Raw genomic sequence first — 72,089 nt, forward strand, 5'->3', positions numbered from 1 at the left:
GGAGGGGGGAAACTTTTCAAGCTGGGTGTTGACCATGGCGGCCTTTTTGAAGTCGGCCATTTTGTATCCAACTTTAGTTTTTTCAATGGGAAGAGGGTCATGTGACACATCAAACTTATCGAGAATTTCACAAGAAAAACAATGGTGTGCTTGGTTTTAACGTATGATTTCGCACAGAAATGTAAATATTGTGGAAAAACTGAAAATATATGCAATATTTGATGTTTTATTCACCATTGATCACAATTTTACAACATTTTGATTATCCATGAGAATGACACTAGTAACCACACACTGACACTACCACACTTGTAACAACAAAGGAGAAAAAACATTTTATTTAAATATTAAATGCTACTAATTTTGTGGCCTTTTAATATAAAGACAGAAATAAAGCACATTATGTAGTGAAATGACATGATCTCCTTCTATATGGACCCATCACACATTTGCATTCAGTTACATACATGTCTGACTGTTCACCCACAATCTCATACTGATCTCACAGAGATGGGGCGAGATATAATGGAAGGACAGAGGCTGGAGAAACATGGAAGGACAGTGTAATGCTGAGGGTAAATGGATGCGTGGCCGCTCTACGCTTATATCACATCGTCTCATATCTGCACTACCATCAATATTACACTGACTTTATTTACCTATTCGTCATGTTCTCTTAAAGCGTCTGAACAAATCCATCATTGTATTATCAGTAGATACATAAAGCTCTAGATAAATGGGGAGAAAGGATGAAAGGTGGAAGGGGCTCAGAATCTGTCCAGCCACATCCTAGGTCACGGTTTTCATGGTAAAGTTCCTCATCCGTCTTTGTGTGAAATTTATTCATGACTGATGTCCTTGTGATGGTAGACGAGGGGCAGAATGACAGATCACGTTATCTTCTTCCTATAGTCATAGTCTCTTCTATGTCACCTGTAGGTCTTCATGTGGAGTACTGTATGATGTATTATCAGGGAATGTGATTGAGAGGCCAAAATCCATGGCAGAAAGAAGCGCTGCCACATCTGAAACCACCCTGAAAGGGAACATGTAAACCAAACATGAAAAAGACACATTTTACCCTAGTTAATAAAGGAGTTCTGAACAGATAGTAATTGATGGCATATCATGACGAGGATGTGATATAAATATGTGCTCCAGACGCTGGATTTTACCATCAATTTAGTAAAATCTTCCGTTCAAGTGAATGGCAGAAAGCTGTAATCCCGGGCACAGTGTACAACTATGGAGTTCATTGTTGTGGCTTCTTCAGTCAGCTGATCAGCGGTGGTGTCGGGAGACGGACCCCCTCCGATCTGATATTGATGACCTATCCTAAGGAAAGGCCATCAATATAAAAGTCTCAGGGAACACCTTTAATATTTGCACAGAAACTCTTTAAATTACAGTTTACATTCACACACAGAAATAGAAGAAAGACTCAGACACAGTATGGAAAGTGTAATAATGTGAAATTTATTATATGTATGTGTATGTGTTATTGTTTTTACCTCCCATCACTCACAAAGAGGGTACAGCAACACTCAGGGCAGGAAAAACCCCCAGTGGAGGAAACCTGCAGGGAAACCATGGCCGCTGTACTGCCCTTCCTCTGGGCATACTAAGGGAGGTAAACGCTATAAAATGTATGTACTGCAAGGTGTATGACTACCTAGTGACTGCATGTGACTACCTACAGTGATTGTGTGTGTCTATATGTTTGTATTGTATGTGTGTGTGTATGTATGTGTGTGTGTTTGTATGACTATGTAATACATGAATGTGTGACAGTGTCTGTGTGCGCATGCGTGTGACAATAAAAAGGATATATCTCCGGTCTTCATCCATCGCGGCTTCTAGATCTTTTTGCTGTCAGGCAGTTGTTGTCCCCATCCTGGCAGTAGTACATCTTAGTTATAAATGGAGAAATAAAGAAAGTTGTTGTACATGTCCATTATAGGAACCAAAATGTCAATGTTACCAAACACTCAGAGAGAAGTGATATGTCGATACTTTATCCAGAAACGAATACTTGGTAGGTAAAATATGATCTGGTGCAATGTGACCGCCGCCAGTGACAACGGATACAATGTACAGAGGACCAGTCATTGGTGTAGAATGACAGCGGATCTAGTGTTATAGCATAGAAAGTAAATCATGGAGATTATATGTTCTGAATCATATAGTGATGACATTTAATAGATACTGATATCTCTATCATTTCTCCGTGTTTCCATTACTAGGACTGAGGATGTAATAATCTAGAATGATATTTTATTCCTACACTCTATGCATTGGTTGCTTTTGCAGGTTCTTAGTGCTCCACATTGCCTATAACAGTCAGTGAGGAGGAGATCCTCTCTCCTCGTATCCTAGTCCTTGTCTAGTTCTTTTCTATATGAAGTTCTCATTAACAATTCATGTATTTCACATTACGGAGCATTCTGACAGATTAAGAAACTATTTTCATACTCTAGTAGCCATATTTATCTTAGCTCAATATATCCAGGCTAGATTTTTAGTTAGGGACAGGTTTGGTATTTAAGATTTTACTTAACCCCTTAATGACACAGCCAATTTTTTTTTCATTTCTGTTTTTTGCTACCAGCAATTCCAAAAGCCATAACTTTTTACGTTTTTTCGTCGACGCAGCCGACATAGCCGTATGAGGGCTTGTTTTTTTGTGGGACAAGTTGTAGTTTTTCATGCCACAATTTAATGTACCATATAGTGTACTCGGAAACGAAATCATATATATTTGTTGGGGTGAAATGGGCAATTTTAATTTTATTTTTTTTGGTACATTACAGTTTCTTTATTTTTTTTTAGAAGTCCCCCTAGGGGACTTGATCCAGCGATCATTGGTTCGCTTGCACCATATACTGAAATACTAATGTATAGCAGTATATAGAGATTTTGACAGGCTACTATTAAACACTACCAGAGGCAATTCTTTGCTTTTCGTTTTGGAAACGGAAAAAAAACAATTGTAGGGTTGAATTGGAAAAAAACTGTGATTCCCCCATTATTTTTTAGGTTTTGCTTTTACGGATTTCACCGAGCGGTAAAAGGACAACTAAACATTATTCTGCAGCTCAGTGCGATGACCGTGATTTTTTTTTTAAATTGTACTACTCTAAAAAAAAATATTTGCTAAGGAAATAAAGGTGTTTGTTTCACCGCATTCTGAAAGCCATTCATTTTTTGGTCGATTGAGCAGTGGTGAGGGCTATTTTTATGGGGCTGCAGTTTTTATTGGTTCCCTTTTTTAGTACATACAACTTTTTGATCACATTTTCTTACATTCTTTTTTAGTGCTAAAGTGACCAAAAAACAGTGATTTTGGTGTTTTTAATGTTTTGTTTTTATGCCGTTCACCGTAGTAAATGATTTTGTATTGTAATAGTTCAGACTTATACGGACACATCGATACCAATTCTGTTTATTTTTTACATTACTTTAGAGGGAAAATGGGAAAAGGGGAGTTTTTTTAATTGTTCATTATTTTGTAATCTTTTTTTTTTTACTACTGAAGACTTTATTAAAAAAAAATGTACACTCTTTATCAGTCCCCCCAGGGGATCTTAACCACTGATCGTTAGATCGCTGGTACAATACACTGCAATACTAATGTCTAATAACTAATACTATGTCTAATGACATAATGACTAATACTAATTAGACGAATAGAAAGAGGACGGCCCCATGAAGGTTATCATAGCAGCCCAGGGGGCTAATGAAAGCCTCCAGGACTGCCTTCTTACTGCCTCTGAAAATGTACTACAATACATTAGTATTGCAGTACATTTTCAGAGGCAGTAAAAAGGCAGTCCTGGGGACTTTCATTAGCCCCCTGGGCTGCTTTGATAACCTTCATGGGGCCGCCCTCTTTCTAATGGCTTAGATGACGCGGATGCTATTGACCGCGGCATGTAAGGGGTTAAACGGCCAGGAACAGAGCGATTGCTGCTCCTGGCCATTAGTTCAGGGTGTCAGCTGTAATACATAGCTGACGCCCATAGCGTATGGAGTGAGCTCAGCTCGTGAGCCTGCTCCATACTTTATGTCCAGGTGAGCTATTACATTCAGTTGAGCGAAGGGGTTAATGGCTGCCACGTACATGTATGTGGCATGTCGTTAAGGGGCTAACACTCTTCTTCCACACCAGCTATTTACTTACCACAGATGTTTATGACTCTGCGGTACCGGGTTCCTCCATTGTGTCTGCCTGGCAAACTTCCCTCTTGCATGGATGGAGAAGGATGGTCTCACAGAGGGAGCAGGATGGAGGGATGCTCCATGGGCCATGGATGGTGAATTCCCGCTTATCTCTCCTGGAATAGGGAACTGCCCAGCAATGATGGATCTGCCTCTCTCTTCTCCATGCCCAGTGCAAAGGGTCTTCTGCCATGATCTGGAATGAAACAGCATATAAATTAGAATGACATTATCACCGCAGAATCTTCATGATAGACTATATTGTTGTTTTATTTTTACTAACCAGATCACAGGTGGCCCGGTCCACCCAAGCTTTATATCCCATCCGGAGGAGCAACAGGCTGCGCTTACGAAATAATCCTTTCGTCTTCTTAATCCAACGCCGTCCTAAGGCCCAGGGGTAGATCTCTCGACGAAACCGGTCTTCTTCCTCCTCATGCTGGTTGGCTAAGAATCTGGCAGAAAAAAGATAAACCAAATAAATGATGTAATATTTCAGAACAGTGTAGATCCGAGTAGTTATATAAAAAGCAGAGACCTGGAAGGAAGGGGAGACCTACTAAACGCTAGTATAAGTAAATGACATGGAGGCTTCGGTATATTCCCTACATCTCCCTTTCATATACAGGTAAATACATATTGGTTAAAATAAAAGAAACTCACAATGCTGGAAAGAAGTTCTTTCTATATTCCTTGGTACTTAATCCGGCTCTCCTGAAGTACACAAGGACCATCGCCAGGAGATACTAGGGGGATGAGAAGGACACTTAGAGGCTGGTAGTAAATTTACTTCTGAATAATATTTTATTATATATGAGGTCAATATATTCCTGTGATTACTAATAAGGAAACAATGTAACTGCACTGTATGTGTGGTTATATAATGTCCCCTCTTATAGATGGCAGCAGGTCTATCACATCAGCATAAGCCCTTTTATTTAACCCCTTAAAGACGCAGGCAGTTTTGTTCTTAAGGACGCAGCTTTTGTTTTCATCGTTCCTTCATCTGTGAATTTTGAAAGCCATAACTTTTTTACTTTTCCGTCGACATACCACCATAGCCCTGTTTTTTGCACGACGATTTGTATTTTTAATGGCATCATTTTGGGGTACATATAACGTTAACAAAAAAAAATTGGGGGTGCTGTTTAAATAAAAAGTAAAAGGTTTTATGCCATTCACTGGGTGATAGATATAACATTAAATTTATTCTGCGGATTCGTAATTTTTGTAGTTTATTTTATGTTTTACTACTTTTGGAAAAATTAAACACTTTGCTGCTGCTTTCCAAGGTCCATAATAATTGTATTTTTCCATCAACAGAGCTGTGTGAGGGCGTGTTTTTAGCGGGATGGTTTGTAGCATTGGTGACATTTTAGGGCACGTGTGACTTTTCAATCACTTTTTATTCCTCTTATTGGAGAGCAGGATAAGCAAAAAACAGTAATTCTGCCATTGGTTGTAAGTTGTTTTTTTTTACGCCGTTCACTGTGCAACACAGATAACATGACAATTTTATAGTTTGAAGAAAACTAAAAAAGATAAAAGACGCAGCGCCTCATTGTGCAGGTCACCTAGTAGCAGCGGGGTGCAGGATACAGATATAGTTGTGCTCACTTAAGCAGGTTGTGCAAGCAAAAGTCACAACCCTGGTGTGTGCAAAAGCAGATTCTGACCGGCAGCCACAGCGCGCCCCCCGCTGGTAGCAGGAGCAAGGGGCAGGAAAATCGGAAACCTCTATAACAGCGCTGCTGACTAGAAATGAGACGGTAGTAGTATTGAATATTTATTTATTGTCGCCCACAATAGCCACAATAAATATTCAATACTACTGTCTCATTTCTAGTCAGCAGCGCTGTTATTCCAATTCTCTTAGGGTATGTTCACACGGCCTATTTACGGACGTAATTCGGGCGTTTTTGCCCCGAATTACGTCTGAAAATAGCGCCTCAATAGCGCTGACAAACATCTGCCCATTGAAAGCAATGGGCAGACGTTTGTCTGTTCACACGAGGCGTATATTTACGCGCCGCTGTCAAATGACGGCGCGTAACTAGACGCCCGCGTCAAAGAAGTGACCTGTCACTTCTTTGGCCGTAATTGGAGCCGTTCTTCATTCACTCCAATGAATAGCAGCGCCAATTACGGCCGTAATTGACGCGGCGTTCAAGCGCCTGCACATGCCGGTACGGCTGAAATTACGGGGATGTTTTCAGGCTGAAACATCCCCGTAATTTCAGCCGTTACGGACGCCCTCGTGTGAACATACCCTTACACTTTGCTGCTCCTTCAAATTTTATAGTTGACAAAACCAAATGTGGAGGTTTTTTAACTTTTTTGCCATAAAAAGACATTATGTACAGAAAATAGTGTTTATTTACTTGGGATTTTTAGTTTTTTCTCTTTATTGATCTTTTTACGCATTTCTAGTAATGCCACTATTGGACTTGACCAGGTCATTGTTTGACCACATTTATAATGCACTGCAATACTTCAGTATAACAGTATATTATGCCTGACAGTGAAAACTGACATTGATCCTATTAGGCCCGTACTCTGGTAAGGTCTAATAACAGTACATAGATATCAGACCTAAAGAGTTTAATGGAAACCCAACGGCACCCCACGACAACTCCCCTGTCTAACCGCTTAAACGCTGTGGCATCTAAGGGGTAAAAGGCAAGAACCGCAGCTAGCGCCGATCCCGGCCGTTGCAGCAAGTTTTTAGCATATGTTACAGCTGACACCCTCTGCTACATTGCAGGTTTAGATCCCGGACCCCTCCTTATTGTGCTGTGCATTACCTACCAGCTGCCAGTGCCATAAATGTGTGGCACAAGATGGGAAGGGGTTAATTATGGTGGATATTGTGTAATGTGGCAGAGTTTCTGTTTCTTCTCTCACTGTTATAATACCTTGTCCGAGATCTTCAAGCAGCTGTCCCTGGCAAGAAACAGCCTGATGTGTTTATCCTCTAGAAAAAGAACAGAAATATCATTATTTCAATTTGATCTATTTATTCAGTAAATTTCATGATATTAGATGGAAATACAGTAAAGTAATAAAATATTAATCCTCTGGGACATAACAGTGAAATAAGCAGCAGAGGAGGACAGTGAACCAGTTCTGTATTTCTACAGTAGCTTTCCTAGAAAACATAGAGATCACAAGTGGTGACTGTCACAGAGACGGGTGATATGTCATTTATCTACGTCCATGAGGGGTTATAGATAATAGGGCTTGGATATATAGTCCTGGTTAGAATGATTGATAGAGAAGACAGTAAAGTGTCAATAGATGGCAGGTCTGATTGTTACATAAGAGGAGTGACCCAAGGCACAACCTGGGTATAAACGTCTGTGGGGGGTGAAGACACTAAAAACACCAAATAGTTCTCATATATGAAATAATATAAATACATAATGGAGGAGGACGGCTTCATGTGATTAAGTTGGATAGTGTGTACATGGTTCAAGGCTGGAACCACTGGAGAGCAATGAGTCTTACCAAGGAGTCTGAAGAAAGCAGCCATCTCCTCCTGCTGCTGGGTCAGGTCGTTCTTCCTCCTCTTCTGGGTCTCTTCGGCGGCAGCAGATGGTGAACTGTGGTAGAAGTGTAAAATATCACATTAATAACAGTCCAATGTTAAAAATCAGAATAGAAGCCATGATGCATGTGTGAACAGAGCCGTACCTAGAGTTTTAGAATAATCCATTTATAATGTTATAAATGTTTTGACATGTTATCGTAAAGGTTTTTTTCTCATGAAGACATCTACTTTTTAAAAGGAAGCTGGTGGTTCCTCTTACCCGTGCTGTTCTCACCAGGGAAGACATTTCTGGCTGTACATGTCCCCTGTAGCATACGCTTGCCGTTGTAATGAATGGCTAATAATGTAATTCATGGACATAGGGCCTCTACATTACGCCTCTTAGAAGGGAGTCTCATGTGGGAGAACCCCTCTATGACTTCTAAACTTCTGAATATGGCATAAAGAAGGGTTGTCTTTATGAGACAAATCCCTTAAAAGGCTATGTACACCTTTGAGGGCATTTTGGTTTCTTTAATAAATAGATTAGTCAGTCTGATAAGTGGGACTTTGTAAATAGTTTTTATTAAAAATTAGTTTTACTTTTGGAAATACAGCAGTTCTGTATTCTCTATACAGAACAGCTGTATAGTTCGCTTTAAACTGAATCCGTCAGTCCCGCGGACGTGACGGTTCAGTGTTGGTGGATCCACCTGTAATCGATCACAGTTCTTAGATGTGATCGAGTACAGGTGGATCCTGCGTGTTAAAGACAAGCAGGACCCGCTGACACTGAACCTGTCACGTCCATGGGAATGCACTCAAAGATGTACATAGCCTTTAAAGATTTGTCCCCTCTTCATAAAGAGCCACCACAGTAGAAATTGGTTGCAAGGCTCATGCCACCCCTCCGTGATTGTGTGTCTAATTGTCATTGATATAGCACTCTGGGCGTTGTGCACTCATATGGGGCTATGGGTCTCTTTCTTTCATATACGTTGTACAATACCATATAGAATGTATTAGGCGCTAGGCACGTGCAGCTTTCTACTTTTGCTTTCTGCAGATGTTTTGATGAACATGGTTCTAGGTGGATAACGCTTGAATTTTATTTTATTTTATTTCTTACTTATTTTTATCTCTATCTTGCTGTGACACTACAGCATATAAGATGTGTTGTATGATTTTCTCTTTATAATATAATCAGACTTTTGTTCTGGCCGACGTCGTATTGTTATTCTTTTGTAGGCCACTTATATGCATCGAATTGTCCATGCTTGTATTACATTTCCTTTTTTCATTTTGTCTTTCTATGAAATTGTCAATAAAAATTTTATATTGAAAAAAGAGCCACCCCCAGTGACCAGCCACACGTGTCAGTAAATGGGAGCCCATGTGTAGCGTCCATGGCCGCGGGCCGTCGGTTATACTCACCTCCCAATGCCCGCAGCCATGGATCCATGAGCGCTGGTCCCCATCACCTTCCTAGGAGACGCCAGCGCTCACTTCCGCTCCGTTCTGCTGTGTCCCTTAAAGGGCCAGCGCGCGCACAGAGGAAATCATCATCAACTGCCATGATTTCCTGGTCTATAAGAAGGGCCCAGGCCTTCTGATCCTTGCCTGAGCATTGTTAGTCTATTCCAGTCTGTCTTGCAAATGGTCCCTTAGTGTTTCCCCGTTCCAGTTGTTACCCGTGCCCTGTTAACCGTTCCTGTATCCCGTATTGTTCTTGTTCCTGTGCCTACCAGTGTTGGAGTCGTGTCTACTGCACCTGCTTTCGTTTGACACGTCCAATGTCTTCTGCCACGACAAGTGTCTTATGCCATGTCCAGTGTCTTCTGCCACGTCCAGTGTCTTCTGCTACATCGGATACTGCCCGCCACGTCCGGCGCTAGCTGCCGCACCGGCCTCCATCCGTGCTGAAGCCACAGCCACCGTCTGGACTAGTTCAGGTACCCAAGCATTGCTATCTGCTATTGACTTTCGTGTAGACTGTGACCTGGTCAGCTGCCTCCCCGCTACGGTGGAGCGGCCTAGTGGGTCCACATACCTTGTGACCGTGACACCATGTAATACATTGTTGTGTTGTCTTCCACTTACGTCTCTTCTTCATAAAGAGCGATGAGTTCTCTCTTCCTCTTCCGGGCGGTCTCTCCTGGAAGTCTTAAAGAGAAGGAAATATTTTCATGAATATGTGAGAATATGACTCTTTGTAAAGAAGATTGATATATGTGTATTTTTATACTAAAAGCTGCCGCTACCTAAGGGCATGGTCACACGTGGCGTATCTCTGCAGACACTGTCCGCATCAGTGCCGCACATAATCAGATTCCTTTGCACCTTTGCCTAAAATGTGCAGTAAATTGCTGCGGATTAGTCGTTGCAGATTAAGGTGAAGAGTTCATCCTGCTCTCTTTTAAAACATTCCTTCTCAGTCCGGCTATAGACCTCGAAACACATAGGTCCAGCCAGAATGATTAAATATCCTGTTCATAAAAGAAATCCGCAACGCAACACACATAACATCTGCAGATTTCATTGCGTAATTTTGCAATTCCATTGAAGTCAATGGAGAAATTCCGCCACAAGTACGCTTCAAGTCCGCAACAGCCAGTGTATCTGCGGACACCAAATTCCGCACCCCAGCCTGTGGTCCGCAGCGGTGTCTTCCGCAACGTCTGCACAAAGATAACTAAAAAGGTCTGTAAAACAATGGACAGACTATCTGCTGCGGATTTCCAGTACGGACTGTCCGCAGCGGAATTACACAGCAATTCCGCCACGTGTGAACATGCTCTTATACTAAAGCCCAGACCCCTCCTGAAGCCCTAAACTAAAGATATTATACATTCCAATAAACCGGGGACATTATGTGACTACAATTTAAATACAGATGAATTCATGTCTATTTTAACATTTGTAAATGCTTCAGCCCTAATGACGCTACTATGACGTCCTTAATCCATAATAGGGGATATGGAAAGGGGTCACTCTGTTAGGACAAACACTTTATAGTTTACCTGACAATTATAACTAAATTGATCCTGTTTATAACATAAGATAGAAATGCTGCACTTGTATCTGCTATGGTGGATCACAGTCCAGTCACTACAGACCCTGTCACATCTGTATATGTCCTGTCCCTCCCTATATAGTAACTGAACCACTACAATATAATTCATAGCTTACCTGGAGCTCATGTCGTCTCTTCTAATCAGAAACAAATACACAGAAAAAATGTTAATAAAAATCTTCCATTCAAATACAACACATATAATGCATGAAAAATAATGACAGGAGCGCTCCACCGAGATATAATAGTAATGGTGTCGTCACCTATATGTGTATACTATACATATTACATACAGAGTAATAATAACAGGAGCGCTCCACCGAGATATAATAGTAATGGTGACGTCACCTATATGTGTATACTATACATATTACATACAGAATAATAATGACAGGAGCGCTCCACCGAGATATACTGGTAATGGTGACGTCACTTATATGTGTATACTATACATATTACATACAGAATAATAATGACAGGAGCGGTCCACTGACATATAATGGTAATGGTGACGTCACCTAAATGTGTATACTATACATATTACATACAGAATAATAATGACAGGAGCGCTCCACCGAGATATACTGGTAATGGTGACGTCACTTATATGTGTATACTATACATATTACATACAGAATAATAATGACAGGAGCGGTCCACTGACATATAATGGTAATGGTGACGTCACCTATATGCGTATACTATACATATTACATACAGAATAATAATGGCAGGAGCGCTCCACTGACATATAATGGTAATGGTGACGTCACCTAAATGTGTATACTATACATATTACATACAGAATAATAATGACAGCAGCGGTCCACTGACATATAATGGTAATGGTGACGTCACCTAAATGTGTATACTATACATATTACATACAGAATAATAATGACAGGAGCGGTCCACTGACATATAATGGTAATGGTGACGTCACCTATATGTGTATACTATACATATTACATAGAGAATAATAATGACAGGAGCGCTCCACCGAGATATAATGGTAATGGTGACGTCACCTATATGTGTATACTATACATATTACATACAGAATAATAATGACAAGAGTGCTCCACTGATATATAATGGTAATGGTGACGTCACTTATATGTGTATACTATACATATTACATACAGAATAATAATGACAGGAGCGCTCCACTGAGATATAATGGTAATAGTGAGGTTACCTATATGTGTACACTATACATATTACATACAGAATATTAATAACAGGAGCACCCCACTGAGATATAATGGTAATAGTGAGGTCACCTATATGTGTATACTATACATATTACATACAGAATAATAATGACAGGAGCGCTCCACTGAGATATAATGGTAATGGTGACGTCACTTATATGTGTATACTATACATATTACATACAGAATAATAATAGCAGTAGCGCTCCACTGAGATATATTGGTAATAGTGACGTTACCTATATGTGTATACTATACATATTACATACAGAATATTAATGACAGGAGCGCTCCACTGATATATAATGGTAATAGTGACAATACCTATATGTGTACACTATACATATTACATACAGAATATTAATGACAGGAGCGCTCCACTGATATATAATGGTAATAGTGACAATACCTATATGTGTACACTATACATATTTCATACAGAATAATAATGACCATGCATTTGTTGTTAGTATGGATAAGCTTTTATTTTTATGTTTTTTACATTTATTACAATGGTATGAGTGTTCTTATATCATTATTACAGAAATGTTACTCTAATCACTGGGCCCAATAAGATGTTCTCACAAGACACACTTAATACTATGTGATACTATGTGACTTTATAACTAGTTGTCTTCTGCCACCACTACAGTCCTGGTACAGATTCTTACCAATAACCATAGAATAATAGTTATATTAACACCTCAAATCACTGTTGTCAGGTTGTAATATTGCAGTATATTGAGACATCACCCAAGTTTATCTAGCCTTATCTATAGTAAGTTCCTCCATATTTATTTCTAGTCAGCCAAGTTCCTCCATATTTATTTCTAGTCACCCAAGTTTCTCCAGCTTTATCTATTGTAACCCATTTTCCTCCATATTTATTTCTGGTCACCCAAGTGCTTCCATTTTATTTCTGGTCACTCAAGTTCCTCCATATTTAATAATAGTCACCCAAGTTTCTTTATATTTTTTCCTAGTCACCCAAGTTCCTCCATATTTATTCCTAGTCACCCAAGTTTCTACATATTTTGGCTATTTTGGTTAAAGCCATTGGTCAGTATCAGTTTTCTAACAATATGGAGGGACCAACTGTCGCTATCTGGGATGACATAAATCAGCAATTCCATTTATCAGATTAGGGTATTTTACCTTTGTGGTCTTGCAGTTGGCGGTAAATCTCCCAACGCGCTGATGTAGATCCGGGTCTCAGTAGAAATAAACGTTATAAGTCGCTTTGTAGCAATAAAAAGGAGCCTGTCCTATCTCTATAAAGAGTGTTCGCAGACTGGCACCAACTGATGTTTTTTTTCCTACTTTAAATTCAAATCCTGCGTTTCTATTGGTTGTTGTTTGTGGCACCTGCCATGATGATTCATACAGCAGAAAATTTAAAGGGCAATGACATTTTTATAACGTTATGCTACATTTTAATATATTATTTTTAAATGACTGCTTAAAACTTTAAGTTATTGTTATATTTATTATCCATATTTCATGTAGGATCATTTGTGGATGCTGGCATGTTGTTTGCTTGGGTTAAGTACAATTTGTTTATAGTATTGATATATTAAGACCATATTCACACATGATAGTTTCCGTGCGTTTTTCCCGCAGCCTCTAAATGTTACATTGTAGTGAATAGAATACTACGGGGCAGATTTACTGATGGCGGCTTATCTTCAGACAGCTAAGAATTAGACTAGGTGCACCAAATTTATCACAGTGGCTCATGCTGGGTGATAACTTTGGTGCACGTTCAGACACTTCTGTCAACTTTATACCACCTTTTTAACCCCTTAACGACCAGGCCTAGTTTGGCTTCAATAACCAAGCATTCGTTTTTATTTTTCTCATCTTCACGTTCCAAGAGTTATACGTTTTTTATTTTTCCGTCGACATAGGCGTATGAGGGCTTGTTTTTTGCAGGACGAATTGTGTTTTTCAATGGCTCCATTTTTTGTTGCATATATTATATTGATTAACTTTTATTAACTTTTTTGTGGGGAGGGAATTAAAAAAAAACCCTATTCCTGTATAGTTTTACGCATTTTAAATTTACGCCGCTCACTATGCGGCATAAATAACATGTTAACATTATTCTAGGTGTTTTATGTTTTACTACGTTTGCACAATAAGAAACCTTTTAAACAAAAATAATAAATTTTTGCATAACTGCATTCCAAGAGCCGTAACGTTATTATTTTTCCGTTGATATCGCCATATTGGGGCTTGTTTTTTGTGGGCCAAGGTGTAGTTTTTATCGCTACTATTTTGGGGTGCATGGGAGTTATCGATTAACTTTTATTATATTTTTTTGGTGGGGGAATGGAGAAAAAAGTAATTTTGACGTTGTTTTTTTGTTTGGCGTTTACTATACAATTGATTTAATGTGTTAACTTTATTCTTCGTGTCGTTATGATTGTGGCGATTCCATATACGTTTATTTTTCATGTCTTTTTTTATACTTTTATTAAATAAAACCAATGTTTATGGAAAAAAATGGTTTTATTTTAATTTTACTGTTCATGTTTTTTTTATTTTTTCAACAACTTTATTTAACTGTTTTTAATTATTTTTTGAAGTCCCACTAGGGGTCTTCACCATGCGATCTTCTGATCGCAGATATAATGGTTTGGTATACTTAGTATACCAAAGCATTATTGCCTGTCAGTGTAAAACTGAGAGGCAATATATTAGGCCGTGTCTCTGGCACGGCGTAATAGGCATAAAGCAGGGCAGGACTGGAGGCTGTTGTTAGGCCCCAGGCTGCCATGGCAAGCCGTCGGCGGCCGGCTATCACGTTCACGGAGCCGGCGATGGGTGACAGAGGGAGCGCCCTCCCTCTGTCAAAAGATTTAAATGCCGAGGTTTCTTCAATCTGAACCGTTGCAGCGGGAGCCCGGCTGTCAGTCACAGTTAGACTTCTGCGGTGATCCCGTGAGCACAGCTTCTGTGCCCACGCGATCACGATCCCGTACATGCACGTGGGAATGCGCAAACAGGCCGCATTCCCCCACGTACATAGTTACATAGTTAGTATGGTTGAAAAAAGACACATGTCCATCAAGTACAACCAAGGGATGGGAAAAAGGGAAGGGAACAATTTCTACACATAGGAGCTAATATTTTTTCGTTTTAGGAAATGATCTAAGCCTTTTTTAAAGCCATCTACTATCCTTGCTGTGACCTGCAGTAGACTATTCCATAGATTCACAGTTCTCACAGTAAAGAAGGCTTGTCGCTTCTGCAGATTGAACCTTTTATTCTCCAGACGGAGGGAGTGCGCCCTTGTTTTTTGAGGGGGTTTTACGTGGAACAGGACTTCACCATATTTTTTGTATGTGCCATCCATATATTTATATAAGTTAATCATGTCATCCATTAGTCAGCTCATTTCAAGGCTAAACAGGTTTAATTATTTTAATCTTTACTCATAACTAAGATTCTCCATGCCCCTTATTAGCTTCGTTGCTCTTCTTTAAATTTTTTCTAACTCCAGGGCATCCTTTCTATGAACTGGAGCTCAGAACTCAACTGCATATTCTAGATGAGGCCGCACTAATGCTTTGTAAAGTGATAATATTATAACCCTGTCCCGCGAGTCCATGCCTCCTTTAATAATAGACGACAATATCTTGCTGGCCTTTGAAGCAGCTGATTGACATTACATGCTGTTATTTAGTTTATGATCTACGAGTACACCCAGATCCTTCTCAACAAGTGAATCCCCCAGTATAGCTCCCTCTAGGACATATGATGCATGCAGGTTGTTGGTACCCAGATGCATAACTTTTAATTTATCGACATTAAACCTCATTTGCCAAATGGACGCCTAAACACTTAGTGTGTCCAAATAAGCTTGTAAGTTATGAACATCTTCCATAGACTAAACTATATCACATAGCTTGGTGTTAGAGATGAGCGAGCTTATGATAAGTTCGGTTCGGCCGGTTCGCCGAATTTCTTGAAAAAGTTTGATTCGGATTGAACCTGTAATTCAAGAAAGCCCATAAAAATCGTGTATGGAGCTCCCGTAATGACGGGTGGCTAACTGTGTGCACCCGGCATTACGGCAGCGTTGCTTGGCGACGTCAGTAAATAGTCACTGTCCAGGGTGCTGAAAGAGTTAACTGATCGGGAGTAACTCTTTCAGCACCCTGGACAGTGTATTCCGATCACAATATAGAGCAACCTGTAAAAAAAAAAAAAGACGTTCGTACTTACCGAGAACTTCCTGCTTCTTCCTCCAGTCCGGCCTCACGGCCGTTGCCTTGGTGACGCGTCCCTCTCGACATCCGGCCCGACATCCCTGGATGACGTTTCAGCCAATGTGACCGCTGCAGCCAATCACAGGCCAATCACATGCTGCAGCGGTCACATGGACTGTCGCGTCATCCAGGGATGTCGGGCTGGATGTCAAGAGAGGGAAGCGTCACCGTTGCCTTGGTGACGCGTCCCTCTTTGGGCATCCAGCCTGACCACCCTGGATGACACGGCAGTCCATGTGACCGCTGCAGCCTGGGATTGGCCTGTGATTGGCTGCAGCCTGTGATTGGCCTGTGATTGGCTGCAGCGGTCACTTGGACTGAATCGTCATCCCGGGAGGTCGGACTGGAGGAAGAAGCATGGAGTTATCGGTAAGTAGGAACTTCTATTTTTTTTTTTTTTTCTTATTCAAAATTTTTATTGAGTTTCAGAACACAAAAGTTACAAAACATAGTGGAGGGGAGACCTCCACACCTTAAATAAAAAACAAACAAGGTCAGTGGACCAAAGTAAAAACAAACAAAACACCAAAGGGAAAATCAATAATGTGCATCACATCTCAACATGCAAAAGAATGGTCGGTGTACAACAGTAGAATGAGTAATCCTAGAGGCATAACAGGAGGTACAGCTAGACCACTTAATTCAAACAGAGAAGAAGAGGCACATTACCCTAGGCAGGGGAAGAGAAAGTATAGAGAAAGGCCCCAAGAGAGGGAGGGATAGGAGGGAGGGGAGAGGACAAGGGGATCCTGGACTCCAGTTCCGGCGTATTATGAATGAAAATCAGCAACGAGCAAAAGCCATAGTACATTTCACAGGGGCATAAGCCGACTCAGGTGACAGCCGTGAGGTAGGAAGGAGAAGAAAGAAACACTATCCAGGGAGACCATGTAGACGTGTATTTTACCACAGCTGCCGGGGAGTGAGCCACCAAGTGTTCCATTCGCTGTATCAAGGCAACTTCCCGAAACCACTCATCTAATGTTGGGGGTATGGCCGTTTTCCACCTGCGCGGGATCACTGATTTTGCCGCCTGAAGGAGATGTCTAGTTAGGGAGCTTTTATAAACGTGTATTGGCATCGGGAACATGAATAAAAGAGCTGCTTCCGGAGAGTTGGGGACAAAGACTCCAGTAACCTCCACTATTAATTTAAGTACCGCATCCCAAAAACTCGTCAACAAGGGACAACTCCACCAGACATGTGACATGGAGCCTCCCGCAGCACCACAGCGCCAACATTTGTCAGGCACAGACGGATACCATTTATGAAGCGCAGCCGGGACCCTATACCATCTAGAGACAATTTTGTAGCTAGTTTCCTGGGCCCTAATGGCTATAGAGGCTTTTTGTGAGAGGGAGAAACACCTCTTCCATTGTGCGTCAGTAAATGTAGTATGTAATTCTCTCTCCCAGGCCCCACAGAAGGAGGGGAGTTGTTGGGAACGCTGTGAAAGGAGTAATTTATATATTGTGGATATGGTATGGGTAGGGGGCTGGGAGGAGACACATAGGCGCTCAAAGTCCGTCAACTCCCTGTGAAGATGTGCGCGTCGGTTAACTGTTCCATAAAAATGTTTTAACTGGGCATATTCATATATATGGCGAGTGAGGGGCACGGCATCGGGATAGATGGAGGTTAGAGGGAGAAGAGAGGAAGCGGAGAGGACCTGAGCAAAATACATGGGGCCGGTGGACGACCTGCCTAGGAAGGAGCGACCAGCTTTACCAGCAGGAAAGTCTGGATTATCTGTGATAGGAGTTAAAGGACCCAGAGGGTCTACAAGCGTACTTCCAGGCCCTAAGGACCTCAACGCCATGAGGGTATGGTAAACAACAAAGGAGGCTTGAGTCGGTCTATTCCCGGGCAGGATCCATGGCAGGGATGATAGGGTACTGGGACATAGTTGTTGAGCCAAACGGACCCACAATTTTGATTCACGGTTATGAAAAAAATCTAAAACCCGTGCGTGAGTTGCCGCCAGATAGTAGAGCCGACAATCCGGCAGACCAACCCCACCCGTTCCCCTGGAACGAGTCAGCAGAGCCCGGCTCAAACGTGGACGACCAGTTGGCCAAATGAAGGAGCCGAAGCATCGCTGAAGCCGCAACCAATAGGAGGCTGGGATAGAGATGGGGATCGTCTGCAGGAGATAAAGTAAGCGGGGGAGGAGAGACATCTTAATAATATTGATACGACCAAACCAGGAAAACTCAGTCTTATGCCAGGAATTAAGATCAGTGCGAAACTTAGCCAGTAGGGGGATAAAATTATTTGTAAACAATTGTGTAAGATCCCCACTTATACGGGCACCCAAATATGTAATACCTCTGGAGGGCCATGAAAAGGGGAAATTACTTTGGAGAAGCGATACTAACGGGCCTGGGAGAGAAACATTTAACGCCTCAGACTTGGAGAAATTGATTTTGAAATTAGACCATGTTCCAAAACGAGACAACTCGGACATCAGTGAAGGAAGAGAGACATGAGGGTCTGTTAGATAGACCAATAGGTCATCAGCAAATGCTGAGCACTTGTATTCCTTCCCTCCAATATTAATACCCTTAATATCCGTGTTGCTCCGAATGGAGGCCATGAGGTGTTCCATAACCAGGACATACAGCAGAGGGGATAGGGGACAGCCCTGTCGTGTGCCATTGTAAATAGGGAAAGGTGCCGAGAGGGAGCCATTTATTTTTATTTGGGCCGAAGGCGTGCGATACAATGCCATAATTTTTGCCAAAAGAGAGGGTCCTATTCCCACATGCCGAAGGGTTTGGTAAAGGGCAGGCCACGATATTCTGTCAAACGCCTTTTCAGCATCTAGGGACAGGATCATGAGCGGGATTCGGTTAGTCTGGGCGTGGTGAATGATATCGAAAGTTTTAAGGGTGTTGTCACGGGCCTCCCGACCAGGCACAAACCCCACCTGGTCCGGGTGGATTAGGTCAGGCAGGTATTTATTCAATCTATTGGCGAGCAATTTAGCGTAAATTTTTAGGTCTACATTGAGCAAGGAAATGGGACGATAACTGGAGCATAGTTGAGGGTCCTTACCCGGCTTAGGGATAACCACGACATGAGCCAAGGTGGAGCTAGGAGGAAACAGGACCTCCGGGGAAATAGAGTTAAAAGCTAACAACAAAAGCGGTAGCAACCGGTCCGCCAACACCTTGTAAAACTTGGCAGTGTAGCCATCCGGGCCAGGACTCTTTCCCCCAGGAAGCTCGGTTATAACCATGAGGAGCTCCGAGGAAGTGAAATCCATATCAAGTTCCTCAGCTATCTCCCCCGACAACTGTGTGAATGGAGATGGGACAGAATCCTGGTCCGGCGGGTGGGAGGCGGCGGAGGTGGGAGGGTCAAGGTTGTAAAGCTCAGAGAAAAAACTATGGAAGCACTCCGCTATCTCTGGGGTCGTGTGAACAACTTGGCCAGAAGGAGCCTTAGTATTTGGGATGTGTGACTGGGCGATTCTATATTTTAAAGCTCTGGCCAACATACGTCCGCTCTTATTGCCAAACTCGTAGAATTTACTGCGACAGACTTGGAGAGCGCGCTGCTGGGCAGAGTCCAACAGCCGTCTAGCGTCCTGTCGGGCAACCTGTAACTCCCTTAAAATCGGAAGAGACAGCGCACGTTTGTGAGCCAGTTCAAGAGCGCTAATTTTTTGGAGAGCAATTTTAAGGGAGTGGGCCCTTTCTCTTTTAAGGCGCGCCCCGTGTTTTATGAGGACTCCCCTGAGAACGCATTTAAGGGCTTCCCACCGAACCAATGGGGACGTGTCATCCTGGGCATGATCAAGTGTGAAATGTTCCACCGTTTGAAGCAAATCAGCCTGGCACACCCCATCCAGGAGCAGGGACTCATTCAGTCTCCAAGTCCAGGGGCCTTTAGTGATGAAGGGGAGATGTAAGGTGCAATATACCGGGGCATGGTCAGACCACAGGATACTGCCAATGGACGTAGAGGCTACCCAGGGGAGGGCATGTTGCTGCAGGAAAATGTAATCCAAGCGACTGTAGGTGCCATGCGGATGGGAGTAAAAACTGTAATCCTTATCCGTGGGATGTTGAATACGCCATGCATCACACAGTTGCAGTTGTAGGAGAGCACGCCTCGCCCGCCTAATAGCACCGTATGCAACACTAGAGCGACCAGTAGAATTATCCACCGTCGGATCCAGAGTAAGGTTAAAGTCTCCACACAGCACCACAGTCCCCCGGACCACCGGAAGGGCGGTTTCTATAAGATGAAGAATGAAGGGCACCTGACCCTGGTTAGGAACATAAGCGTTAATCACCGTGAATTCCCTCCCACCAATATTAAGCACTAAGATGAGGTATCTCGCATCGGGATCCACAACAAGATTGACAACCTGATGGGGGAGAGACTTGTGAAGAGCTATGGCAACTCCACACGATCTGGAAAGGGGATTATTACTGAAATGCCACGTAGTGTAATGTTTGTGCTTGATAGTAGGGGTATGTCCCTCCTTAAAATGTGTTTTCTGGAAGCATGCGATGTGTGCCTTACGCTTGTGTAGATGGTGTAAGATTTGCGCCCGCTTTTCAGGAACATTCAGCCCCTTCACGTTGAAGGAGGCAATAGTAAGGTCAGCCATGGATGCAGACTAAACGGCTCGCTGAGGTATGCCGGGTAGCGCACAAAGGATCGGAGTCCAGGATCGCCAGGAGGGAAGCAGAGGAGGGAAACAAGCTAGGAGTAAAGAACAGAGCATTAGAGAAAAACACAGACATAAAATCAAACCAAAAAGGCAGTACGAAAACCACTGCCGCACAAGCTAAGCGCACAATTACGGAGGACCAAAAATTCGGTCCAAAACCTACAGGGGGAAGGTGACAACTACGCATAAGAGTTATCCGCACTCCTTAGCGTACAATAATATAAGTATTAACAGCTTAACATCATTTGCACATTTTAAATAACGAGAGAGGAAGACATTGGAAGGCATCTGAAGGAAATACTCAGAGCAACAAGTAATCTTGAAATCAGACAGCAAGTAAGTAAAAGGAGGAATTCCAGGAGCGGCAGTCCGGGTCATCACGCCGAACGGGCGGATTCCATGGGTGGAGTAGGGTCCCGTTCTTGTCGGCGCCTAGATCGTCTGCGAGGTCCACGCGGAGGGCGACCCTCCACCACAGCCAGGGGCCCAGAGAACGGGCGTCTCCCCCGCGATCCCCCACCAGCAGAGGATAACAACGAGGGCCACTCCGGTAGTGCAACATGAGGAAGGTTCAAGTCCCGCAAGAAACCAGGCAGGTCGGCCGGGGATCGCACAGTGTAGGTACGGCCCTCCTGTCGGACCATCAGGGCAAACGGGAAGCCCCACCTGTAGATGATGTCCCGATTCCGAAGCACCTCCAGCAGGGGTTTGAGAGCAGCTCTTTGCGCCAGCGTATGTCGAGACAAATCCGGCAAAATACGTAACTGCGTGCCTTGGTGGAGAATGATGGGCTGCCGTCGGATTTTTTGGAGGATAGAGTCCTTGATTGCGTAAAAATGGATTCGGCAGATGACATCCCTCGGCCGAGGATCGTCAACACTTACAGGGCGGAGAGCTCTATGCGCCCGGTCGATCTCTATATGGGTATTCGGCGGACGGCCAAGTAAAGTATTGAAGATGGTGGAGAGAGTCGAAAACAGATCAGACGCAGGAACAGATTCGGGCAATCCTCGAACACGTAGGTTGTTCCTCCTATTGCGGTTTTCAATATCATCAAGGTGCTGCTGCAAAGTGAACAACTGAGCTGAGTGCTGCTGGATAGTGGATTGGATATCTGCAATAGTGGCATTATCAGCAACCCGGTCCTGCGTAAGAGTGTCCACCCTCGTAGAAAGTGAGGAAAGTTCAGCACGAAACTGTGTAAACTCCATCTTGCATTCTTCAACGATCTGTCTGGCAAAGGAAGTCATATCAGCCCTGCAAAGGCAAAGGGGTTGAGTCCAGCGCTGAAGAGGGTAAAACGGAAACTGATTCCAAGTTTACTAGATGCGAGTAAAAAGGTCCAATAGGTAGGAGTCCTGGTGTGCAAACGGGAGTGAATAACGATCCAGTCCTAAAGCCTACGCGTTTCAGACGTTGGGCACGTCCTTAATCATGGCTGTTGAAGTTTTGGATACTAGGGCCCCGATATTTATGTGCATGAGTTCCGGTTTGTACAGCTGATTAGATTTAATTGCGTGTCAACTTACAATGAATCATTGGAACGCAAACCAGAGCGTCTCAAAGATTCTAAATGCGTAATTGCTAAAAATTAGAAAATTAATAGGTTGAACTTGTGGGAGGATGATGGGCAAAGCCTGGGGAAACGGAGAGCGTGTATTTCTAACTATTGGAAGTTAGTTGCAATCGGAGAGTGTTAAGACATCGCTTCTATAAGTTACGTGGCATTCACTTCTTTGTTTACATGCTAGGTCTTGTGAATGTAATTGGCTGGCCGGATAGCCCAATAGGGAGCAAGGAAACCTGACGGGCCTCCTGTAGACAGCTGGTGCTCCACGTACGATGTTGTTCTAGTAAGTAAGTATATCGGGCTTTTCACGAAGCCTATATATAGAAAGAGAAGTGTAAATTGGTTTTTTACTATGGAGCAACGTGGTATATTGATATATATGGAAGACGACATGTAAATGTAACGGGCGGCATCTTATTGAAAATATGCGCTGTAGTTTCTCAGGATGTTTTTGGGTGTGTGCATGCAAATATTATGGTTTGCGTTATTGTGGGCCAGCATAGACTAGTGTGAACTAGAGGTAAATGATATAGTGGGTCAATGCGGGGGGTACTACTCTTAGGTGTCCCAGGCTGAAAAATAACTGTATATTGAAAGGTTGGGTATATATGATGTTTTAATTTATGTAAGCTACGAGTGGTCTTGTAATCAACTAATGAGGGAACTAAGAATGTATTGCAGTTAAATGATAGAAAAATAGGGGAGGGCCCTTAGTATCTATGCGCTGAATCCAAGTATAAGTGTAGAGTGCAGGGAGTGTAGGGAAAATAAAAAATTTTTTTAGACAAAAAATTAAGAAAGTAAAGTGAACGTGAATGACTGGCTAAAAAAAGTCAAAATATTGTATTGATTGCATTACAAAAAGCACATGTTATGTATGCATAAAATATTGATTGACTTTAGGGGCAGATGGAGAGAGATCATTGGCTTGAGACTGTTGCTCATAAAATTAGTAATTGTATACGTAATAGGATATATCTGATTGGAATGCAGACTGAAATATTAATACTGGAACATAAGTTCTTTCTTGAGGTTGAGTCCGTGTGGGAACCTCGTTTTTAGTCTGTATATCCAGAACGCTTCTCGCAGATGCGTTTTATGTTTTAGGTCACCTCCTCTTTTGGGGAGATGGATTTTTTCTATGGCAAAACAACGGAAAAATTTGGCTGATCGATTATGATGATGGATAAAATGTTTAGAAGCACTAGAAATGTTTAAGATGTTTGCATGTCTTATATAGCTGAGATGTTCAAGAATCCTAATTTTAAACTTGCGGTTTGTGCAGCCTATATATTTGAGTTGGCATTCTATGCATTCGATAATGTAGATAACGGATTCGGAATTGCAATTGATGTAATTTTGGATAGTATAGGTGTCTAATTGTGTAGAGTCACTGAAAATTTTGGTGGGGTAAGCGTAATGGCATACCTTACAAGGGTGCTGACCACATTTGTAGAACCCTTTAGTCTCTAACCACGTTGATTTGGTCTCCTGGGATGTAAATAGGGATGGTGATAATGTGCTGCCTATTGATGGTGCCTTTCTTGCTATTATTCTACACCCTTCTTTCAGGATGGACCTCAAGTCGACGTCCTCCATGAGAACAGGTAAGTACCTATCCACTAGATTTTTTATTTCCTCAAACTGGTTACTTTGCTGTAAAACCAAGGTTGGTTGATTGGATTCTGGTTTGGTCGTTTTGTGTTGTTCTAAAAGTAGGGTTCTTGGTTTTTTGGTGATAATGTTTCGGGCTCTGTTGAGGGACCACTGTGGATAGCCTCTCTGCTTCAATCTAGTTGTGATACATTCTTGCTCTATATTGTACTGGTTGGTTGATGTGCAGTTTCTTTTGGCACGATGAAATTCTCCTACTGGAATGGCTTTGATTGTATGTCTAGAATGATTACTAGTAGCATGCAAAATGGAGTTGGCTGAGGTGGGTTTCCGGTGCGTTTGAGTTGTAATGATATCCCCTATTTTTCCCTCTAGCTCTAGGTCTAAAAAGACTATTGACGTTTTATCATGGTTGTGGGTGAACTTGAGATTGTGGGGGTTCTGGTTTAGATAGTCGACGAAGTTTGAAATATGATCAGTGGGTCCCTTCCATATTAGCAGGAGGTCGTCGATATAACGTCCATACCACTCAATGTTTGTACCATGGGGATTATTGCTAGAAAAGATGTATAATTCCTCCCACCACGCCATTACCAAGTTTGCAATAGATGGGGAGAATTTGGCTCCCATAGAGACGCCTTTCAGTTGGAGAAAAAATTTTCCATCAAATTGGAAAAAATTGTGTTTCATTAGGAACATAAGTACATTTAGGATATAAGTTTGAAAATTTCTATCGTAAGTACTGTGTGTCTGAAGGTGACTTTCTAAAGCAGTGTATGCTACATGATGAGGAATTGATGTGTAGAGTGAGACAACGTCACAGGTTAACCAGGTGTAGTTCTCTTTCCAAATTTTATTCTTTAATGAGATAAGGACATTTTTAGTATCTTTTAGAAAACCTGGAGTTTGCTGGGCCAAAGGTTGTAGCAAGGTGTCAAGCCATTCTGATAATTTTTCTAGTATGGATCCTATCCCTGAAACTATAGGTCTCATCGGTGGGGGATTAAGTAGTTTGTGGGTTTTGGGTAAAGCGTGTATTATGGGGGTAATGGGTTGTTCAACATATAGATAATTAAATTGTTTCTGATTAATGAAACCCCCTTGGAGACCTTCGTTCAGTAAATTTTTCATTAAAAATTTTATTTTGTCTGTTGGATTTGAGTCAAGTTTTTTATAGGTATTGATATCAGATAGCATATCGAGTATTGATTTTTGATAATCTGATTTATTCATGATGGCAATTCCTCCGCCTTTGTCTGCCATTTTAATCGTAAGTTCTTTGTTGTCTTTCAAGGTTTTCATTGCTTTTTTCAGGCGGTTGGGCATGTTGGGTTTTGGATGATTAGTTTTGAGCCTGTCTGCTATACTTTGAAGTTCTTGTTCAATGATAAATTGAAATCGGTCCATGGATTCGGTTCGTGCATTCACGGGATAGAATTTGGAGTTGGAAGTTGTAAAGTTTGAAGCCATCATAACAGTTTGGTCCGTTCTTTCGGATTGCAGACTTTCCAGGCATGCTAGAGTTCTGAGTTCTTGAAAAGAGAATTCAGACATGAGTTGGTGTTTGTGGTTCTTGGATTCCCTGTTAGGTTGGCTTGTGAAAGTCATAGCGGTATTGGGGTCTTCTGTTGCGATGGAATCTTTAAGGAAGTATTTTTTGACAGTTAAATTGCGAATAAATTTGTTTATATCTAGCAGTGTGTTGAATAGATTAAAGTTATTGTTGGGGGCGAAATTGAGGCCCAAAGTAAGGACTTCTTCTTGATCTGCCGAGAGAGGGAAGGATGAAAGGTTCGTTATGCTGGAATTTAGTAATGCTGGAACTTTCGCGATCGGAGGTGACGGGTTTGTTCTTGATAGGGTCGATTTGTGTTTCCTCCCGCCCCTCCTGCCTCGTTTTTTGACATTTGTGCTGTAGCTTCTTGTCTGTGGTAAGGACGGGAAGAAGTTCCAACAAGGTCTTCTTCTGATAGGCCTTCTGCAGAGTCAGGTTCCGTGGAACTGAAGCTTACCCTACTCGGTATATCTCTATAACGTCTGTATTGTTGGTTACGTTGTTTTAATATAGGTCTGGGTCTGGAAAAATTGCGTTCCTTTCGATTCCAGTTATATACATCATTATTCATATAGTCTCGTGTGTCCCGCTGAAACTTCGATTTCTTTGTTTCAGCTATGGATAGATCTAATTTGTCGATGTAGGAAGACGTGCGTGTATCCAGCTGTGAAAAGGCAGGTAAGCTTGAATAGACATCCAGTTCTTTTTTGATGTCTATTATTTTGATTTCCAATTCTTTTAGTTTTTGTTCTTCTTGTCTCGTGATGAGGTTCATTAGCTTGATAGAACAATCCGAGAGAGTTTGGTTCCATTCTGTGTGAAAGTCTTCAGTGTAAATAAAGGAGGGCATTTTCTTCAAACGTAGCCCCCTGGGGATCATATTTTTTGAAACGTAATTTTTGAGGGTAGTGAGGTCCCACCATAATTTTGCCTGTTGCGCCAGGTGTTTTTCCAAGTTGTGGAATGAGGCTTCCAAATCCGGATTTCTTTCAGAGGTGTTACCACTGCTGCCAAAAACTTTTGCTGCCAGTTCAGATCTTGTTAACTGCGCCTCGTTTGACATGGTGAGCGTAGTCTCAAGAATTTATATAATTGTTGTATAATGTATTTCTTGTAACACATGTACATTGGGTGTCTCTCCAAATATACGGGAGTTGGTGAGAAGAAGTTATAAAAACAATGGGAATATTATTTAGCCAGAGTATATTATACAAAATTTGTTTTGTGTATCTTAATTTGTATAGACAATTGGTTGTGTCCCTGTAGACAAAATATCGTGACAGACTTGCATGAAAAATTTCTCCCGTTGCACAAAAAATCAAAGCAGGAAGGTTGTACACATGTATAGAGAGATAAATTCTTATAGTCCTGAATAGGGCATGTGTATAACAATGGTGAGCACGTGAGGCAAAGCCGAAAACTCAGGCAGAAGGTATATATGGAAGAAGTCCTCCAGCTCACCTGACACTTGCTGTATGTGTCGTGGTCATCGCACGGGCTCTCGTGTCGGCACACGATGGATGTAGACAGGCAAAGGCAAAGGGGTTGAGTCCAGCGCTGAAGAGGGTAAAACGGAAACTGATTCCAAGTTTACTAGATGCGAGTAAAAAGGTCCAATAGGTAGGAGTCCTGGTGTGCAAACGGGAGTGAATAACGATCCAGTCCTAAAGCCTACGCGTTTCAGACGTTGGGCACGTCCTTAATCATGGCTGTTGAAGTTTTGGATACTAGGGCCCCGATATTTATGTGCATGAGTTCCGGTTTGTACAGCTGATTAGATTTAATTGCGTGTCAACTTACAATGAATCATTGGAACGCAAACCAGAGCGTCTCAAAGATTCTAAATGCGTAATTGCTAAAAATTAGAAAATTAATAGGTTGAACTTGTGGGAGGATGATGGGCAAAGCCTGGGGAAACGGAGAGCGTGTATTTCTAACTATTGGAAGTTAGTTGCAATCGGAGAGTGTTAAGACATCGCTTCTATAAGTTACGTGGCATTCACTTCTTTGTTTACATGCTAGGTCTTGTGAATGTAATTGGCTGGCCGGATAGCCCAATAGGGAGCAAGGAAACCTGACGGGCCTCCTGTAGACAGCTGGTGCTCCACGTACGATGTTGTTCTAGTAAGTAAGTATATCGGGCTTTTCACGAAGCCTATATATAGAAAGAGAAGTGTAAATTGGTTTTTTACTATGGAGCAACGTGGTATATTGATATATATGGAAGACGACATGTAAATGTAACGGGCGGCATCTTATTGAAAATATGCGCTGTAGTTTCTCAGGATGTTTTTGGGTGTGTGCATGCAAATATTATGGTTTGCGTTATTGTGGGCCAGCATAGACTAGTGTGAACTAGAGGTAAATGATATAGTGGGTCAATGCGGGGGGTACTACTCTTAGGTGTCCCAGGCTGAAAAATAACTGTATATTGAAAGGTTGGGTATATATGATGTTTTAATTTATGTAAGCTACGAGTGGTCTTGTAATCAACTAATGAGGGAACTAAGAATGTATTGCAGTTAAATGATAGAAAAATAGGGGAGGGCCCTTAGTATCTATGCGCTGAATCCAAGTATAAGTGTAGAGTGCAGGGAGTGTAGGGAAAATAAAAAATTTTTTTAGACAAAAAATTAAGAAAGTAAAGTGAACGTGAATGACTGGCTAAAAAAAGTCAAAATATTGTATTGATTGCATTACAAAAAGCACATGTTATGTATGCATAAAATATTGATTGACTTTAGGGGCAGATGGAGAGAGATCATTGGCTTGAGACTGTTGCTCATAAAATTAGTAATTGTATACGTAATAGGATATATCTGATTGGAATGCAGACTGAAATATTAATACTGGAACATAAGTTCTTTCTTGAGGTTGAGTCCGTGTGGGAACCTCGTTTTTAGTCTGTATATCCAGAACGCTTCTCGCAGATGCGTTTTATGTTTTAGGTCACCTCCTCTTTTGGGGAGATGGATTTTTTCTATGGCAAAACAACGGAAAAATTTGGCTGATCGATTATGATGATGGATAAAATGTTTAGAAGCACTAGAAATGTTTAAGATGTTTGCATTTCTTATATAGCTGAGATGTTCAAGAATCCTAATTTTAAACTTGCGGTTTGTGCAGCCTATATATTTGAGTTGGCATTCTATGCATTCGATAATGTAGATAACGGATTCGGAATTGCAATTGATGTAATTTTGGATAGTATAGGTGTCTAATTGTGTAGAGTCACTGAAAATTTTGGTGGGGTAAGCGTAATGGCATACCTTACAAGGGTGCTGACCACATTTGTAGAACCCTTTAGTCTCTAACCACGTTGATTTGGTCTCCTGGGATGTAAATAGGGATGGTGATAATGTGCTGCCTATTGATGGTGCCTTTCTTGCTATTATTCTACACCCTTCTTTCAGGATGGACCTCAAGTCGACGTCCTCCATGAGAACAGGTAAGTACCTATCCACTAGATTTTTTATTTCCTCAAACTGGTTACTTTGCTGTAAAACCAAGGTTGGTTGATTGGATTCTGGTTTGGTCGTTTTGTGTTGTTCTAAAAGTAGGGTTCTTGGTTTTTTGGTGATAATGTTTCGGGCTCTGTTGAGGGACCACTGTGGATAGCCTCTCTGCTTCAATCTAGTTGTGATACATTCTTGCTCTATATTGTACTGGTTGGTTGATGTGCAGTTTCTTTTGGCACGATGAAATTCTCCTACTGGAATGGCTTTGATTGTATGTCTAGAATGATTACTAGTAGCATGCAAAATGGAGTTGGCTGAGGTGGGTTTCCGGTGCGTTTGAGTTGTAATGATATCCCCTATTTTTCCCTCTAGCTCTAGGTCTAAAAAGACTATTGACGTTTTATCATGGTTGTGGGTGAACTTGAGATTGTGGGGGTTCTGGTTTAGATAGTCGACGAAGTTTGAAATATGATCAGTGGGTCCCTTCCATATTAGCAGGAGGTCGTCGATATAACGTCCATACCACTCAATGTTTGTACCATGGGGATTATTGCTAGAAAAGATGTATAATTCCTCCCACCACGCCATTACCAAGTTTGCAATAGATGGGGAGAATTTGGCTCCCATAGAGACGCCTTTCAGTTGGAGAAAAATTTTTCCATCAAATTGGAAAAAATTGTGTTTCATTAGGAACATAAGTACATTTAGGATATAAGTTTGAAAATTTCTATCGTAAGTACTGTGTGTCTGAAGGTGACTTTCTAAAGCAGTGTATGCTACATGATGAGGAATTGATGTGTAGAGTGAGACAACGTCACAGGTTAACCAGGTGTAGTTCTCTTTCCAAATTTTATTCTTTAATGAGATAAGGACATTTTTAGTATCTTTTAGAAAACCTGGAGTTTGCTGGGCCAAAGGTTGTAGCAAGGTGTCAAGCCATTCTGATAATTTTTCTAGTATGGATCCTATCCCTGAAACTATAGGTCTCATCGGTGGGGGATTAAGTAGTTTGTGGGTTTTGGGTAAAGCGTGTATTATGGGGGTAATGGGTTGTTCAACATATAGATAATTAAATTGTTTCTGATTAATGAAACCCCCTTGGAGACCTTCGTTCAGTAAATTTTTCATTAAAAATTTTATTTTGTCTGTTGGATTTGAGTCAAGTTTTTTATAGGTATTGATATCAGATAGCATATCGAGTATTGATTTTTGATAATCTGATTTATTCATGATGGCAATTCCTCCGCCTTTGTCTGCCATTTTAATCGTAAGTTCTTTGTTGTCTTTCAAGGTTTTCATTGCTTTTTTCAGGCGGTTGGGCATGTTGGGTTTTGGATGATTAGTTTTGAGCCTGTCTGCTATACTTTGAAGTTCTTGTTCAATGATAAATTGAAATCGGTCCATGGATTCGGTTCGTGCATTCACGGGATAGAATTTGGAGTTGGAAGTTGTAAAGTTTGAAGCCATCATAACAGTTTGGTCCGTTCTTTCGGATTGCAGACTTTCCAGGCATGCTAGAGTTCTGAGTTCTTGAAAAGAGAATTCAGACATGAGTTGGTGTTTGTGGTTCTTGGATTCCCTGTTAGGTTGGCTTGTGAAAGTCATAGCGGTATTGGGGTCTTCTGTTGCGATGGAATCTTTAAGGAAGTATTTTTTGACAGTTAAATTGCGAATAAATTTGTTTATATCTAGCAGTGTGTTGAATAGATTAAAGTTATTGTTGGGGGCGAAATTGAGGCCCAAAGTAAGGACTTCTTCTTGATCTGCCGAGAGAGGGAAGGATGAAAGGTTCGTTATGCTGGAATTTAGTAATGCTGGAACTTTCGCGATCGGAGGTGACGGGTTTGTTCTTGATAGGGTCGATTTGTGTTTCCTCCCGCCCCTCCTGCCTCGTTTTTTGACATTTGTGCTGTAGCTTCTTGTCTGTGGTAAGGACGGGAAGAAGTTCCAACAAGGTCTTCTTCTGATAGGCCTTCTGCAGAGTCAGGTTCCGTGGAACTGAAGCTTACCCTACTCGGTATATCTCTATAACGTCTGTATTGTTGGTTACGTTGTTTTAATATAGGTCTGGGTCTGGAAAAATTGCGTTCCTTTCGATTCCAGTTATATACATCATTATTCATATAGTCTCGTGTGTCCCGCTGAAACTTCGATTTCTTTGTTTCAGCTATGGATAGATCTAATTTGTCGATGTAGGAAGACGTGCGTGTATCCAGCTGTGAAAAGGCAGGTAAGCTTGAATAGACATCCAGTTCTTTTTTGATGTCTATTATTTTGATTTCCAATTCTTTTAGTTTTTGTTCTTCTTGTCTCGTGATGAGGTTCATTAGCTTGATAGAACAATCCGAGAGAGTTTGGTTCCATTCTGTGTGAAAGTCTTCAGTGTAAATAAAGGAGGGCATTTTCTTCAAACGTAGCCCCCTGGGGATCATATTTTTTGAAACGTAATTTTTGAGGGTAGTGAGGTCCCACCATAATTTTGCCTGTTGCGCCAGGTGTTTTTCCAAGTTGTGGAATGAGGCTTCCAAATCCGGATTTCTTTCAGAGGTGTTACCACTGCTGCCAAAAACTTTTGCTGCCAGTTCAGATCTTGTTAACTGCGCCTCGTTTGACATGGTGAGCGTAGTCTCAAGAATTTATATAATTGTTGTATAATGTATTTCTTGTAACACATGTACATTGGGTGTCTCTCCAAATATACGGGAGTTGGTGAGAAGAAGTTATAAAAACAATGGGAATATTATTTAGCCAGAGTATATTATACAAAATTTGTTTTGTGTATCTTAATTTGTATAGACAATTGGTTGTGTCCCTGTAGACAAAATATCGTGACAGACTTGCATGAAAAATTTCTCCCGTTGCACAAAAAATCAAAGCAGGAAGGTTGTACACATGTATAGAGAGATAAATTCTTATAGTCCTGAATAGGGCATGTGTATAACAATGGTGAGCACGTGAGGCAAAGCCGAAAACTCAGGCAGAAGGTATATATGGAAGAAGTCCTCCAGCTCACCTGACACTTGCTGTATGTGTCGTGGTCATCGCACGGGCTCTCGTGTCGGCACACGATGGATGTAGACAGGCAAAGGCAAAGGGGTTGAGTCCAGCGCTGAAGAGGGTAAAACGGAAACTGATTCCAAGTTTACTAGATGCGAGTAAAAAGGTCCAATAGGTAGGAGTCCTGGTGTGCAAACGGGAGTGAATAACGATCCAGTCCTAAAGCCTACGCGTTTCAGACGTTGGGCACGTCCTTAATCATGGCTGTTGAAGTTTTGGATACTAGGGCCCCGATATTTATGTGCATGAGTTCCGGTTTGTACAGCTGATTAGATTTAATTGCGTGTCAACTTACAATGAATCATTGGAACGCAAACCAGAGCGTCTCAAAGATTCTAAATGCGTAATTGCTAAAAATTAGAAAATTAATAGGTTGAACTTGTGGGAGGATGATGGGCAAAGCCTGGGGAAACGGAGAGCGTGTATTTCTAACTATTGGAAGTTAGTTGCAATCGGAGAGTGTTAAGACATCGCTTCTATAAGTTACGTGGCATTCACTTCTTTGTTTACATGCTAGGTCTTGTGAATGTAATTGGCTGGCCGGATAGCCCAATAGGGAGTAAGGAAACCTGACGGGCCTCCTGTAGACAGCTGGTGCTCCACGTACGATGTTGTTCTAGTAAGTAAGTATATCGGGCTTTTCACGAAGCCTATATATAGAAAGAGAAGTGTAAATTGGTTTTTTACTATGGAGCAACGTGGTATATTGATATATATGGAAGACGACATGTAAATGTAACGGGCGGCATCTTATTGAAAATATGCGCTGTAGTTTCTCAGGATGTTTTTGGGTGTGTGCATGCAAATATTATGGTTTGCGTTATTGTGGGCCAGCATAGACTAGTGTGAACTAGAGGTAAATGATATAGTGGGTCAATGCGGGGGGTACTACTCTTAGGTGTCCCAGGCTGAAAAATAACTGTATATTGAAAGGTTGGGTATATATGATGTTTTAATTTATGTAAGCTACGAGTGGTCTTGTAATCAACTAATGAGGGAACTAAGAATGTATTGCAGTTAAATGATAGAAAAATAGGGGAGGGCCCTTAGTATCTATGCGCTGAATCCAAGTATAAGTGTAGAGTGCAGGGAGTGTAGGGAAAATAAAAAATTTTTTTAGACAAAAAATTAAGAAAGTAAAGTGAACGTGAATGACTGGCTAAAAAAAGTCAAAATATTGTATTGATTGCATTACAAAAAGCACATGTTATGTATGCATAAAATATTGATTGACTTTAGGGGCAGATGGAGAGAGATCATTGGCTTGAGACTGTTGCTCATAAAATTAGTAATTGTATACGTAATAGGATATATCTGATTGGAATGCAGACTGAAATATTAATACTGGAACATAAGTTCGTTCTTGAGGTTGAGTCCGTGTGGGAACCTCGTTTTTAGTCTGTATATCCAGAACGCTTCTCGCAGATGCGTTTTATGTTTTAGGTCACCTCCTCTTTTGGGGAGATGGATTTTTTCTATGGCAAAACAACGGAAAAATTTGGCTGATCGATTATGATGATGGATAAAATGTTTAGAAGCACTAGAAATGTTTAAGATGTTTGCATTTCTTATATAGCTGAGATGTTCAAGAATCCTAATTTTAAACTTGCGGTTTGTGCAGCCTATATATTTGAGTTGGCATTCTATGCATTCGATAATGTAGATAACGGATTCGGAATTGCAATTGATGTAATTTTGGATAGTATAGGTGTCTAATTGTGTAGAGTCACTGAAAATTTTGGTGGGGTAAGCGTAATGGCATACCTTACAAGGGTGCTGACCACATTTGTAGAACCCTTTAGTCTCTAACCACGTTGATTTGGTCTCCTGGGATGTAAATAGGGATGGTGATAATGTGCTGCCTATTGATGGTGCCTTTCTTGCTATTATTCTACACCCTTCTTTCAGGATGGACCTCAAGTCGACGTCCTCCATGAGAACAGGTAAGTACCTATCCACTAGATTTTTTATTTCCTCAAACTGGTTACTTTGCTGTAAAACCAAGGTTGGTTGATTGGATTCTGGTTTGGTCGTTTTGTGTTGTTCTAAAAGTAGGGTTCTTGGTTTTTTGGTGATAATGTTTCGGGCTCTGTTGAGGGACCACTGTGGATAGCCTCTCTGCTTCAATCTAGTTGTGATACATTCTTGCTCTATATTGTACTGGTTGGTTGATGTGCAGTTTCTTTTGGCACGATGAAATTCTCCTACTGGGATGGCTTTGATTGTATGTCTAGAATGATTACTAGTAGCATGCAAAATGGAGTTGGCTGAGGTGGGTTTCCGGTGCGTTTGAGTTGTAATGATATCCCCTATTTTTCCCTCTAGCTCTAGGTCTAAAAAGACTATTGACGTTTTATCATGGTTGTGGGTGAACTTGAGATTGTGGGGGTTCTGGTTTAGATAGTCGACGAAGTTTGAAATATGATCAGTGGGTCCCTTCCATATTAGCAGGAGGTCGTCGATATAACGTCCATACCACTCAATGTTTGTACCATGGGGATTATTGCTAGAAAAGATGTATAATTCCTCCCACCACGCCATTACCAAGTTTGCAATAGATGGGGAGAATTTGGCTCCCATAGAGACGCCTTTCAGTTGGAGAAAAAATTTTCCATCAAATTGGAAAAAATTGTGTTTCATTAGGAACATAAGTACATTTAGGATATAAGTTTGAAAATTTCTATCGTAAGTACTGTGTGTCTGAAGGTGACTTTCTAAAGCAGTGTATGCTACATGATGAGGAATTGATGTGTAGAGTGAGACAACGTCACAGGTTAACCAGGTGTAGTTCTCTTTCCAAATTTTATTCTTAAATGAGATAAGGACATTTTTAGTATCTTTTAGAAAACCTGGAGTTTGCTGGGCCAAAGGTTGTAGCAAGGTGTCAAGCCATTCTGATAATTTTTCTAGTATGGATCCTATCCCTGAAACTATAGGTCTCATCGGTGGGGGATTAAGTAGTTTGTGGGTTTTGGGTAAAGCGTGTATTATGGGGGTAATGGGTTGTTCAACATATAGATAATTAAATTGTTTCTGATTAATGAAACCCCCTTGGAGACCTTCGTTCAGTAAATTTTTCATTAAAAATTTTATTTTGTCTGTTGGATTTGAGTCAAGTTTTTTATAGGTATTGATATCAGATAGCATATCGAGTATTGATTTTTGATAATCTGATTTATTCATGATGGCAATTCCTCCGCCTTTGTCTGCCATTTTAATCGTAAGTTCTTTGTTGTCTTTCAAGGTTTTCATTGCTTTTTTCAGGCGGTTGGGCATGTTGGGTTTTGGATGATTAGTTTTGAGCCTGTCTGCTATACTTTGAAGTTCTTGTTCAATGATAAATTGAAATCGGTCCATGGATTCGGTTCGTGCATTCACGGGATAGAATTTGGAGTTGGAAGTTGTAAAGTTTGAAGCCATCATAACAGTTTGGTCCGTTCTTTCGGATTGCAGACTTTCCAGGCATGCTAGAGTTCTGAGTTCTTGAAAAGAGAATTCAGACATGAGTTGGTGTTTGTGGTTCTTGGATTCCCTGTTAGGTTGGCTTGTGAAAGTCATAGCGGTATTGGGGTCTTCTGTTGCGATGGAATCTTTAAGGAAGTATTTTTTGACAGTTAAATTGCGAATAAATTTGTTTATATCTAGCAGTGTGTTGAATAGATTAAAGTTATTGTTGGGGGCGAAATTGAGGCCCAAAGTAAGGACTTCTTCTTGATCTGCCGAGAGAGGGAAGGATGAAAGGTTCGTTATGCTGGAATTTAGTAATGCTGGAACTTTCGCGATCGGAGGTGACGGGTTTGTTCTTGATAGGGTCGATTTGTGTTTCCTCCCGCCCCTCCTGCCTCGTTTTTTGACATTTGTGCTGTAGCTTCTTGTCTGTGGTAAGGACGGGAAGAAGTTCCAACAAGGTCTTCTTCTGATAGGCCTTCTGCAGAGTCAGGTTCCGTGGAACTGAAGCTTACCCTACTCGGTATATCTCTATAACGTCTGTATTGTTGGTTACGTTGTTTTAATATAGGTCTGGGTCTGGAAAAATTGCGTTCCTTTCGATTCCAGTTATATACATCATTCAGCCCTAGTAGGCAACAATTGAACAAGTTGGCGGATATCTGAGAGAGTCGCCGGCCGATTTTCACACATAGATCCAGACGACAGGTCGGTAAAACTTAATCCACTACTGGCTGGCGTGTCCACTTCAGGGGACGGGAGTGGGTGTACTTGAGGACCTTGGCCACTTGCATGTAATGCAGGCATATTCCCAGGGTGCTTGGGAGACCCCACAGGCAGGGTCAAGGCTGTGGTTGTTGGGGCATTGGGGAAGCTGTGCCATGCGGAGCCAGAGGACCACGAGGGAGAGGCCACCACCAGCCCAGGGTCCCTGGGCGGGAGGGGAAGCACTGGAGCTATCAGTCACATAGGGTGTGAGGTGAGCTGGGTTATGGGAGGCTCAGGGCCTAGGTACTCACTGTGCCTCCTAGCTAGCTCCTCCAATTGCAGAACTGCAGGCTGGGCAGGTGTGGTGTCTCTCATTCCCGGGGATGGAAGTAGGCCGCTGTCGGGTCTCGGCAGGAGAGGGCCCGCAGGCCATGAGATCAGTGACGGGGTAGGGTGGCGTCCCGGGATGCGCAGGCCCTCCAGAGAGCCATCTTGAGAGGCCTCATGGTCTTGCGACAGGGGAACGGCATCCGCCGCTGCAGGGGCCCCCAATGCCTCCCAGCTAGACCGGGGATCTGGTGCCTCTGGGTCCGGTACCTTCTGTGCTGGTCCTCTCTCTTCCGGATCAGCTGAAAGAAGGGCCGTGCTCTCCAGAGCAGGCCCGCATCCGCACGCCTCATGGTTTCCCGGCGGCCATCTTGGAAATCGGCAGGCGTTGTCGGCCGTGCCGCAGGAACTATCACCGCCCGGGAAGGAGACAGAGGACCGGGGACCTTCAAGGGCTGCACCTCAGAAGGTGAGTGGACTTGTCCTGCTGTCGTCTCCGGCGCCCCTGAGCACTGGGCCGTTGAAGCTGAAGAGGTCGGGCGGCCATCTTGACCACCGGCCTCGGCCCGCGTCGCAGCCCGCAGCTGCATCTGGGGCTGTCGCCCAAAATAATCCCCGATATCGCGCTGGGGCGATGAGGGGCATGAAGGGGCTGCTGCCTTTGTTTTTTTGGAGTTCTTCCCCATATCTGGGAGTGGATGTCAGCCGATTTTGGACACGCTGTGGAGGAGCTGGAGAGAGCACGTCTTCACTCTCACATAGCTGGCCACGCCCCTCTCTATTTTTTTTTTTACACGTTGATGTATATTGTGATCGGAAGTTACTGTCCAGGGTGCTGAAACAGTTACTGCCGATCGCTTAACTCTTTCAGCACCCTGGACAGTGATTATCTCCTGATGTCGCGTACCAGAAAATCAGTGACTCATAAGCCGGGTTCGGTCAAAACGTGTTCGGCCGAACCCGGAGAAGTTCGGATTCGCTGCGAACCGAACTTTTCACGATGTTCGGACCGAAACCGCGTTTGGTTGTCCCGGTTCGCTCATCTCTACTTTGTGTCATCTGCAAAAATAGAAACAGTGCTATTAATCCCATCCTCTATATCATTAATAAATAAGTTGAAAAAAAGTGGTCCCAGCACGGAACCTTGGGGTACACCCCTAATAACATGTGACTATTCAGAGTAGGAATCATTGAGCACAACTCTATGGATATGGTCCTTGAGCCAATTCTCAATCCAATTACAATCTATACTTTCTAAACCTATAGTCCTTAATTTACCCATTAGACGTCTATGAGGGACAGTGTCAAATGCTTTTGCAAAGTCCAAAAACACTATATCCACAGAGGCACCTCTGTCTAGGCTTCTGCTCACCTCTTCATAAAAACCAATCAGGTTGGTTTGACAACTTCTGTCCTTAGTAAAACCGTGCTGCCTGTCATTTATAATACTATTTATTCTCACATAATCCTGTATATAGTCCCTCAATAGCCCCTCAAACATTTTCCCACAATTGATTTTAAGCTTACTGGTCTATAATTACCCAGGGAAGAACGTGAGCCCTTTTTGAAAATAGGCACCACATTTTCCTGCGTCAGTCCCTTGGCACTATACCAGTCACTAGAGAATCTCTAAATATTTTGAAGAGGGAGACAGAAAAAACTGAACTAAGCTCTTTTACCCCTTCCCTCTTTGGCCACTTTTGACCTCCAGGACAGTGCCTCATTTTTCAAATCTGACATGTTTCACTTTAAGTGGTAATAACTTCAGAATGCTTTTACCTATCCAAGCGATTCTGAGATTGTTTTCTCGTGACACATTGGACTTTATGTTACTGTGAAAAACACCAAAATTTTGCGAAAAATTGCAAAAATTTGCATTTTTCTAAATTTAATTGTATCTGCTTGTAAGACAGGCAGTTATACCACACAAAAATGTTGCTAATTAACATACCCCATATGTCTACTTTAGATTGGCATCGTTTTTTGAACATCCTTTTTTTTTCTAGGATATTACAAGGCTTAGAACTTTAGCAGCAATTTCTCCCATTTTCAAGAAAATTTCAAAAGGCTATTTTTACAGGGGAAAGTTCAGTTGTGAAGCGGCTTTTAGGGCCTTATGTCTTAGAAACCCCCATAAGTCACACCATTTAAAAAAACTTTACCCTCAAGTATTCAAAACAGCATTTAGAAAGTTTCTTAATCCTTCAGACGTTTCACAGGAATTAAAGCAATGTAGAGGTGACGTTTTCAAATTTCATATTTAAATTTTCTTGATACTAGAGTTTATATCCAGGATAATAAACTCATTACTGATTTATACAGCAAACCCACAGACCGCAATAATCTGTTGAGGTTCGAAAGCTGTCATCCGCACCCCATGATTGCCACTCTTCCCTATAGCCAGATGTTGAGAGTGAAGAGGATTGTACAGGATCCTCCGACTCTCAACATCAGGTTGAGAGATATGTCTCAAAAATTCAAGAACCGTGGCTATCCTAGAAAATTATTAGACAATAAGAGATTGAAAGTAGATGGGATTTCGAGACATGACCTTTTGAAAAATAAGAAACAATCGTCTTCTAATAGATTAACACTACTATACACGTATTCCCACAAGAGCAATGAAATCGCTAGAATTATTAAAAGAGAATGGGGGATACTGAGGAGTTCATACAGTAAGATCCCGGAATTTGAGGCTCCACCACGTATGGCCTATCGTAGGACCAAAAATTTAAGAGATCGATAAGTACATGCAGATGTGGGATCTATGGCTAAGAGTTACCAGTCTGTGTTAGCCCCTAAAAAACTTGGTTATTTTCCCTGCTTGGGGTGTAACAATTGTAAAAATATAGTCAGGGGGGAGGTTTTTACTCATCCTACCAAAGGCACTACACATAAAATCAAACACCATCTAACATGTAAATCGGATTATGTGATATACATCATACAATGTCCCTGCAAACTACTATATGTAGGTGAAACTACTCTAGATTGTAGAAAACGAATAAATAACCATAAGTCCACAATCCGTACTAAGAAAACTAACCTACCCTTGCCTAAACATTTTGTAGAAAAAAACCATGGGGAGAATGACTTTAAATTATACATCGTAGATCACGTACCCCGCCATAGACGTGGCAACGATAGGATCTCAAAATTAAAACGGTTGGAGCTAGAGTGGATCTTTAAATTAGGCACCTTATCCCCTAGAGGTCTTACTATGGATTTCAAGATCTTCCCAAGTTTCTCTAGATAGTCCAGAGTTACACTTTGATATGAACATCTGCCCGTGGTTCCATCATTATCCCTGCATTCCTTCCCTTCTCTACGGTTAGGAAGTCAATAATGGTTTGACCATTTTGCATTAATGAGTATATTTTATATAATATTGACAATATTTTGGTTTAGACATACCATTATTATTTTGAAAAATACTTAATATATTTCCTTTCCTTTTTTTCAGATATTACTCTCAAATTTTGCCTCAAGGATCGGCTGAAGTTATATACAGTGAAGGAAATAAGTATTTGATCCCTTGCTGATTTTCTAAGTTTGCCCACTGTCAAAGACATGAACAGTCTAGAATTTTTAGGCTAGGTTAATTTTACCAGTGAAAGATAGATTATATACAAAAAAAAAAAAGAAAATCACATAGTCAAAATTTGAAAATGGCGATTATCGCTATGAGTGGGCTATGTGCCTGCGCGAAACGACGCGCTGTGCTATGACTCACATCAACAGGTGATAGGATCACGTAATTTTTAGACCTGCGTAGTAGAGAGTGTAAAACGCCATCAGCCAATCCAGCGAGGGTAAGATGTTTTTAATTAAAATTTTATAATACACACCTGTCTTTGACACTGTTCACACTATACACATGTAGCCCATCTGATTGATTGGCCTTATTATAGTAAATATGCTATTTATATTAAGCACATGCAATGTTTTATATATATTTCCCTATGTATGTATGTATGTATGTATTGCTATATCCATTAGGGATCCTATTGACACAATATTATGTATATTTGTTGTATCATCTCTTCACGATTTTATTATATGTATGTAATTGGCTTTGTAATTTTGTACTGCATATATATGTGCTTTGAGTGTCACACTGTTATGCTTGAGAAAGGCTCACACCGAGCTGAAACGTTGCACACACGTGGAATAAAAGGATCTCTATCCAAAGATTTGGTAGTGCTGCCTCATCTTCTTTTTGTCCTGATTGAGGGGTCACTCTTGGACTGTGACCTAGGAGGCGTGCACCCGCTTTAGAAAAATGATCCTGTGCTGCTGATTTGCATCCATCTAAAGCAATGTAGAGGTGACGTTTTCAAATTTCATATTTAATTTTTAATCTATTTTTTTGTAACACAGAAGGTTTTACCAGAGAAACACAACTGAATATCTATTGCCCAGATTCTGCAGTCTTTAGAAATATTCCACATGTGGCACTAGTGTGCTAATGGACTGAAGTACAGGCCTCAGAAGCAAAGGAGCACCTAGAGGATTTTGGGGCCTCCTTTTTATTAGAAAATATTTCATGCTCCATGTCAAGTTTGAAGGGCTCTTGCGGTGCCAAAACAGTGGAAATCCCCCAAAAATGACCCCATTACAGAAACTACACCTCTTAAGGAAATTATCTAGGGGTATAGTGAGCATTTTGACCCCGCAGGTTTTTTGCAGAAATTATTGGAAGTAGGCCGTGAAAATGAAAATCTACATTCTTGTAAATGCATTCTTGAAAATGCAGGTTTAGCTAATTTTTTCTAATTTCCACAAGGACTAAAGGAAAAAAAAGCCCTCAATATTGGTAAAGCAATTTATCCCGAGTAAAACAGTACCCCACATGTGGTCATAAACGGCTGTTTGGACACACAGCAGGGCTTAGAAGGGAAAGAGAGCCATTTGGCTTTTGGAACTCAAATTTAGCAGGAATGTTTTACGGAGGCCATGTCGCATTTGCAAAAAGACCAAAACAGTGAAAACGCCAAAAAAGTGACTCTATTTAGAACACTACACCCCTTGAAGAATCTATCTAGGGGTGTAGTGAGCATTTTGACCCCACAGGGGTTTCATGGATTTTATTAGAATTGGGCAGTAAAAATAAAAAAAATACTTTTTCTTCAATAAGACGTAGTTTTAGTTCAAAATTTAACATTTTCCCAACAAATAAAGGAAAAAAAGAACCCCAACACTTGTAAAACAATTTCTCCTGAGTACGGTAATAACCCACACGTCGTCTTAAACTGCTGTTTGGGCACAGAGTAGGGCTCTGAAAGGAAGAAGCAACATTTGCTTTTGGAGTACAGATTTTGCTGGATTGGTTTCTGGGCGCTATGTCGCATTTGCAAAGTTCCTGTGGGACCAAAACAGTGGACCCACTCCAGAAGTCACCCGATTTTGGAAATAACACCCCTCAAGGTATTCACCTAGGGGTGTAGTGAGCATGTTAACCCCGCAGGTGTTTGGCAGAAATTGGTGTGCACTCGATGTTGCAGAGTGAAAATGGGATTTTTTCCATAGATATGCCAATATGTGGTGCCCAGCTTGTGCACCATGGAAATACATCTCTCTAATTATTATGCTGTGTGTCCCAGTTTTAGAAACACCCTACATGTGGCCCTAATCTTTTGCCTGGACGTTCGACCAGGCTCAGTAGTGAAAGAGTACCATGTAAAATTGAGGCCTAATTTGGCGACTTACACAGTACAGTATTGGTTCACAATTGCAGAGGCTCCGATGTGAAATAATAAAAGAAACCCCTGACAAGTGACCCCATTTTTGAAACTTCACCCCTCAAGGCATTTATTAAGGGGTGTAGTGAGCATTTTCACCCCACAGGTCTTTTCCATAAATGATTGCGCTGCGGAAGGTGCAAAGTAAAAATATTTTTTTCCCCTAGATATGCCATTTCCGTGGCAAATATGTCGTGCCCAGCTTGTGCCACTGGAGACACACACCCCAGAAATTGTTAAAAGGGTTCTCCCGGGTATGGCGATGCCATATATGTGGAAGTAAACAGCTGTTTGGGCACGCTGTAGGGTTCAGAAGGGAGGTAGCATTATTTGGCTATTGGAGAATGGATTTTGCTTGGTAGTAGTTTTGTTAGGAGTCTCACTGGTATTTCAGTTTATAGTGTGGGGGTATATGTAAACTGGGCAGAGTACATCAGGGGCATAGTCAGATGGTATAATAAAAAGATGAAAAAAAGAATAAAATGATCCATAGATGTGTGTTACGCTGTGAAGCAATCCTTTCTGCACAGGCCAGTGTCACACTGATAAATGTCCTTCCTTATCCTCCTTTTGGTCCACACTCCGCACTTTTGCAGTTTTGGGTATTTTACTGGGAAGTGTTGTCCTCGTATAATAGGGGCACCCTCGCTTCCAGCAGATTTATTTTGGTCCTACCCTTCCTGGTTCCCTAATTTAGTGCCTTGATAATTCAATTCTTGAAACAGAAGAAATTTTCCCCTCGGGCTGCACAACTGGATATTTTTATTTCCTGACTTATTGGAGCCTTAACTAATTTTATTTTTTCATAGACGTAGTGATATGAGGGCTGTTTTTTTTTTGTGGGACGAGCTGTAGTTATTATTGGTACCATTTTGGGGTACATGTGACTTTTTGATCACTTTTTATCCTTTTTTTTTTGGGGAGGCAAGTTGACAAAAAAACAGCAATTCTGGCATATTTGTTTAGTTATTTTTATATAGCGTTCACCATGCGTTATAAACTACGTGTTAACTTTATTCTGCGGGTCAGTCCGATTGATCACTTTGTATTTTAATTTTTGGAAGACAAAGTTACCAAAAAAACAGCAATTATGGCAGTATTTTTTTGTTTTTCTTTTACGGCGTTCACTACATAACATAATATTTTTATAGTTCAGGTTGTTACGGTCGCAGCGATACCAAATATGTATGGTTTTGTTATTTTTTTCAATAATAACTGACTTGATAACGGAAAAAGGGCGATTGTGTTTTATTTTATTACTTGGAACTTTTATTGTTTTTTTCACAACTTCTATTTTGATGTTTGCACCTATGCAGTGCAATGTATTAGAACTGTCAGTTGTTCACTGACAGCAAGCCGATCAGGCTCCGCCTCCAGACAGGGCCTAATCGGCTTCCGTAATGGCAGACAGGAGGCTATTGTTAGGCCTTGTGTTGCTATGGTAGCAGTCGCCAGTCTTGCCATCGCATGGAATGCTGCCGATTTGCTACAAAGCACTAAGATGCAGCGATCACATTGAATCGCTGCATCGAAGGGGTTAATGGCAGGAATCGGATCTAGCTCCGGTTCCTGCTGTTACAGTGGGGTTTTTAGCTGTAACATACAGCGGACACCCGCTGCTGATGACGCCGGCTTAGCCTCTGAGCCGGAAACTGTGCCGGGGCCATCTTGCTGATGGTACCGTAAGACTTTTAGGCCCCACCGCCGAGCTGGGCATAGGAAACTTCCGTTGCTTGCTGACCGGGAGGCCAGTATTAGGCCTCCAGTTGCCATTGCAGTCACCGGCAACCCAGCGATCACTTTCTGCGATCTTTATTGATCACAGCATCTGAGGGGTTAATCGGCCGGATCGGAGGCTAGCTCTGGTCCTGGCCCTTACATCAGGGTGCCAGCTGTAACATACAGCTGGCACCCAGTGGTGATGACGCTGGCTCAGCTCCTGAACTAGCTCCATCTCCTTCATGTACATGTGATTTTGCGGGAAGGGGTTAAGAACTCTAGGGTGTAACCCATCTGGTCCCGGAGCCTTGTGTACATTTATTTTATTTAATTTAGCTTGGACCAGATCTACATTCAACCAATTCAGTATATCAACTAATATATTAACAGCACTGGCACCGGCTATATCAGCTGCTCTTTCTTCTGTTGTATATACAGATATAAAGAAGCCATTTAGTAACTCTGCCTTCCCTTGATCCCCTGTGACCAACCCCCCATTACCACTATTTAGAGGTCCTACATATTCAGACCTTGGTTTCTTCACATTTATATACTTGAAGAATTTTTTGGGATTTGTTTTACTATCCTTGGCCACCTGCCTTTAATTTTGTATTTTTGCTGATTTTATTACTTTTTTGCAGATTTTATTATTTTTTATTATTTTTATAATTTACAAAGGCTACAGCTGTACCCTCAGATTTTTATTTTTCAAATGCCCTTTTTTTTGTCATATATTGCCCTTTTTACAGAAGGTGTAAGCCATGTGGAGTTTAATTTTAGTCGTTTATACTTGTTACCTATAGGAATACATTTTGCACTATAATTATACAAAGTGGATTTTAAAATCTCCCATTTATCATTTGTACCATTATTTGACATTAGTTCTTCCCAGTCTATGTCCTGAATTGCAGTCCTCAACCTGGGGAAATTGGCCTTCTTAAAATTAAAGAGGCTCTGTCACCAGATTATCAAATCCTTATCTCCAATTGCATGTGATCGGCGCTGCAATGTAGATAACAGTAACGTTTTTTGTTTTTTTTTAAAACGATCATTTTTGGCCAAGTTATGAGCAATTTTATATTTATGCAAATGAGCTTTGAAATGGACAACTGGGCGTGTTTTTTTTTCGTATTTCCAACTGGGCGTGTATTGTGTTTTTAACAACTGGGCGTGTTTACTTGTTTTACTAACTGGGCGTTGTGAATAGAAGTGTATGATGCTGACAAATCAGCATCATACACTTCTCATCGTTCCCACCCAGCTTCTTTCACGTCACCCACAGGTCCTTCAACCTTGTCGTCGGACAAAGAAGATACATCGGCTGAAAGGCGTCCAAAAGGTTAAGATGCTCGTCTCTAGGGAGTTTGCTATGCTTACCTGCACATGGTGATGCTGCTGCAAATTCAACTGTACGCATGGAGCTGTGGTGTCTACTCTCTTCCGACGCCAAGGTTGAAGGACCTTGCCCTCTCAGCCCAGCTTTGTTTTTTACAGTATATGTAAAATATAACTAAATTATGATCACTGTTACCAAGGTTTTCACGAACATTGACATTCCCAACAAGCTCTGCATTATTAGAAATGACCTGATCCAACAGGGCTTCACCTCTAGTCGGGTCTTCTACAAACTGGCCCATAAAATTTTCCTGCAACAGGTTGAGGAAATGTCTCCCCTTTGCAGTTGAAGCCGAATCGTGACACCAATTAATATCCCGGTAATTAAAATATCCCATTATTACTACATAACCCCCCCCCCCTGTGCAGCCCGCTCCATCTGTTTATATAGCTGATCTTCCATCTCCTCAGTTATATTGGGGGGTCTATAGATTACACCAAAAGTAATTTTTTTCAGTGTTTACCTCCCTTTGTAATTCCACCCACAATGTTTCAACCTCCTCACAATCTTCACCCACTATTGTCTCTTTCACACTCGCCTTCATATCACTTCTCACATACAGACATACACCACCGCCTTTCCTAGTTGTCCTGTCTTTCCGAAACAGTGTAAAACCCTGTAGATTTACAGCCCAGTCATGTGAAGAGTCTAGCCATGTACAAGTATGTGAAAATGCGGGAAGGGGTTAAACCACTTTTTTGTGGCAAAATTTTGCTGCATTTTGCGCATCTTAAACCCTGCCCCCTTTACAGTTAAGCCACGCCCCCTTGTAAAGTGATTGGCAAACATCTGTTTCTTTTTTTAAAAAAATTCATTGATAAATGTGTCTAAAATTATTTGCGCCATAATTAAGGTGCCACTTAAGCCGGAATTCTATTGCAACACCAGTTGTAAATCTGCAGCCAAAGTTTTTTAACCCTAGCATTTCCCATCGGTCAAATTATTATCACAGGAATTAAAGCAGAGTAGAGGTGACATTTTATTTTTTTTGCCGAAATTCATTTCTAATACATTTTTTTTTGTAACAGAGAAGGTTTTACCCAAGAAATGCAACTCAATATTTTATTGCCCAGATTCTGCAGTTTTTAGAAATATCCCACATGTGGCCCTAGTGTGCTAATGGACTGAAACACAGGCCTCAGAATCAAAGGAGCACCCAGTGGATTTTGGGCCTCCTTTTTTTTTGAATATATTTTAGGAACCTTGTCAGGTTTGAAGAGGTCTTGTGGTGCCAGAACAGTGGAAACACCCCAAAAGTGACCCCATTTTGGAAACTACACCTCTCAAGGAATTTGTCTAGGGGTATAGTTCGCATTTTGACCACACAGGTTTTTAGCTAAATATATTGGAATTAGTCTGTAAAAATAAAAATCTACTGTTTTTCTGAAAAAACATAGACATTTTTAATATTTACAAGGGGAAACGAATAAAATGTACCCCAATATTTGTAAAGCAATGTGGTAATAAACTGCTGATTGGACCCACAGCAGGGCTCAGAAGGGAAGGAGCACCATTTGGATTTTGGAGCACAGATTTTGCTGGAATGGTTTTCGGTGCCATGTCGCGTTGGGACCAAAACAGTGGAAACCCCCAAAGTTACCTCATTTTGGAAACACCCCTCAAGGAATTTTTCTAAAGGTATAGTGAGCATTTAGACCCCACGAGTCTTTTTCAGAATTTCTTAGAATTAGGCAGCGAAAATTAATATCACAATTTTTTTCCACAAAAGGGATAAAGGAGAAAAAAACAACCAATTTTTGTAAAGCTATTTCTCCCGAGTATGGACACATTTTTTTTCATTAGAAATGAATTAACCCTTTCAGGACTGATCCATTTTTTGCTTTCTTATTTTCGTTATTCACTCCCCACGTTCTTAGAGCGATAACTTTTTTTCTTTTTCCGTCAATAGAGTGATGTGAGGGAGGAATTGTAGTTTCTATTGACACCATTTAAAGTGCCATAAAATGTACTGGGAAACTGAAAAAAAATTATTTGCGGGCTGATAAAGGAAAAAAAATCGGATTCCACTTTTTGGGGTTTTCGTTTTTACAGCTTTCGCCGTGCGGTAAAAACAAAAACTTTACTTTATTCTGCGGCTCAATACAATTACGTGGATACCAAATTGATATAGTTTTTTTTATATTATACTACTTTTACAAAGAAAAATCTAATTGTTAAAATAAAAATTGGTTTTTTTCACCACATTCTGAGAGCCGTAACTTTTTTATTTTTCGGTTAATTGAGCGGTGGGAGCTCTTATTTTTTGCGGGACGAGCTGTCTTTTTTTTTTTGTAACATTTTCTCTTACATAAAAAGTGATCAAAAAGTTGTATTTCATTTTTTTTGAGAGCTAAAGTGACAAAAAAAACAGCAATTTTGGCGGTTTAAATTATTTACGTTTTTTACGGTGTTCACCATGCGAGTTAAATAATGGTATATTCTAATAGTTCGGCCTTTTAGGGACGTAGCGATACCAATTTTGTTTATTTTTTTACATTACTTTAGAAGAAAAATGGGAAAAGTTTTTTTTTTTTAACTTTAAACTTTTCTCTTTCTCATTACTAATAACTTTAATTCTTCTACACATTTTATTAGTCCCAGTGGCGTAGCTATAGGGGTCACAGCAGTCGCAGTTGCGACCAGGCCCACAAGCCTGGGGGGCCGGCAGGGCCCCCATTGCCACGCAGCGCGCTAATACAAAGTTTGTATGTCCCGTGATGCCGGCACTTCCTGGTTACGGCATGGTTTGTTTAGACGTCACAGTCACATGGTACACTCAGTATACCATGTGACCGTGACGTCACGAGAGGGTTCGTTCCAGCCACTGTGGAAGAGCCGATGCGGAAGAGCATGGAAGACTGCAGGTGAGCTGCAGAGGGGGCCCGTAATGTATGTGTGTTGTATTGTATTGTACTGTACTGTCTGTTGTATTGTACTGTCTGTGTTTGCGGTGGAGAGAGGGACTTTAAATCACAGGCCCCTCTCACCTCTCTCCACCGCAAACACAAACTGCACGACACAGTACATTACAAACTGTGGGTCGCACTCCCCCTGAGGGATCGTGTGAAGACCTCCAGGGGGGCTCCAAACCACTCACGAGGTTCTGCTTCCAACTGTATTCGCGTCCTCAGGACGCAGATCCAGTTGAATTTAATCCTGGAGCAAGGAGCTGACAGCTCCTTCCTCCAGCATTCACTGCCGTGAGCTATTAGCGGCTCGGCGCAGACAGGCGCGATTTAGTGACGTCATCGCGCCTGTCTGAGCCGAGTCACTCATAACACAGGGCAAAGGAGGAGAAGGATCTCCTCCTCCACCCATCGTGGGAACGGGGATAGGAAAGTAACTTTATTGTTTTTCTATTATGCACATATGGAGGAATTATACTGTATAAGGAAGGGGGCTGATATGGTGGAAGCTATGAGGGGCATTACTGTATGAGGGGCTGATATGGTGGCAGCTATGAGGGACATTATACCGTATGGGGGCATTATACTGTAGGCGGGGGCTGATATGGTGGCAGCTATGGGGGCATTACACTGTAGGGAGACAGCTATGGGGGCTTTATACTGTGTGGGGGCAGCTAAAGGGCGCATTATCCTATATGGAGCATTATACTGTGTGGGGGCAGCTATGAGGGGCATTATACTGTATGGGGCTGCTTTGGGGGGGGGTGTTTGTATGTGTGTGTTTGACTATGTACATGAATGTGTGACGGTGTCTGCATGTACATGAATGTGACAATAAAAAGGATATCTCCGTTTTGGTCTTTATCCATCGAGGTTTCTAGATCTTCTTGCTGGTCAGGCAGTTGTTGTCCCCCATCCTGGCAGTAGTACATCTTAGTAACCAGGAAAAAGATAAGGAATGTTAGTCTTCATGTTCTTTATAGGACCAAAACTACAATTTTACCACTCAGAGAGAAGTGATATTTCGATACTTTATCCAGAAACTATTAATGGGTATGTAAAATATTATCTAGTGCAATGTGACCGCCGCCAGTGACAACGTATACAATGTAAATGAACCAGTTATTGGTGTAGAATGACATCTAGTGTTAAAGTATAGAAAGAAGACCATGGCGATTATATGTTCTGAATTACATAGTAATATGATATATGCCTTTAATTAGATACTATGATAATCTCATTTCTTCGTGTTTTCATTAATAGGATTAAAAGGGAATGTGTCATCATAAAATGACCTATTGTTTAAATCAAGTTTTTATGTTAAACATATTTTTTAAGACTTTTTAGTGATTTTTTTTAACTATCTATATTAAAAAATAATCCTAAAATCTTAAAATTTTCACTCTGGCCACTGAGCCTCACAATAGATTGACACTTCCTGTTCTGTAGAGATCACTTCCCAGCAGTCATCTCACTATCATCACAGGCAGGTTTACAATGAAAGGTAATACCTCTATATAGATAACACAGGATTCACCACTGACAATAGGTGATGGACACTGCTCCCCTCCTATCCCTTCCTGCACAATGACCTCTTCACAGGTCACAGAGCATGCCTAGAAAACTCTCCCATAGAAGACAATAAGTGCCCTCCTATCCACAGGTTCCTATGGCCCATGTGGCTGCTATAAAGCATTTAAACACTGTTAATGGCAGCTCAGGCAAGATGGCTGCCCTATAATCATGTGCAGAATTAAAACAAAAAATAAATTCAAATTAGAAATGTATTTTTTTTATTATCTGGTTTTAATTGGTAAAAAAAATATAGGTGATATACTCTCTTTTTATAAACTAGAATGATATTTTATTCCTACACTCTATGCATTGTGTAGAGTCCATGGCCACGGGCCATCAGGTTTACTCACCTCCCGACGCCCGTAACCATGGATCCATGAGCGCTAGTCCCCATCTCCTTTCTAGGAGACGCCAGCGCTCACTTCCGCTCCGGTCTGCTGTGTCCAGTAGGGTGCACGCGCACGCTCGTGCCCGCTCTTAAAGGGCCAGCGTGCGCACCTGTAAAACAATCATCATTATCAACTACATGGTCTATAAGAAGGCCCCAGCCCCTCTGATCCTTGCTTGAGCGTTGTTAGTTTATTCCAAGTCTGTCTCACAAATGGTCCCTTAGCTTTTCCTGTTCCAGTTGTTACCCGTACCCTTTTACCTGTTCCTGTATCCCGTGCTGTTGTTGTTCCGGTGCCTACTAGTGTTGGAGTCGTGTCTACTGCACCTGCTGTCGTTTGCCACGTCCAGTGTCTTCCGCCACGTCCAGTGTCTTCCGCCACGTCCAGTGTCTTCCGCCACGTTCCAGTGTCTTCCGCCACGTCCAGGGTCTTCTGCCATGTCCAGCATCTTCTGCCATGTCCAGTGTCTTCTGCCACATCGGATACCGCCCACCACGTCTGGCGCTACCTGCTGCACCGACCTCCATCCGTGCTGAAGCCGCAGCCACTGTCTGGACTAGTTCAGGTACCCAAGTGTTACGAACTGCTGTAGACTTTTGTATAGAATGTGACCTGGTCAGCTGCCTCTCCGCTACGGCGGAGCGGCCTAGTGGGTCCACATACCCTGTGACCGTGACAGTACGCTCAGGCCATGGAACCTGCTGACCAGCCCAAGAACGCAGTCCAGATATATCCCTAAAGTTTCATCTCCCTCGGGCGTTGAGGTTCATGACCCGGTTGGTATTACTGACTGCTTTAAACACTATTACTCGGCGCTATATAATATCAAAGGCCAATTTCATGATATGCAGGCAGAATCGTTACGGGATAAAATCGACCGCTATGTTCAGGATACTGCGTTGCCGACCTTGGAGGAGGGGGTGGCTTTGGAGCTTGAGGAGGATTTTTTGGAAACCGAAGTGGAGCGGGCTATTGGAGAGTCGCCCTTGGGCAAAAGCCCGGGGTCCGATGGGTTTAATAACAAATTTTATAAGGCATTTAAAGATCAATTGGCTCTTTTTCTGACTAAAGTTTTTAACTCGTGTCCTCCTCATGTCCCTTTGCGCCTCAATCCCTCGAGGCTCATATAACTCTTCTACCTAAACCAGGCAAGGACCCAACGGTGTGCGCAAACTTCAGGCCCATATCGTTAATTAATGTAGATGTGAAGCTTTTCGCGAAGCTACTTGCCTCTCGGTTATCGCCGTTACTACCTGACTTGATCGTGGATGATCAGGTGGGGTTTGTATGTGGTCGGGAAGCGCGGAATAACACCAACAAAACCCTCCTTTTGACGTCATACTGCCAATCCCATAAGATACCGATGTGTTTACTCTCGATAGATGCCGAAAAGGCTTTTGATAGAGTGCACTGGGTGTTCCTCCGCAGTGTCCTGACACAGGTTGGCCTTGGCACCACTACGGTGGATAGGATAATGGCCTTGTACCAAAGGCCTACAGCTCGAGTTCGTGTCAACGGACTATTATCTGATCCTCTGTCTATTGCTAATGGCACGAGACAGGGGTGCCCACTTTCGCCTCTTTTGTATGTTCTGGTCATGGAACACCTGGCCGTGGCGCTGCGGAACAACCCTAATGTTAACGGTATACGCATTGGCTCACAGCATCATAAATTGCCGTTATACGCGGATGACCTCCTGGTATATATCACAACTCCCATGATTTCTTTGCCATCTCTGACGGAGGAGTTTGAGCGCTTTGGCCATCTACGTAATTTTAAAGTCAATTACTCTAAGTCGGAGGCCTTGAATATCTCTTTGGATCAACCTCTAGCTGCCCATCTCGCTCAGGTTTTTCCGTTCAGGTGGCAACCCAAATCTTTAAAATATCTAGGGGTACATGTCCCTACACAACAGTCAGATTTGCATGCTCTGAATTATACGCCCATCCTACAGCGTACCATGAAGGAATTGGCGGAATACGGCGGGAACCGCATGTCGTGGTTTGGACGTATCAATGCGGTCAAAATGGATGTCTTGCCCAAATTTCTATATATCTTCCAGACCGTCCCTATTGCAGTACCATCCAGTTTTTTCCAGGTTTTACATAGGGCCATAACTAAGTTTGTGTGGGGCTCCGCTAAGCCTCGTATCCGGTATGCTGTCCTTAGCTGGCCAAAAGTAGACGGGGGCGCGGGTCTCCCAGACTTTAAACGATACCATCAAGCAGCGATAATTATGAGAGTAGTGGATTGGTTCCGTTCGGAGTCAGGTAAGCAATGGGTGCGCATTGAAAAGGCTATGTCTCCTCTGGCATTATCCTCTCTGCCGTGGCTGTCAGTCCTTCAGAGACAATCTCTCCCTCTACCTTTCCTCACACGTCAGTTTCTCATGGTTTGGGAACGGATCTTGGGTACTACGGGCCTTGTTCATCGCCCGGGTCCCTTGACTCCTCTATTTGATAATCCTTCTTTCCCTCCGGCGGAGGGTGTTGATACATTCCTCTGTTGGGAGAGAGGAAATGGTGGATGTTTATCGGAGACCCTTACTCCAGACGATGCCATGTTGCCAATGACGGATGTATCTGCTGCCTGCCCGGGGAGGAGGTCAACCTGGTGGTCCTATTTGCAATTGCGGTCCTATCTTTCTTCCATAGGTGATTGTATGGTCTTACTACAGGTTAAGACTCCTTTGGAACTCTACTTGTCTTTGCCCACAGCTCCTTCTCACGTGTTGTCTCACCTGCATTGGATTCTTCTGCCGAAATTTTCTTTCTCTCAATTATCCTTCACTGCCGCATGGGACGAGGAAATGGGGGTTAGACACTCTGAGGAAGAGTGGGGTACCGCTTTCCTGTTAGCTCATAAGTTACCGATGTCTTGTTTTGCACAGGAAAAGAATTACAAAATACTTATCAGGTGGTACCGTTGTCCGACCTTGTTACACAGGATATTCCCCGATGTGTCTGCTGATTGTTGGAGGTGTGGGGGGGGGGGCTCCTGGAACTATGTTGCATATTTGGTGGGATTGTCCCATGCTACGTCCCTTTTGGGGGAAGATTTTTGATTTAGGTAACAAGCTTTTCCATACTGAGGTTCCAACCTCGGCTTCCATAGGCTTGCTTTCTATTGTTCCTGGATCACTCCCACACCTCAAAAGGGGGATCTTTAGACATTTCTTGACCGCAGCGAGAACGGTGATACCTCGTCACTGGAAATCACATACTGTACCGTCCCTGGCGGAATGGGTAACGGAGGTGAATGGGATCATGAGGATGGAGGAGTTGCTGTCCGTTGATAGGGGCAAATCGGGGATCTTCGTCCAAACTTGGATGGTATGGACTGGATTCCGGGAAGGTGCTGATCTACCTCTCTGGTTGGATGGCAGGTTCTAAATGAATCATAGTACTTACCTGAGGCGCTTTGTATGTATGTGTTTTCCCTTTGTTGTCTGATGTTATGTGTTGTATGTCCATATACTTAAAAAGTGCTCTTATAGGTGTCACTTCTCACTTTACTGGGGGGGCGGTCTCCCTGACTATTGCACTGATTTAATGCGAACATGATACTGTTATTGCTATATCTCTCTTATGATTCAATTCTGATAAATGGGAGGCTACCTCCTACTGTTGTTCTTCTACATGTATATATATATATATATATATATATATATATATATATATATATATATATATATATGAATACTGTTGTTACACTATGATGTTTCACTAGAATGTATTGCATTTATTATTTCTTACTACACATCCCATGCACCACATACCACTCCCCTCAAGACTAGTGGGAGTGGCTATTATTATTTAAAGCACCTGCTCACTCGCCTTCATCAGCGTTTCAGACCTGGCTGTGTCCATTTGTAAGTATGGCCTTTTTCGGTGTTGTTGCATAAATGTCCTTGTTTTTATCTGTTTTGTCTGTACATCAGGAGCTTTTCGCTCCAGTTAGGGACTCGCAAGTCTGGGGATCCTTGTCGTGGATTGCGAGCTTGCGTCCTTTTGGCCAAAATGATCACTAATACCCCAGGTATTTTTCATTATTACTTATATTCGCTTCTTTTGGACACAGCCAGGTCTTTGATGCTGGGAGAGCATGGTGTGTTGTTGTTTGGCCTAGCAAGCAGGGTAGCCCGCTCTATGAATTATCAAGGCGTCACAAATAGGCTTCTACCTGGCTAGTTACGTTGCGCCTCATGACTTACACACTATTCCTCCATGTTTCACACACTTGCATCCCATTATTTATTTTTTAGGCACTTTACTCATTACTGCCCCCTATATTTCACTCACATTATTACACTTGCACATACACTATTCATTTATTATTTCTTACTACACATCCCATGCACCACATACCACTCCCCTCAAGACTAGTGGGAGTGGCTATTATTATTTAAAGCACCTGCTCACTCGCCTTCATCAGCGTTTCAGACCTGGCTGTGTCCATTTGTAAGTATGGCCTTTTTCGGTGTTGTTGCATAAATGTCCTTGTTTTTATCTGTTTTGTCTGTACATCAGGAGCTTTTCGCTCCAGTTAGGGACTCGCAAGTCTGGGGATCCTTGTCGTGGATTGCGAGCTTGCGTCCTTTTGGCCAAAATGATCACTAATACCCCAGGTATTTTTCATTATTACTTATATTCGCTTCTTTTGGACACAGCCAGGTCTTTGATGCTGGGAGAGCATGGTGTGTTGTTGTTTGGCCTAGCAAGCAGGGTAGCCCGCTCTATGAATTATCAAGGCGTCACAAATAGGCTTCTACCTGGCTAGTTACGTTGCGCCTCATGACTTACACACTATTCCTCCATGTTTCACACACTTGCATCCCATTATTTATTTTTTAGGCACTTTACTCATTACTGCCCCCTATATTTCACTCACATTATTACACTTGCACATACACTATTCATTTATTATTTCTTACTACACATCCCATGCACCACATACCACTCCCCTCAAGACTAGTGGGAGTGGCTATTATTATTTAAAGCACCTGCTCACTCGCCTTCATCAGCGTTTCAGACCTGGCTGTGTCCATTTGTAAGTATGGCCTTTTTCGGTGTTGTTGCATAAATGTCCTTGTTTTTATCTGTTTTGTCTGTACATCAGGAGCTTTTCGCTCCAGTTAGGGACTCGCAAGTCTGGGGATCCTTGTCGTGGATTGCGAGCTTGCGTCCTTTTGGCCAAAATGATCACTAATACCCCAGGTATTTTTCATTATTACTTATATTCGCTTCTTTTGGACACAGCCAGGTCTTTGATGCTGGGAGAGCATGGTGTGTTGTTGTTTGGCCTAGCAAGCAGGGTAGCCCGCTCTATGAATTATCAAGGCGTCACAAATAGGCTTCTACCTGGCTAGTTACGTTGCGCCTCATGACTTACACACTATTCCTCCATGTTTCACACACTTGCATCCCATTATTTATTTTTTAGGCACTTTACTCATTACTGCCCCCTATATTTCACTCACATTATTACACTTGCACATACACTATTCATTTATTATTTCTTACTACACATCCCATGCACCACATACCACTCCCCTCAAGACTAGTGGGAGTGGCTATTATTATTTAAAGCACCTGCTCACTCGCCTTCATCAGCGTTTCAGACCTGGCTGTGTCCATTTGTAAGTATGGCCTTTTTCGGTGTTGTTGCATAAATGTCCTTGTTTTTATCTGTTTTGTCTGTACATCAGGAGCTTTTCGCTCCAGTTAGGGACTCGCAAGTCTGGGGATCCTTGTCGTGGATTGCGAGCTTGCGTCCTTTTGGCCAAAATGATCACTAATACCCCAGGTATTTTTCATTATTACTTATATTCGCTTCTTTTGGACACAGCCAGGTCTTTGATGCTGGGAGAGCATGGTGTGTTGTTGTTTGGCCTAGCAAGCAGGGTAGCCCGCTCTATGAATTATCAAGGCGTCACAAATAGGCTTCTACCTGGCTAGTTACGTTGCGCCTCATGACTTACACACTATTCCTCCATGTTTCACACACTTGCATCCCATTATTTATTTTTTAGGCACTTTACTCATTACTGCCCCCTATATTTCACTCACATTATTACACTTGCACATACACTATTCATTTATTATTTCTTACTACACATCCCATGCACCACATACCACTCCCCTCAAGACTAGTGGGAGTGGCTATTATTATTTAAAGCACCTGCTCACTCGCCTTCATCAGCGTTTCAGACCTGGCTGTGTCCATTTGTAAGTATGGCCTTTTTCGGTGTTGTTGCATAAATGTCCTTGTTTTTATCTGTTTTGTCTGTACATCAGGAGCTTTTCGCTCCAGTTAGGGACTCGCAAGTCTGGGGATCCTTGTCGTGGATTGCGAGCTTGCGTCCTTTTGGCCAAAATGATCACTAATACCCCAGGTATTTTTCATTATTACTTATATTCGCTTCTTTTGGACACAGCCAGGTCTTTGATGCTGGGAGAGCATGGTGTGTTGTTGTTTGGCCTAGCAAGCAGGGTAGCCCGCTCTATGAATTATCAAGGCGTCACAAATAGGCTTCTACCTGGCTAGTTACGTTGCGCCTCATGACTTACACACTATTCCTCCATGTTTCACACACTTGCATCCCATTATTTATTTTTTAGGCACTTTACTCATTACTGCCCCCTATATTTCACTCACATTATTACACTTGCACATACACTATTCATTTATTATTTCTTACTACACATCCCATGCACCACATACCACTCCCCTCAAGACTAGTGGGAGTGGCTATTATTATTTAAAGCACCTGCTCACTCGCCTTCATCAGCGTTTCAGACCTGGCTGTGTCCATTTGTAAGTATGGCCTTTTTCGGTGTTGTTGCATAAATGTCCTTGTTTTTATCTGTTTTGTCTGTACATCAGGAGCTTTTCGCTCCAGTTAGGGACTCGCAAGTCTGGGGATCCTTGTCGTGGATTGCGAGCTTGCGTCCTTTTGGCCAAAATGATCACTAATACCCCAGGTATTTTTCATTATTACTTATATTCGCTTCTTTTGGACACAGCCAGGTCTTTGATGCTGGGAGAGCATGGTGTGTTGTTGTTTGGCCTAGCAAGCAGGGTAGCCCGCTCTATGAATTATCAAGGCGTCACAAATAGGCTTCTACCTGGCTAGTTACGTTGCGCCTCATGACTTACACACTATTCCTCCATGTTTCACACACTTGCATCCCATTATTTATTTTTTAGGCACTTTACTCATTACTGCCCCCTATATTTCACTCACATTATTACACTTGCACATACACTATTCATTTATTATTTCTTACTACACATCCCATGCACCACATACCACTCCCCTCAAGACTAGTGGGAGTGGCTATTATTATTTAAAGCACCTGCTCACTCGCCTTCATCAGCGTTTCAGACCTGGCTGTGTCCATTTGTAAGTATGGCCTTTTTCGGTGTTGTTGCATAAATGTCCTTGTTTTTATCTGTTTTGTCTGTACATCAGGAGCTTTTCGCTCCAGTTAGGGACTCGCAAGTCTGGGGATCCTTGTCGTGGATTGCGAGCTTGCGTCCTTTTGGCCAAAATGATCACTAATACCCCAGGTATTTTTCATTATTACTTATATTCGCTTCTTTTGGACACAGCCAGGTCTTTGATGCTGGGAGAGCATGGTGTGTTGTTGTTTGGCCTAGCAAGCAGGGTAGCCCGCTCTATGAATTATCAAGGCGTCACAAATAGGCTTCTACCTGGCTAGTTACGTTGCGCCTCATGACTTACACACTATTCCTCCATGTTTCACACACTTGCATCCCATTATTTATTTTTTAGGCACTTTACTCATTACTGCCCCCTATATTTCACTCACATTATTACACTTGCACATACACTATTCATTTATTATTTCTTACTACACATCCCATGCACCACATACCACTCCCCTCAAGACTAGTGGGAGTGGCTATTATTATTTAAAGCACCTGCTCACTCGCCTTCATCAGCGTTTCAGACCTGGCTGTGTCCATTTGTAAGTATGGCCTTTTTCGGTGTTGTTGCATAAATGTCCTTGTTTTTATCTGTTTTGTCTGTACATCAGGAGCTTTTCGCTCCAGTTAGGGACTCGCAAGTCTGGGGATCCTTGTCGTGGATTGCGAGCTTGCGTCCTTTTGGCCAAAATGATCACTAATACCCCAGGTATTTTTCATTATTACTTATATTCGCTTCTTTTGGACACAGCCAGGTCTTTGATGCTGGGAGAGCATGGTGTGTTGTTGTTTGGCCTAGCAAGCAGGGTAGCCCGCTCTATGAATTATCAAGGCGTCACAAATAGGCTTCTACCTGGCTAGTTACGTTGCGCCTCATGACTTACACACTATTCCTCCATGTTTCACACACTTGCATCCCATTATTTATTTTTTAGGCACTTTACTCATTACTGCCCCCTATATTTCACTCACATTATTACACTTGCACATACACTATTCATTTATTATTTCTTACTACACATCCCATGCACCACATACCACTCCCCTCAAGACTAGTGGGAGTGGCTATTATTATTTAAAGCACCTGCTCACTCGCCTTCATCAGCGTTTCAGACCTGGCTGTGTCCATTTGTAAGTATGGCCTTTTTCGGTGTTGTTGCATAAATGTCCTTGTTTTTATCTGTTTTGTCTGTACATCAGGAGCTTTTCGCTCCAGTTAGGGACTCGCAAGTCTGGGGATCCTTGTCGTGGATTGCGAGCTTGCGTCCTTTTGGCCAAAATGATCACTAATACCCCAGGTATTTTTCATTATTACTTATATTCGCTTCTTTTGGACACAGCCAGGTCTTTGATGCTGGGAGAGCATGGTGTGTTGTTGTTTGGCCTAGCAAGCAGGGTAGCCCGCTCTATGAATTATCAAGGCGTCACAAATAGGCTTCTACCTGGCTAGTTACGTTGCGCCTCATGACTTACACACTATTCCTCCATGTTTCACACACTTGCATCCCATTATTTATTTTTTAGGCACTTTACTCATTACTGCCCCCTATATTTCACTCACATTATTACACTTGCACATACACTATTCATTTATTATTTCTTACTACACATCCCATGCACCACATACCACTCCCCTCAAGACTAGTGGGAGTGGCTATTATTATTTAAAGCACCTGCTCACTCGCCTTCATCAGCGTTTCAGACCTGGCTGTGTCCATTTGTAAGTATGGCCTTTTTCGGTGTTGTTGCATAAATGTCCTTGTTTTTATCTGTTTTGTCTGTACATCAGGAGCTTTTCGCTCCAGTTAGGGACTCGCAAGTCTGGGGATCCTTGTCGTGGATTGCGAGCTTGCGTCCTTTTGGCCAAAATGATCACTAATACCCCAGGTATTTTTCATTATTACTTATATTCGCTTCTTTTGGACACAGCCAGGTCTTTGATGCTGGGAGAGCATGGTGTGTTGTTGTTTGGCCTAGCAAGCAGGGTAGCCCGCTCTATGAATTATCAAGGCGTCACAAATAGGCTTCTACCTGGCTAGTTACGTTGCGCCTCATGACTTACACACTATTCCTCCATGTTTCACACACTTGCATCCCATTATTTATTTTTTAGGCACTTTACTCATTACTGCCCCCTATATTTCACTCACATTATTACACTTGCACATACACTATTCATTTATTATTTCTTACTACACATCCCATGCACCACATACCACTCCCCTCAAGACTAGTGGGAGTGGCTATTATTATTTAAAGCACCTGCTCACTCGCCTTCATCAGCGTTTCAGACCTGGCTGTGTCCATTTGTAAGTATGGCCTTTTTCGGTGTTGTTGCATAAATGTCCTTGTTTTTATCTGTTTTGTCTGTACATCAGGAGCTTTTCGCTCCAGTTAGGGACTCGCAAGTCTGGGGATCCTTGTCGTGGATTGCGAGCTTGCGTCCTTTTGGCCAAAATGATCACTAATACCCCAGGTATTTTTCATTATTACTTATATTCGCTTCTTTTGGACACAGCCAGGTCTTTGATGCTGGGAGAGCATGGTGTGTTGTTGTTTGGCCTAGCAAGCAGGGTAGCCCGCTCTATGAATTATCAAGGCGTCACAAATAGGCTTCTACCTGGCTAGTTACGTTGCGCCTCATGACTTACACACTATTCCTCCATGTTTCACACACTTGCATCCCATTATTTATTTTTTAGGCACTTTACTCATTACTGCCCCCTATATTTCACTCACATTATTACACTTGCACATACACTATTCATTTATTATTTCTTACTACACATCCCATGCACCACATACCACTCCCCTCAAGACTAGTGGGAGTGGCTATTATTATTTAAAGCACCTGCTCACTCGCCTTCATCAGCGTTTCAGACCTGGCTGTGTCCATTTGTAAGTATGGCCTTTTTCGGTGTTGTTGCATAAATGTCCTTGTTTTTATCTGTTTTGTCTGTACATCAGGAGCTTTTCGCTCCAGTTAGGGACTCGCAAGTCTGGGGATCCTTGTCGTGGATTGCGAGCTTGCGTCCTTTTGGCCAAAATGATCACTAATACCCCAGGTATTTTTCATTATTACTTATATTCGCTTCTTTTGGACACAGCCAGGTCTTTGATGCTGGGAGAGCATGGTGTGTTGTTGTTTGGCCTAGCAAGCAGGGTAGCCCGCTCTATGAATTATCAAGGCGTCACAAATAGGCTTCTACCTGGCTAGTTACGTTGCGCCTCATGACTTACACACTATTCCTCCATGTTTCACACACTTGCATCCCATTATTTATTTTTTAGGCACTTTACTCATTACTGCCCCCTATATTTCACTCACATTATTACACTTGCACATACACTATTCATTTATTATTTCTTACTACACATCCCATGCACCACATACCACTCCCCTCAAGACTAGTGGGAGTGGCTATTATTATTTAAAGCACCTGCTCACTCGCCTTCATCAGCGTTTCAGACCTGGCTGTGTCCATTTGTAAGTATGGCCTTTTTCGGTGTTGTTGCATAAATGTCCTTGTTTTTATCTGTTTTGTCTGTACATCAGGAGCTTTTCGCTCCAGTTAGGGACTCGCAAGTCTGGGGATCCTTGTCGTGGATTGCGAGCTTGCGTCCTTTTGGCCAAAATGATCACTAATACCCCAGGTATTTTTCATTATTACTTATATTCGCTTCTTTTGGACACAGCCAGGTCTTTGATGCTGGGAGAGCATGGTGTGTTGTTGTTTGGCCTAGCAAGCAGGGTAGCCCGCTCTATGAATTATCAAGGCGTCACAAATAGGCTTCTACCTGGCTAGTTACGTTGCGCCTCATGACTTACACACTATTCCTCCATGTTTCACACACTTGCATCCCATTATTTATTTTTTAGGCACTTTACTCATTACTGCCCCCTATATTTCACTCACATTATTACACTTGCACATACACTATTCATTTATTATTTCTTACTACACATCCCATGCACCACATACCACTCCCCTCAAGACTAGTGGGAGTGGCTATTATTATTTAAAGCACCTGCTCACTCGCCTTCATCAGCGTTTCAGACCTGGCTGTGTCCATTTGTAAGTATGGCCTTTTTCGGTGTTGTTGCATAAATGTCCTTGTTTTTATCTGTTTTGTCTGTACATCAGGAGCTTTTCGCTCCAGTTAGGGACTCGCAAGTCTGGGGATCCTTGTCGTGGATTGCGAGCTTGCGTCCTTTTGGCCAAAATGATCACTAATACCCCAGGTATTTTTCATTATTACTTATATTCGCTTCTTTTGGACACAGCCAGGTCTTTGATGCTGGGAGAGCATGGTGTGTTGTTGTTTGGCCTAGCAAGCAGGGTAGCCCGCTCTATGAATTATCAAGGCGTCACAAATAGGCTTCTACCTGGCTAGTTACGTTGCGCCTCATGACTTACACACTATTCCTCCATGTTTCACACACTTGCATCCCATTATTTATTTTTTAGGCACTTTACTCATTACTGCCCCCTATATTTCACTCACATTATTACACTTGCACATACACTATTCATTTATTATTTCTTACTACACATCCCATGCACCACATACCACTCCCCTCAAGACTAGTGGGAGTGGCTATTATTATTTAAAGCACCTGCTCACTCGCCTTCATCAGCGTTTCAGACCTGGCTGTGTCCATTTGTAAGTATGGCCTTTTTCGGTGTTGTTGCATAAATGTCCTTGTTTTTATCTGTTTTGTCTGTACATCAGGAGCTTTTCGCTCCAGTTAGGGACTCGCAAGTCTGGGGATCCTTGTCGTGGATTGCGAGCTTGCGTCCTTTTGGCCAAAATGATCACTAATACCCCAGGTATTTTTCATTATTACTTATATTCGCTTCTTTTGGACACAGCCAGGTCTTTGATGCTGGGAGAGCATGGTGTGTTGTTGTTTGGCCTAGCAAGCAGGGTAGCCCGCTCTATGAATTATCAAGGCGTCACAAATAGGCTTCTACCTGGCTAGTTACGTTGCGCCTCATGACTTACACACTATTCCTCCATGTTTCACACACTTGCATCCCATTATTTATTTTTTAGGCACTTTACTCATTACTGCCCCCTATATTTCACTCACATTATTACACTTGCACATACACTATTCATTTATTATTTCTTACTACACATCCCATGCACCACATACCACTCCCCTCAAGACTAGTGGGAGTGGCTATTATTATTTAAAGCACCTGCTCACTCGCCTTCATCAGCGTTTCAGACCTGGCTGTGTCCATTTGTAAGTATGGCCTTTTTCGGTGTTGTTGCATAAATGTCCTTGTTTTTATCTGTTTTGTCTGTACATCAGGAGCTTTTCGCTCCAGTTAGGGACTCGCAAGTCTGGGGATCCTTGTCGTGGATTGCGAGCTTGCGTCCTTTTGGCCAAAATGATCACTAATACCCCAGGTATTTTTCATTATTACTTATATTCGCTTCTTTTGGACACAGCCAGGTCTTTGATGCTGGGAGAGCATGGTGTGTTGTTGTTTGGCCTAGCAAGCAGGGTAGCCCGCTCTATGAATTATCAAGGCGTCACAAATAGGCTTCTACCTGGCTAGTTACGTTGCGCCTCATGACTTACACACTATTCCTCCATGTTTCACACACTTGCATCCCATTATTTATTTTTTAGGCACTTTACTCATTACTGCCCCCTATATTTCACTCACATTATTACACTTGCACATACACTATTCATTTATTATTTCTTACTACACATCCCATGCACCACATACCACTCCCCTCAAGACTAGTGGGAGTGGCTATTATTATTTAAAGCACCTGCTCACTCGCCTTCATCAGCGTTTCAGACCTGGCTGTGTCCATTTGTAAGTATGGCCTTTTTCGGTGTTGTTGCATAAATGTCCTTGTTTTTATCTGTTTTGTCTGTACATCAGGAGCTTTTCGCTCCAGTTAGGGACTCGCAAGTCTGGGGATCCTTGTCGTGGATTGCGAGCTTGCGTCCTTTTGGCCAAAATGATCACTAATACCCCAGGTATTTTTCATTATTACTTATATTCGCTTCTTTTGGACACAGCCAGGTCTTTGATGCTGGGAGAGCATGGTGTGTTGTTGTTTGGCCTAGCAAGCAGGGTAGCCCGCTCTATGAATTATCAAGGCGTCACAAATAGGCTTCTACCTGGCTAGTTACGTTGCGCCTCATGACTTACACACTATTCCTCCATGTTTCACACACTTGCATCCCATTATTTATTTTTTAGGCACTTTACTCATTACTGCCCCCTATATTTCACTCACATTATTACACTTGCACATACACTATTCATTTATTATTTCTTACTACACATCCCATGCACCACATACCACTCCCCTCAAGACTAGTGGGAGTGGCTATTATTATTTAAAGCACCTGCTCACTCGCCTTCATCAGCGTTTCAGACCTGGCTGTGTCCATTTGTAAGTATGGCCTTTTTCGGTGTTGTTGCATAAATGTCCTTGTTTTTATCTGTTTTGTCTGTACATCAGGAGCTTTTCGCTCCAGTTAGGGACTCGCAAGTCTGGGGATCCTTGTCGTGGATTGCGAGCTTGCGTCCTTTTGGCCAAAATGATCACTAATACCCCAGGTATTTTTCATTATTACTTATATTCGCTTCTTTTGGACACAGCCAGGTCTTTGATGCTGGGAGAGCATGGTGTGTTGTTGTTTGGCCTAGCAAGCAGGGTAGCCCGCTCTATGAATTATCAAGGCGTCACAAATAGGCTTCTACCTGGCTAGTTACGTTGCGCCTCATGACTTACACACTATTCCTCCATGTTTCACACACTTGCATCCCATTATTTATTTTTTAGGCACTTTACTCATTACTGCCCCCTATATTTCACTCACATTATTACACTTGCACATACACTATTCATTTATTATTTCTTACTACACATCCCATGCACCACATACCACTCCCCTCAAGACTAGTGGGAGTGGCTATTATTATTTAAAGCACCTGCTCACTCGCCTTCATCAGCGTTTCAGACCTGGCTGTGTCCATTTGTAAGTATGGCCTTTTTCGGTGTTGTTGCATAAATGTCCTTGTTTTTATCTGTTTTGTCTGTACATCAGGAGCTTTTCGCTCCAGTTAGGGACTCGCAAGTCTGGGGATCCTTGTCGTGGATTGCGAGCTTGCGTCCTTTTGGCCAAAATGATCACTAATACCCCAGGTATTTTTCATTATTACTTATATTCGCTTCTTTTGGACACAGCCAGGTCTTTGATGCTGGGAGAGCATGGTGTGTTGTTGTTTGGCCTAGCAAGCAGGGTAGCCCGCTCTATGAATTATCAAGGCGTCACAAATAGGCTTCTACCTGGCTAGTTACGTTGCGCCTCATGACTTACACACTATTCCTCCATGTTTCACACACTTGCATCCCATTATTTATTTTTTAGGCACTTTACTCATTACTGCCCCCTATATTTCACTCACATTATTACACTTGCACATACACTATTCATTTATTATTTCTTACTACACATCCCATGCACCACATACCACTCCCCTCAAGACTAGTGGGAGTGGCTATTATTATTTAAAGCACCTGCTCACTCGCCTTCATCAGCGTTTCAGACCTGGCTGTGTCCATTTGTAAGTATGGCCTTTTTCGGTGTTGTTGCATAAATGTCCTTGTTTTTATCTGTTTTATATATATATATATATGAATACTGTTGTTACACTATGATGTTTCACTAGAATGTATTGCACTGCGTGCAAATTTATACTTTTTTTTTTTTGCACAAACCGTGAAATGTTTGTATTGTTATATTTAAAAAAAAAAAATCTTTGATAAAGAAAAAAAAGAACGCAGTCCAGAAGATACAGACGGAGATGCATGACCTACGCACACGTCAGGATCAACTCCTTGAGGCTGTGAATTCTATCTTGGTTTGTCTGGATCTGTTCCACCTCCGGTTCTTCCTCCTGAGGCGGTTGCTATGCCACTGCCCGTTTCGCCTCCGGTTTGTTCCGGATCCACAGTTCCTTTGCCTCTTCCTCCTTTCTACGACGGTGATCCCAGAGCATGTAGAGGATTTATTAATCAATGCACGGTTCAGTTTAGGATACGGGCTCATCTCTTCCCCTCCGAGGAGGCCAAGGTAGCATTTATCATCTTCCTTCTTGCTGGCAAGGCCCTCGCATGGGCGAACGCAATCTTGGAGCAACAAGGACCTGTATCCTCGGACATAGCCTTGTTCCTGTAGTACTTTTGTGCCGTGTTCGAGGAGCCGGGTCGAACATCCTCTGCCGCAGCTACTCTGTTAACCCTAAAGCAAGAGGGTTCCACAGTAGGGAAGTATGCTATCTCCTTCCGTACCCTGGCAGCCGAGCTGGCATGGAAAAATGAGGCACTGGTGGCGACCTTCTCTCAGGGACTGTCCTCTCACATCAAGGACGAACTGGCAGCTCGCGACCTTCCTTCTACCTTGCATGCCCTCATCCTGTTAGCCACCCGGGTTGATATGAGAATCCGGGAGCGCACTCAAGAGGTTCGACAGGAGAGCCAGGTCAACAGACCAGCACCCTCGGTCCAGAGACCACTATTGCCTTCCCCTAGTGGGCTACCTGAGTAACCCATGCAGGTAGACAGAGTCCGGTTGTCTGAACAGGAGAAGCAGCGCAGACGCTCCTCTGGACTATGTATGTATTGTGGCCTTAAGGGTAATTTTGTGCACCAATGCCCACAGAAACCGGGAAACTCCAGTACCTAGGGTTGGTTGGAGAGGCAACTCTAGGTGGGATGTCTCCAAACGTTAAAAACCCTCCCAAATTATCGATTACTGTGGCCATCGTCTCCAGAGGGACATCACATGCCTCCTTCGCCTATCTTGACTCCGGAGCGGCTGCTACTGTCATCCAGCAGGATCTAGTGGATCGTTTACATCTACCCACAGTTCTTCTGGAGAGACCCCTGGCTGTTGCCTCTGTGAATGGTCTACCATTGTCCGATCCGATTGTGTTCATCACGGAGCCGTTGACACTACGGGTCGGAGATCTTTACTCGGAGCATATCGCCTTCCTTGTACTCCCTAAGGCTATTAATCCTATCCTGCTGGGTCTGCCATGGCTTCGCCTACACGCCCTGGTTCTTGACTTGAGTTCCGGAGTTCTTCAATGGGGTTCCAGATGCCATAGCCATTGCCTGTCACAAGTCCGTCCTCTTATGCCTCCTCTGCCTCAGTCACTCTTCGGTCTATCATCTCAGTATGCCAGTTTTGCGGATGACTTCTGCAAGCGAGAGGCTGAGACATTGCCTCCACATCGGAATTATGACTGTCCCATTGAACTGGTTCCAAATGCTTCTCTTCCCCATGTATGGGTATATCATCTCTCCTTGCCAGAGATTTTATCTATGTCAGACTATATCAAGGAGAATTTGGAGAGGGGTTTTATACGAAAATCTTCCTTCGTTAAGAAGAGAAATGGATCTCTTCGACCCTGAATTGGCTACCATGGTCTCAGCCAGATCATGGTCAAGAACAAATACCCGTTGCCACTTATATCCGAGCTGTTTAATCGCATACGAGGAGCCAACATTCTTTCTAAGCTAGACCTGCGGGGGGCTTATAACCTAATCTGAATTAGCCGGGGTGACAAATGGAAGACGGCATTTAACACCCGTGATGGGCACTACGAATACCTAGTGATACCCTTCGGACTGTGTAACGCTCCCGCATTATTTCAGGAATTTGTCAATGATATTTTACGAGATCTCCTCTATATGTGTGTTGTAGTTTATCTCGATGATATTGTGATTTTCTCCCCAGATCTGACGACCCATCGGAGGCATGTCCGTCAGGTTCTTCTGCGACTGAGGGAGAATCGCTTATACGCCAAGTTGGGGAAGGTCATTGCCCTTCCTGGGCTACATCGTCTCGGATCAAGGTCTTAAGATGGATCCTGAGAAACTAAAGTCTGGGATTCGCCAATTTCTACCTGCAGTTTATTCCAAACTTCTCATCTCTGATGGCTCCCATCTCTACCCTTACCAAGAAGGGTGTGAACGCCAAGGTATGGACTCCAGAGGCAGAGTCCACATTCATTAGCCTCAAGAAAGCCTTCACTTCAGCTTCGATCCTCCATCATCCTGACGTATCTCGGCAGTTCTCATTGGAGGTGGATGATTCCTCTGTTGGTGCAGGTGCACTTCTGTTCCAGATGAGCTCCAAAGGAAAGGCAGTAGTATGTGGCTACTACTCAAGACTTTTTTCTTCTGCTGAGCGCAATTACCCTATTGGAGATCGGGAGCTACTGGCCATCAAATTGGCTTTGGAGGAGTGGAGACATCTTCTAGAGAGCGCAGCTCACCCCATCTTGGTCTACACCGACCACAAGAACCTTACCTACCTTCAGTCCGCTCAACGACTAAATCCCTGTCAAGCCAGGTGGTCGCTGTTCTTCACCCGTTTCCAATCTGTGCTCCACTACTGCCCCGCAGACAAGAATATGAGGGCCGATTCCCTCTCCAGATCGTTTGAGACTATCATAGACCCGTCCTGCATTGTCATTGCCTATCCTCTGCAGATTAGAGACATCCCTCCGGGGAGGACTTTTGTTCGGTTGGCAGGCAGGAGACGAATTCTCCACTGGGGACACAGTTCTTCACTGGCTGGGCACGTTGGTGTCCGTAACACCCAAGACCTGATTGATCGTCACTTCTGGTGGCCCACGCTACCTAAAGATGTTCTGGACTTTGTCTCTTCTTGCATGGTGTGTGCTTCTAACAAAGTTACTCACTCCAAGCCTGCCGGCCTGCTTCCACCTCTGCCTGTACACAATGCCCCAGACCTCCCCCCCCCTCAGCAGGATGCAACACTGTCTGGGTGGTGGTGGCCCGGTTCTCTAAGATGGCACATTTTATCCCGCTAACCGGCATACCTTCTGCTCCCCGACTGGCGAGTCTCTTCATTCAACACATCTTTAGCTTGCATGGCTTGTCTCTTCACATTGTGTCCGACCGGGGGGTTTAGTTTACCTCAAAGTTCTGGAGAGCCCTCTGTAAACTCCTGGATGTGAGATTGTACTTTTTCTCAACCTATCACCCCAAGTCCAATGGGCAAGTTGAGAGGATCAACCAGATCATGGAGAATTATCTCCGACACTTCATCTCTTTACAGCACGATAACTGGGTACAACTTCTTCCATGAGCCGAGTTTTCGTACAACAACCACACAAGTAAATCCACCACTTTCTGTAATGATGGGGTTGGGAGAAGACAGGTGAGCCCTAATCTACCCGCCACTCAGTCCCTGCCTACTTGCACGGCCCGTCCTAGTCGACGGCGTACAACTGGGCGACGGTCCCTACGCTCAATATGTGCATGACAGACAAACAGACAAGGGTACACAGAAGCTAAGGGAAATGGGGCCGTTGCCCACGGCAAGACCGTGAGCAACAAGAGCACTGAATGAGCCGAGTCAAACCAGGAGTATACGAGGTACCAAACGCACAGCAGGAGCGTAGTCAGTAAAGCCAGGGTCAAAATGAAGCAAGGTCAATAATGATAGCAGGAGCAGCAGAGCCAGGAAACAGGAAAGAATCACAGGCAGAGACAAGCAGGAAATGAAGGTATAAATAGACCGAGGGCGGGAGCTAGAACCGTCTGGCCAGGCTGTGATAGGTTCTCCCACTCAAGAGCCTACCAGCCTGAGTGGTAGCAGATCGAGACACTCTATCAGACTTAGGAGCAGGTGCAGACTGATTAACCACGGGCGTCGACACAGAAGCTGTGTCTGGCAGATCCTTTACACTTAATTTCATATTGTGTACAGTCAACATCCTGGAGTCCCTCTTCCAGTGTCCACTGCATCTCAGGTACCCGTTGCTGACTCTGCATATGGGGACTTTCTGCAAATCTGGCAACAGACCCGGTCATCTATTTTGCTGGCAGTCGATCGCATGAAGCGAAAGGCAGATACTAAGACAAAAGAGCCGCCTCAGTAGCTTCCGGGTACCAAAGTCTGGCTATCCTCTCGGAACATTCGTTTGAAGGTACCTTCATACAAGTTTGCTCCCAGGTTCCTTGGTCCTTTCGAAATTCTGCAACAAATAAACCCCTTTCTCCTATAAACTGCGGCTGCCTCCTACCCTCAGAATCCCCACTCCTTTCATGTGTCCCTCCTGAAACCAGTGGTCCTGAACTGCTACAGCAAGACTTCTTGTTCCACAGTTGCTCCCAGCGGTTCTTCTGATGTGTTCGAGGTGAGGGAACTGCAAAAGGGTAGGAGGAAGGACTTTCTATTTGGTGGACTGAAGAGGGTTTGGTCCTGAGGAGAGGTCCTGTGCGCCGGAAGAGAACCTCAGTGCTCCTGCTCTCATTAAGAAATTCCTCTCTCGCTCTGGCCCCAAGAAGAGGGGTCGTAAGAGGGGGGATACTGTAGCGTCCATGGCCACGGACTGTCGGATTTACTCACCTCCTGACGCCCGCAGCCATGGATCTGTGAGCGCTGGTTCCCATCTCCTTCCTAGGAGATGCCAGCGCTCACTTCCACTCCGGTCTGCTGTGTCGCGTAGGGTGCACGCGCACGCTCGTGCCCGCTCTTAAAGGGCCAGCGAGCGCACCTGTAAAACAATCATCAACGCACCTGTATTCAACCACATGATTTCCTGGTCTATAAGAAGGCCCCAGCCCTTCTGATCCTTGCCTGAGCGTTGTTTAGATTATCCCAAGTCTGTCTTGCAAATGGTGCCTTAGTGTTTCCCGTTCCAGTTGTTACCCGTGCCCAGTCACCTGTTCCTGTATCCCATGCTGTTCTTGTTCCTGTGCCTACTAGTGTTGGAGTCGTGTCTACTGCTCCTGCTGTCGTTTGCCACGTCCAGAGTCTTCCGCCACGTCCAGTGTCTTCCGCCACGTCCAGTGTCTTCCGCCACGTCCAGTGTTTTCTGCCACGTTCAGCATCTTCTGCCATGTCCAGTGTCTTCTGCCACATCGGATACTGCCCGCCACTTCTGCTATAGAATTTTGTATAGACTGTGACCTGGTCAGCTGCCTCTCCGCTACGGCGGAGCGGCCTAGTGGGTCCACATACCCTGTGACCGTGACACATTGGTTGCTTTTGCAGGTTCTTAATGCTCCACATTGCCTATAACAGTCAGTGAGGAGGAGATCCTCTCTCCTCATATCTTAGTCCTTGTCTAGTACTCTTCTATATGAAGTTCTCATTAACAAGTAAAGGTGAATTCATGTATCTCACATAATGGAGCATTCTGATAGATTAAGAAACAATTTTCAGATTCTAGTAGCCATATTTATCTTAGTTAATATATCCTGACTAGATTTTTAGTTAGGGACAGGTTTGGTATTTCAGATTTTACTTAAATCTCTTCTTCCACAACTGCCTTTTACTTACCACAGATGTTTATGACTCTGCGGTGCCGAGTTCCTCCACTGTGTCTGCCTGGCAAACTTCCCTCTTGCATGGATGGAGAAGGATGGACTCACAAAGGGAGCAGGATGGAGGGATGATCCATGGGCCATGGATGGTGAATTCCCGCTTATTTCTTCTGAAATAGGGAACTGCCCAGCAATGATGGATCTGCCTCTCTCTTCTCCATGCCCAATGCAAAGGGTCTTCTGCCATGATCTGGAATTAACCCCTTAAGGACACAGCCTAGTTTGGGCCTTAACCCCTTAAGGACGCAGCCTAGTTTTGGCCTTAAGGCTCAGAGCCCATTTTTCAAATCTGACATATTTCACTTTATGTGGTAATAACGTGGGAATGCTTAAACCTACCCAAGCGATTCTGAGATTGTTTTCTCGTGACACATTGGGCTTCATGTTCGTGGTAAAATTTGGTCGATATATTCAGTGTTTATTGGTGAAAAATTGCAAAATTTAGAGAAAATTTTGAAAAAATTGAATTTTTCAGAATTTAAATGCATCTGCTTGTAAAACAGACGGTTATACCCCCCAAAATAGTTACTAGTTCACACTTCCCATATGTCTACTTTAGATTGGCATCGTTTTTTAAACATTCTTTTATTTTTCTTGGACGTTACAAGGCTTAGAACATAAACAGCAATTTCTCATATTTTTAAGAAAATGTAAAATGCCTTTTATTTAAGGTACCTGTTCAGTTCTGAAGTGGCTTTGAGGGGCCTATGTATTAGAAACCCTGATAAAACACCCCATTTTAAAAACTAGACCCCTCAAAGTATTCA

The 72,089-nt window shown here is 42.7% G+C and overlaps 1 protein-coding gene and 1 long non-coding RNA gene across 2 annotated transcripts; one reads left to right on the top strand and one right to left on the bottom strand.

Annotated features, from left to right (window-relative positions):
- Window positions 1-1,184: 1,184 nt before the first annotated feature.
- On the bottom strand, window positions 1,185-13,278 carry LOC142652738 (speedy protein 1-A-like). Its single transcript, XM_075828409.1, has 9 exons — window positions 13,190-13,278; window positions 10,937-10,957; window positions 9,848-9,910; window positions 7,726-7,820; window positions 7,134-7,192; window positions 4,882-4,964; window positions 4,502-4,673; window positions 4,181-4,414; window positions 1,185-1,909 (listed from the first exon to the last, which is right to left on the bottom strand). The coding sequence occupies exons 2-8, from the start codon at window positions 10,945-10,947 to the stop codon at window positions 4,190-4,192; spliced, it is 708 nt and encodes a 235-aa protein (XP_075684524.1). The 5' UTR covers window positions 10,948-10,957; window positions 13,190-13,278; the 3' UTR covers window positions 1,185-1,909; window positions 4,181-4,189.
- A 14,490-nt stretch (window positions 13,279-27,768) lies between these two features.
- Window positions 27,769-31,424, top strand: LOC142652740 (uncharacterized). The gene is made up of 3 exons (XR_012847911.1): window positions 27,769-27,858; window positions 29,148-29,182; window positions 31,360-31,424. It is a non-coding gene; the product is annotated as an uncharacterized LOC142652740 (long non-coding RNA).
- Window positions 31,425-72,089: the final 40,665 nt, after the last annotated feature.

Source organism: Rhinoderma darwinii, chromosome 5 (genome assembly GCF_050947455.1).
Source record: "Rhinoderma darwinii isolate aRhiDar2 chromosome 5, aRhiDar2.hap1, whole genome shotgun sequence".
NCBI lineage: Eukaryota > Metazoa > Chordata > Amphibia > Anura > Rhinodermatidae > Rhinoderma > Rhinoderma darwinii.

Bases quoted from the DNA above. Each gene is read 5' to 3' on its own strand.
- LOC142652738 (XM_075828409.1), bottom strand. The intron at 4,965-7,133 runs GTATTATAACAG...TCATCCCCCTAG, and splicing joins GCTTGAAGATCTCGGACAAG to TATCTCCTGGCGATGGTCCT. The intron at 4,415-4,501 runs GTTAGTAAAAAT...GTTTCATTCCAG, and splicing joins ACCGGGCCACCTGTGATCTG to ATCATGGCAGAAGACCCTTT.